Source organism: Camellia sinensis, chromosome 10, assembly GCF_055761805.1.
Source record: "Camellia sinensis isolate YWXY chromosome 10, ASM5576180v1, whole genome shotgun sequence".
NCBI classification, from domain to species: domain Eukaryota; kingdom Viridiplantae; phylum Streptophyta; class Magnoliopsida; order Ericales; family Theaceae; genus Camellia; species Camellia sinensis.
The window spans coordinates 3,991,287-4,062,839 of record NC_138970.1 but is presented as its reverse complement, the minus strand read 5'-3'; the positions used below and the strand labels follow the sequence as shown (position 1 = coordinate 4,062,839).

The 71,553-nt window shown below is 35.8% G+C and overlaps 7 protein-coding genes across 11 annotated transcripts; 3 read left to right on the top strand and 4 right to left on the bottom strand.

Annotated features, from left to right (window-relative positions):
- Positions 1-5,093: 5,093 nt before the first annotated feature.
- On the bottom strand, positions 5,094-7,451 carry LOC114260465 (Aha1 domain-containing protein). Its single transcript, XM_028200604.2, has 3 exons — positions 6,373-7,451; positions 5,521-5,600; positions 5,094-5,434 (listed from the first exon to the last, which is right to left on the bottom strand). The coding sequence occupies exons 1-3, from the start codon at positions 7,237-7,239 to the stop codon at positions 5,341-5,343; spliced, it is 1,041 nt and encodes a 346-aa protein (XP_028056405.1). The 5' UTR covers positions 7,240-7,451; the 3' UTR covers positions 5,094-5,340.
- Positions 7,452-18,009: 10,558 nt separating this feature from the next.
- Positions 18,010-20,739, bottom strand: LOC114260506 (protein FAR1-RELATED SEQUENCE 5-like). Its single transcript, XM_082893307.1, has 5 exons — positions 19,339-20,739; positions 18,882-19,266; positions 18,398-18,543; positions 18,261-18,311; positions 18,010-18,072 (listed from the first exon to the last, which is right to left on the bottom strand). Exons 1-5 carry the CDS (start codon positions 20,737-20,739, stop codon positions 18,010-18,012), a joined length of 2,046 nt encoding a protein of 681 aa, XP_082749433.1.
- A 3,250-nt stretch (positions 20,740-23,989) lies between these two features.
- On the bottom strand, positions 23,990-24,828 carry LOC145801536 (uncharacterized). The gene is made up of 2 exons (XM_082893306.1): positions 24,581-24,828; positions 23,990-24,467 (listed from the first exon to the last, which is right to left on the bottom strand). Exons 1-2 carry the CDS (start codon positions 24,826-24,828, stop codon positions 23,990-23,992), a joined length of 726 nt encoding a protein of 241 aa, XP_082749432.1.
- A 13,033-nt stretch (positions 24,829-37,861) lies between these two features.
- Positions 37,862-41,267, top strand: LOC114260467 (DNA-3-methyladenine glycosylase (MAG)). Its single transcript, XM_028200605.2, has 6 exons — positions 37,862-38,194; positions 38,319-38,390; positions 38,944-39,067; positions 39,562-39,632; positions 40,640-40,697; positions 40,781-41,267. Exons 1-6 carry the CDS (start codon positions 37,910-37,912, stop codon positions 41,032-41,034), a joined length of 864 nt encoding a protein of 287 aa, XP_028056406.1. The 5' UTR covers positions 37,862-37,909; the 3' UTR covers positions 41,035-41,267.
- A 712-nt stretch (positions 41,268-41,979) lies between these two features.
- Positions 41,980-45,547, bottom strand: SPC98 (spindle pole body component 98). The gene is made up of 3 exons (XM_082890749.1): positions 42,907-45,547; positions 42,363-42,813; positions 41,980-42,228 (listed from the first exon to the last, which is right to left on the bottom strand). Exons 1-2 carry the CDS (start codon positions 45,261-45,263, stop codon positions 42,528-42,530), a joined length of 2,643 nt encoding a protein of 880 aa, XP_082746875.1. The 5' UTR covers positions 45,264-45,547; the 3' UTR covers positions 41,980-42,228; positions 42,363-42,527.
- Positions 45,548-48,903: 3,356 nt separating this feature from the next.
- On the top strand, positions 48,904-55,535 carry LOC114260469 (putative E3 ubiquitin-protein ligase SINAT1). Of its 5 annotated transcripts, none has more exons than XM_028200607.2 (4): positions 48,904-49,135; positions 50,776-51,068; positions 53,983-54,369; positions 54,890-55,535. In XM_028200607.2, the coding sequence occupies exons 2-4, from the start codon at positions 50,853-50,855 to the stop codon at positions 55,208-55,210; spliced, it is 924 nt and encodes a 307-aa protein (XP_028056408.1). In that variant the 5' UTR covers positions 48,904-49,135; positions 50,776-50,852; the 3' UTR covers positions 55,211-55,535. The 5 variants fall into 5 exon arrangements, with proteins under 5 accessions (XP_028056408.1, XP_082746872.1, XP_082746871.1 ...); XM_082890746.1 differs by having other exon boundaries at positions 48,954-49,105; XM_082890745.1 differs by having other exon boundaries at positions 48,958-49,264.
- A 589-nt stretch (positions 55,536-56,124) lies between these two features.
- LOC114260493 (Protein kinase superfamily protein) lies at positions 56,125-60,376 on the top strand. The gene is made up of 8 exons (XM_028200636.2): positions 56,125-56,294; positions 56,742-56,929; positions 57,466-57,722; positions 57,814-57,940; positions 58,035-58,308; positions 59,367-59,499; positions 59,586-59,672; positions 60,055-60,376. The coding sequence occupies exons 2-8, from the start codon at positions 56,836-56,838 to the stop codon at positions 60,178-60,180; spliced, it is 1,098 nt and encodes a 365-aa protein (XP_028056437.1). The 5' UTR covers positions 56,125-56,294; positions 56,742-56,835; the 3' UTR covers positions 60,181-60,376.
- Positions 60,377-71,553: the final 11,177 nt, after the last annotated feature.

Genomic DNA, 71,553 nt, shown 5'->3' with positions numbered 1-71,553 from the left:
CAGAACAGTAGTAGAGATTGTATTCTTCTGTATTGTTACATCTATATCTGTTTTTAAAAACAAAAACCAATCAACATATATCATCTTTTTTATTTATTATTTTTAGAGTTAGATTTAAGGAGAATTGGCCTACAAATCCCATTTGGCTGTTTTATAATACTCTTAGAAGTCCCAATATGATGTGATTTACGTTTTTGCCCATAAGGTATAATTTTTTAAATTAACCTATGAGGATTACATATGTTGCAGACCTGTCATGTTTAGAAAATCGCACTATAATCCTTTATTGGTTGGTACATTAGTTTTGGCCTGCACACATCACCTTGCATCGTATGTTGGGCCAAAACATATCCAACTAGATCCACATCGATTTTGGGTGAAGCCCACATTGGTAATCAAACATAAAAACTATCAAACCACACTAGAACAGGTCATGAGCGACGATGAAAGGTCTTCCCGTCATCAGATGACCGGTGAACACATTCCACACCAAAGCCAAGCGACAGCCCCCCCCCACACCCCCATCGCGGGTCCGTTGTCAAACATTCAGTCTAGTTGTTGAAAACACAAAATTCAACAGTAAATTTCATTCCGAATCGCACTATGATAATTTTAGGGTTTTGCAGAAAATATGTCGTTGATTTGGTCTAAAATCCCACATGTGAGTATTGGTATGGCAACCACATAGTCGACCCACATTTGTAGATTTGTTCACAATTTGTTTCCGGATTTGCAGGGATTTAGTTGGCAATGAATGGTAATATGAGCGATTACGTAACCTACAGTAATTAGAAAGGAAACAGTTCTGCAAGTGTTGCTGTGTGAAGCTGTGAACACCCTTAATCCGATAACGATGTCAAGGAACGGTGGCTATATGTATCTACGTTTTTTTGTGTTTGGTGTCGTGTTTTTGAAATGTGGTTTGATAGGTTTGTTGTTACTGTATCCATGTTTTGCATTTAGGTGGGATGTGCATGATGTTAGTCAAGGGTGAGAGGGGTTTGGTGTAGTTAATGTTGTTGTTGGTAGGGGTATTGCTATGCGGTTGGGGGTGGTGTAGGATTGAATGTGGTGGAGCAGGGAGTGATGTTGAGTGTGGTATATAGAAGGGACGGTGCATGGTTGTATTGGTTGTAAGGGGTTAGGATAGTGGGTGAGTGATTTGTGGCATGTGTAGGGTGCTGTGATGGGGTAATAGGTGATAGTATGGGGTGTGGTGAATGAGGAGGGGGGATGTGTGATGTTGGGGATTGGGATGGGTTTGAAAGTGTTTTGTGATTGTGTTTGAACTTTTCTTTTTTGTATGGTGGGAACGGTGTAATGTGGTTGTGTTTGAACATTACAACACACACACATCCTTCAAATACACACAGAAATCTGTCCCCCACAAATCGTCTTTCCCAAAGTAGAACCGTAATCAATGGAATTGCCATACCAGACAAATAAATTACCACACAAAACCAAGGGCAAACCAGTCACAATCCACCCCAAATCAGCCAAATGGGATCGTCCAGGCAACATTACCAACAAAATGGAACTTCCGAGAGTATTAAAAATAAAGAAGGATCTCACGGTCTAAAACCCTCCCAAGTAAGATTTTCTAATAATTTTCCCTAGATTTAAAATATAAATAAATAATACATTTATTTTTTCAATTCAAAAAATATATTCAAATTAACAACTCTTTTTCAACCAAACATATTCACCAGAATATTTAAATTCTTTTTCAATTAAAAACACAAACAGAATATTGAAACAAATTTAAAAACACAAAATCTTATAAGGTACTAAGGCCAAGTTTGGGTACTTGTAAAAAAGTTAAAAAGCCAAAAAGTTACTCAAAAAGTTAAAAAGTTAATACTATTTACCAAAAGTCAACAATTACGGCTACACAACTCCCAATTCAAATTTTTCCCTACAAATCAATTTTTACAATTTTTTATTACACATTTTTTTTATAAAAAGTCAAAAAATTAACCCAAACATCCATATTTTCAACCTCAATTTTTTAGTCCAAAAAGGTAAAAAATGCACTTATTTAGGACATCCCAAACAACCCCTAAAGATGCTTGCAATTTGCCAGATCGATTGCAGTCAAAGAAACCTCAAATCCGCCATCCATCCAAAACTAGATGGATTGAAAAAAATCAATCTGTAACCGTCCGCTCATCATCACGCATCCATTCAACATGCGGCAGATCCCGGCAGATCGGTTTAGTTCTATCGGTTTGAGCGAATTAATATATCCGTTGCTCCCCCTACCTAAAAGTATACATAAAAGACCCTTACAATGCACGAAATAAGCTATTAATTACTCATTCACCAAACAAGCATATCTAATAATTACATTTATCCGTAAAAATATACATAAATGACCCTTACAATGCATGAAAGAAACTATGACCCTTACAATGCATGAAAGAAACTATGGCACCTTACGAACACCATTGTACACACGTGCATTCTTAGACAAAGATTTTAGATGAATTGGAAAATTGACAAGCAACATGCTGTCAACTAGTTCCAAGCTTTTATACAACAAAACAACCAAACAAAATATACGGGAAGCAGCCTTAAATTTCTATAGGTATCACATGCCCTAGTATGGACCACTAGTCCATTATCGATAGAGCCAGTAATAGTTTGGGAATTGTGAAAACAGCATCAAACTTACAGTGGACTGAGAACAGTAACTAAATTGGACCCCGAAAATTCTAGTCCACTGTTGTTCCTCAGTAATCAAATGCCGAAGACAATGAATTAGAATAAAATGAAAACTTGAGAAGACAGTCCTTAAACTTGTGCTCCCAAACATAAGCACAAATCATGATAGACAGAAACTTTTGGTCTTTCTTTCAGTCTGGGAAATATCCATATTTGACTAGAACCTTACATTTATAACTTGACAGCTGTTTGAATACCTGCAGATCAATTTAATTCAGAAAGACATACCCAGATAGTTCTTGCAGTCATCTTTTAAATTATCTAAAAGCCTTCTCACTATATCTACTCACCAAAAAAACAAACTATGCTCCCAAACCTGAGCACAAATAATTTTAGTTTTTAATTCGCCCTGAGAAATAATCACCTTCCTTGTCAGACTGGAAAATAAATTTCCCATTACTTTCCATTTACCCCAGTAGCTGTTTTGGCACCAAGATAGTTCTCTCTGTCATCTTTGAAATTATCCCAAAGTCATCACTATCTCTTCTCACCCAAAAAAAAAAAAAAAAAAAGAGAAACTATGTCCCCAAACCAAGGTTGTTAAAATCGGGATCCTACGTTGGATCGTTGGAGGTGTTGATAGGATCGGATCGTAGAATCGGATCGAGGATCGTAAGATCCTACCGAAAAGGACAAATTACATAATAATTTAATTTAAATAAATATTTCTTATAAAGTATACACGAAATGAGCCTATATTCTATTAAAAAAAAATGAAGATATTATGAAAAATATAATACTCTATGTAAAATGTACATGTAATATTATACAATAGAAGACTCGATGGCAAAAGTATTGTATTTCATCAAAAAAGAAGGTGAAGAAGAAGAAAAATTCTATAACAAAATACTTTACAATCTACAATAATGCATAAAAAGTGAAGAAAAAATATTTAACAAAGTTAGATATGAAAATATATTAAAAACTCAAAAGAATAACTTAACCAAATGATAAGGTTTGTCGTTAACATCCCTGGTGGAGCGGATTCAAGTCACAAAAATAATCTCTCCAAAAATTGGGATAAAATTGCAATCATCTTACCCTCCTTAGACTCTGCTAAAGCTATGTTTGTTTTTCCGACTATTTAATTTTTTTAAATTACCGCAATTTTTGAATGTTTGTTTCCTAGTTTGTTTTTCTTAGTCTATTTGATTCAATACTACTTAATTTTTATTATTTATTTTGACCACATAAATTGGTATTTAGACAACAAACATAAAATTTACAATAAAATATGTCATACAATACAAAATAAGGCTTGTAAATTGGATCGGATAGGATCGGATTCGGATCGGGATTCTACGATCTTATAAGATCCCACTACCAGGATCGAAAGATCCTACCTATAAGGAGTTTTTTACACGATCCGGATCGATTGTACTTAAATAGATCGTAAGATCGTAGGATCGTAAGATCCGGATCGAGATTCTGATAACTATGCCCCAAACATGATCACAAATCTGGGAAGACAACTTACGATCTCACTTACTCCTGCGAAATAATTGCCCTTCCTTTCAGACCGGGGAAAAACCATATTTGCCTAACTTTCCATTTACCTTGACAGCTTTTTCAATACTTGCATACCAATTTAATTCAGAAAGACACCAAGATAGTTCTCTCAATTATCTTAAAATTATGCCAGAGTCTTCTCACTATCTCTACTCACTGTTAACCTATGAAATTATCCCTCAATTCAAAAGAATTATGGATTGTTCTATACATACATCCACTTTAAAGGCAGTAAAATTCATATTTTCCACCAACAGCTGCTTTATTCCCTAATCAGTTGTACGTTATGGTGCAGCCACCTCTATCTATTTATGGACTAAATACAAAGCTAGTCATGACTCATAATAGAGGACCGTGGTTTTTCGGTCAGTATACACCTCTATTTCATTCACTATGTTTAAGATTCATTGTCATCACAACACCTTAGCAACATTTTCAAAAACAAATTATTGTGAAGGAATCGTGTATTCCATCAGAAATCCAAAAAAAGACATGAATTTGCGCTTCTTTCAAAACCATTCTGACCACAAATTAGCCAACAAATCAAACCAAACCAAACGAAACGAAACGAAGCCTTAAGTCCCATCAAATGGGGTCGGCTACAAATTAGCCAACAAATAAACCTAAAAAAATGACCGCAAGGAATTAAATGGTTACCTAACAACATAACATGTGATCATCTGTAAGACAACACCTACAAGTACAAAATAAAATAAAAACTATCGTGATATCATTCATGAAGGTGCATACAAAGATCTGAAGACGATAGTGGCAACTATGCACTTAACAAGCATTCATCATATCATGAAATTTAAGATAGCCAATTTAATGAAAATGAGTGCATGTCGTACACTGTCAAATCTCATCAAGACACATCATTTCAATATAAGTTTCCAAGTTTGAGAGTGAAATTGGTTACTCTGAAACACAAGAAAAATGAAAATCAGACTAACACTGGTTTTAGCCACATTGTCTGCTAGGGCAATGGCACTGACACATTTGATTCGACTAAATGAATCACCAACCACATTCAATCCATGACTTAAAGCTGGATCAAATTATAAAAATTCTACACTTTGACGAGATAAAATTTTCAACCAAAAAAAATCATAATCCAAAACCAAAAACTGCACGTATCTTGTGGAAAATAAGATCCCGCCAGCCCCTCTCAGTATTCTCCACCACAGTTGCGTTCCCATATCTGCATTGACAAATACTTGATTAATGGTATTAAAATTAAATAACAAAACACAAAACAATCTCACCAACTAAAGATCTGAAACAAACCTGTCCTCCTCTGGAACATCAGTGTGTGTCAGCTTAACTGTGGTAACCCCAGGTTCCGACTCATCAAATGCAAGCCGCACCTGCAATGATATCAAGCATTAAAAGTAAACCAACCAATCATCATTCCTCACCAAATCTCTTGTGTATCCAATAAGTTCATATGAATGCAATAAACCATCATCTAATCCTCATCAATCTGTTTTTCACCCAACCCATGTGTGCATCTACTCATACATGTTTATACATATCTATCTATCTGTCTTCTATATCTATCTATCTATACTATTATAAAGGGAAGGTATGAGTTGGTGTTGATGTCTCATTTTTTGGTTTTTCCAAAATGCCACTATAGTAGTTACAAGGGCCCTAAATTCAAGGGGTTTTTTCCCCCTTCAAATCTCTCAACTTCATATGTTTCTAAATTATTTCAATTTTCAAATTTTGAATTCAATCATACAATTTACAATCTTATTTATCTGAAACAAACTGATCACATGCTCACACATTGCATGTGCTGCCACTTCTAGTATATATACATAGTACATACATATATACACTATTATTTAAAGCCTAAACCTCCCTTGGTGTGAAGAGTCCCACTTTTTTTATTTTCCCATAATGCCCTTCATATTCAATAACTACCACATCCAATATCTGCTTTCATCAAACTGCCCAAAAGAGCTCAAAGAATTTCATCATTTATCAAATCACACCTCAATCATCAAATCATTCAAAAACTTAAATGTGAATGTGTTTGCACCAACCGCTAGTTCCATGCATGTGTTTGTATTCACATAATACATATATAATGCAAAATTGTATATGACTCAAACGAAAAAGCAAGTGACTTACCATAGATTGAATGCCATCAGGCCAGCTTCCAAACCTCCATTTCTGCGCAATCAGCTTCCCCTCTTGCAACTCCACATTAGTCCCAGTCACAGACCCATCAAAAATACTAAACTCCCCACCCACCTCCTTGCTAATCCTAGCATTACTATGAGTAAAACCCTTCCACCTATTCTCATCCATCATTATCTCATACAAATCCTTTGCCCTACAACTAAATTTCTCCGTCATACTTATCGTCTTAAACCCTTCCTTCTTCTTTTTCTTCCCCTCCTCCTTCACCACCGCCACCGGAGGTGGCGGTGCCAAAGCAGCCGCTTCCGCCGCCTTCTTGGCGGGTTTTTTCACATCCAATTCATCCTTGGCCGGGCCACCATTCGCCATAGCAGACACATAAACCCTAACTTGCTCCAAAACAAAGGGCTTTCCTTTGGCCATAAAAGCCTCCTTCAATCTCTTCCCAATTGGACCCTCGTCCTTCACCGAAACCCTAATTTCAGGATCTTCGTCGGCATTCTCATCGGAAATGTAGGGAATTTCAACGATTCCATCGGCGCAAAGAAGGGTCTGGCCATCGGAGTCCTTGGCTTGGCCTTCCCAGGAGAGAGAGAGGTTCAGCTCGTAGCCGGGGATGATCTTGCCCTTGCGAACGTTGACATAGGCCTCGCCGTCGAGCCTGTCGAGGTTCTTGGTCTTGATGAAGAGGTTAGATTCGCCGTCGAGGAGGGTTTGGTTGGTGAGGAGCTTGGTGAGGAGGGTTCGAGACCATTCGAGGCAATCGGTCTCGGCCCAGTGCCAGTTGTGAACGTTTGCTCCGTCGGGTCTGTCTTCCACGATCCACCTCTTGTCTCCTTCACCGTACTTCGCCATTAGAGAGAGAGAGAGAGAGAGATGATGATGATGATGATGGGTTTGCTTCTTCTGGAGAAATGTAGATCCAGAGAGAGAGAGAGAGGGTGTGTTGGGAGACGAAAGTAGGGTAAAAAAGCGAGGCCGGAGGCTCTGGAGGGTTCGGAGTTGGAAGGGTCTAGAATGTTGAAGCTCAAATTGATTGGGAAGTTATTTTTATTTTATTTTTTTGCAGCTTATATTGGGATTTTTTTTTTTAATATTTGTTCAGTGATTTTTTTTTTATGTTATGTTAAAAATTATTTTTTAAAAGTATGTCAAGCTTTATATCCTAAAAATTAACCAAAAAAATTGTAAAAAAAATCAATAAAGTTGAAAATAAATTATATTTTATTGAACAAGCTTATAAGGTTAGTTTACTAAAATAAAAATAGGTTCAAATATGTGGAAACAATTATAAAATAAATTAAAAAATAAAATTTGTAACTAATAGTACATAATTTTTGGAATCTTCTAGTCTAAAAATTGAATTAAAAATTTAACATAATTTTGCCTCCGTTTGGGAAGTGGGTTGGCTTTTTGGCTTTTTGGCTTTTTTGACTATTTTAGCCTGGGCTAAAAAGTTTGGTTTGGGAAGGACTTTTTGGCTTTTTGGCTTTTTTGATTTTTTTTGTGAGAGAAGAGTGTAATGATTATGGGTTGGATGTGATGTTTTGTTTGTTGTGGCTAAAATAGCCTGTTTTGTCTTTTGTGGCTATTTTAGCCCCAACCCAACTTGCCAAACACCACCTTTATTAATTGCAAAGAGGCGAGACGAGAATTGAAAAAAAGATAATCAAATGAATTAGCTATGACAAAAGAGAGGCGAATCATATCATGAGGGTAAGCTAGAGATTGAGGCCCCATTTGTTTTGGGTGAAAGAGAGGGTATTGGGATTGCTAATACCAAGGTATTAGTAATAGCCTTGTTTATTTTGGGAGAAAGCCTTGAGACTATTAGTCCCTTGGTATTACTAATACCCATGTTTGTTTGGACGGACTGGATTAGTATTCCCATGACTAATAGTCCTATGACTACCAATTCGTTGGATTATGTATCCTATCTTAACTAATAGTCAAGTTTAAAATAATTAGTCCGTACTTCAATTGTTTAACCAAACATCGGATTAATAATTTTATTGGACTATTAGTCCAATCCCAAGCTCATGTCCACCCAAACAAACATGGTACGGTATTAGAAAAATAGTGAGGGGACTAGAAATTTTTTATTTTTTTATTTTTTATAGATGGGAAATTTTTTTAAAATATAATTTTTAATTTTTTATATTTTTTATTTGTTTTATTATTTTATATAAAAATAATTTAACAATTCCTCACTACTAATCCCCTCACTATCAATCCCCTCACTACTAATCCCCTCACTATCAATCCCCTCACTACTAATCCCCTCACTATTAATCCCCTCACTATCAATCCCCTCCATTTTATCTCCCAAAACAAACGGGGTCTGAGACTTTAGAGTATCTCCAACAGCAGTAAGCATTTTGCCTCAGTTTGGATAGTGGGAAGGTTTTTTGACTTTTTGATTTTTTTGATTATTTTAACTTGGGTTAAAAAGTTTGGTTTGGGAAGAATTTTTTGACTTTTTTGTGAGAAAAGAGTGTAATGATTATGGATTGGATGTGATATTTTATTTTTTGTGGCTAAAATAGTCTATTTTGTATTTTGTGACTAAAATAACCAAAAAAATCCCAAATAGCTCTTCTCAAACGGAGCTTTTATCTATTTAAATATTATTATAAAATATATATTTTATTTTACTTATCAATTATTTCATATTTTTATTTTAATCATACTCTTTATTTTAATTATTCATTTAAATATTATTAATTTTATAGAATGTCACATCAACAACAAAGATAGAGGGAAATAATCATAATAATTAAATAACTTAACTTAAGTTAGTGAATGTGAGTTGAACTAAAATATTTAACCATTGAAAAAAATGAGTTATATTATACATTTTGAAAAGTTGACAAAAAGCTAATTTTTTTTTTACTTTTTTGTGACTTTTGGACTTTTTATGTTTTAAAAGTTGAATTTTTATTTTATTTTTTTGTGTAAAAAAAAGTTAAAAAACCAAAAAAACTGAAAGAAAATAAGATGCTCACATAGAAGAGCAGAAAGAAGAAAATAAAGATAATTTTGTACTTTACTTTCATACTCACCATTCTATAATTATTTTTATTATTTTATGTTAGAGTATAATTCTTTGCCCCAAATACCATATTTTCTAATTTTTCTAGTTAAAACATTACAGCATGTTCCATTTTTTTAAAATATTTTAAATTAATAATTTATTTGAAAAATAACTAATATTGTTAAAAAGTCCAACAGTAATTACAAATTATCATATGAGTTTTTAAATTCTTTTTAGGATAAATTACAAATACACCCCATAAAATTTACTTAAGGTACAAATTGTTCCTTATGGTTTGAAAAATTATAAATATTTTATTATTAGAATTTTTTATTTAACAAAATTAACTAAAAAGATGAAATTCATAATCGTTCTCCTATAAAATAATAAAATTACCTAAATTATTAATTAAAATATATTTATAATATCATTAAATATTGTTATTTGATTGATAATTTATTAATAAAAGAAGCAATTTGTTTTAATATTAGAAACTTCAGAGGTAAAATGTAATGTTTAAAATCATAGAGGACGCTTTGTATTTTAATTAAATCTTAAAAAATATGTTTATAATTTATCATTATTTTTAATATCTTTTCATAAAAAGTCTAAACAATAAGTAAATTTCCAAATGAAATTTAGTTAAATTTTTTGGAAGCTTTTTTAGTAAATCCACACTCTAAGAGTCTTATTCCATTAAACTCATAGTGTTTCTTACTATTCCATTAGGTCCTATTTCATAGTAGAAGACCAAAGCACCCTTACACAAACACTCTCGTCTTTTTGAATCAAATAATCGTTTGTTCTTTTCCCCTCTCATTCTATAGAAAATCACGCACAGTATCTCCACCCTTCCAAAAACCCAAAATCGTATTCTATATCGTCTCAACACCCACATGCCTCTCATTGTCCCATCGTCGCAACGTCTCATCGTCTTCTTTGTCATCCCTCCACTGTCCATTGTCGGAATTGTGGAAATCACCATTATTGAACATCCTAAAGTTCCATCTTTGTCAAAATCACCATCGACGACCATTTGTGACAACCCAACCGTCGATATGGGCAAAAAACGTAAGTAATCTCACCAATCTTGTATGTAAACCCTAAATCACTTCTTCAAAATACAACATCGTGAACTTTTACAAATGATGTTATTGTTCATACAATGTGTGAAACTTCATATTGTTATTGTTCATGCCCTAATCATGAATGTGAGTCTCTCAATCACAATCTCCAATTATATGGGTTTTTCACCCAGAAATATTGCACGCTGTGAACATTCATATGGAATTGAAAATGTTAGGTTAAGCAAATTGTTTCAGATGTTGTTGTTGTTGTTGTATGTTTCAATCATGGGAATTTCCTATTGAAATTGCACCAATATTAACTTCCATAATAGCGTCTGTTTCTATTCTTACAATGTGTGAACTTCATATTATTATTGTTCTTGCCCTTTATATTATTGATGTTAATAATAGTAGACATTCACATTGAAGTCAATATGTTGGGCCAAGCCAATTATTGCAGATGTTCTTGTTGTTGTATGTTTTAATCATGTGATGTTTCCACAGACGGCGCCAATTGTACGGGCACGAAATATTCTTCCCGTATAATCCTGTTGACCAAGTCTGCGCTTCTCCGTACGTCGTCGCTTTACTCCCTAAAAATACAAACGTGAGCTAGCCGGCGGATGTATGCCGGATACCTCTCCGATGCCTAAGTCAGCAAAATAGACAAATAGACAAAAAGCTCTGTATGTTCGGGAATCAAAGTTGGGTTGCCTCTCCATGGGTGATGTTGTGAGCTTTTATAGGTTCCGCGTGGCACAATCCTAGTAGGACTCTTACTCCTCCATGTAGAGTCCTCCTAGGAGTCATACTCCTGAAAGATAATGCTTATCCTTCTACACCCTCCTCACTGCTTAAACCAAGTGAGATGGTTTTACCATGGTCGGATTCTAATATGACCGAAGTAAGCACGGCTGTGCTGAGCCGCAGACTAGACCGAGAAAACTTTAGCTCGGCTCTTCCATTCACTGCTCTTACCCCGGTTTCTCCCAGTGCTAACCATGGTATGTCTCGACCGGGATAACCAATAACGTGGTCCCGACCGAGCTTACCGTAAGCTCTTTGGGACCGGAATAACTTCAGGCCTCTCTTGGACCAGAGTAACTTTTAAGCTTCCTTTGGACCAGAGTAACTTTACGGCCTTTTTACTCAGCCGTTCGTACTGTGGCTCATAACGGCCCATTACCCAGCTCGGCCCAATTTTCATATAAATTTCCCTCTTACTATTCATACAATCTGTGGAATTTCATATTGTTACTATTATTGCCCTTAATATTATTGTTGTTAACTGTAGTGAACATTCACATGAAAACAAAGAATCATGGTCCAACTTGCTTCTATCAGATGTTGTTCTCATATATAATTATGTTGTGAACATTCATAAAATATGTAAATTGATTAGACACTTTGTGAACATTCACCACTGTGTTTAGAGAAAACATATCACTTTTGTTATTTCATGTTTGAAACTGTATTTGATCTATTTGGGTTAACATTCGCATATTCTTGAATGTTGTTCATGGTTGTATCTACACACATTGATCTTTACACACACATTGTGCTTCATCTGCCATCATACCATCCTCTCACCATCACCAGCGATTGGAAGTTCACATCAATTCACCACTGCCATCGCAAAATCGACCCGCCTTTTGCATCTTTTCATTCTTCCACCGTTCTACCATCATCGAAGCGTTGTTGGCTACTAGAACCATACTCCAACGAAGAAGAAACAACGCTGTGAACATTCTCATATATTAGAGTGTATTAACTCGACATGGGGATCAAATGTAAGCACATTTTTTTTTCCTTTTTTTGTGTAATCAAATTACATTTTTTTTTTGTCCTGATGCAAACTTTCTCATATGTTGTCATTGTTATTTTGGTCCTTGTTATTCATGATTTTTTTGTTATTTTTCCTTTTTTTGTTGTTGGTGGTATTGTTGAAATGATGTAAACTCCCAAATTTGTTGATTTTCCTAAAAAATAGAAAGTTGTCGTTGTTTCAGATATTCTTGTTGTTGTTCGCATGACATCAACATTCACATGGGGACTATGTCTTGAATAAATTTGTTACATGATTGTGAACATTGTGTCAAGCAAATCTCCAAATAAAAACGTTTCTTCTACTTGTAGTTCAATTTTGATGTGAAACTTGACATTGTGAACATTAATATTGTTTATATTTGTCCACTTAATATTCACATCACAATTGTGTATACTCAAAATATGTGGTTTGTGATTAATGAATATGTGATGTTGCCATGTTGTTTGGTTGTTTATAGCCACTATGAATATTCACATTGGTGCTATTTGTTTATAAATGTGTACATATAATCATTGTCTTACTGTGAATTGTTGTAACCAAATGTTGAAATGAACTTTAGCATTTCCTTCTATACACATAGACATACCTAATATTATATGGATGTGTAAAAATTAACATTCAATTTGACCACTACTATTTGTACCCTAGCAGTAATGTGAACATTCACATCTGTTCACATTACTATGTTTGTCACCTAAATAGCACTTTTTTGCTTTTGATTATATGAATATCGTTGAATGTGAACATCCACACTGACGAATGATGTGTTGATGTCAATGTGCATGCCTACCCCACCAATTCTATTGAAATCAAATTTAAGGTTCATATAAACACTCATTAATTGTGCATGCCCATGTAAACAGATGTTGCATCTAAAATTTGCCCAAAGAGGAAGGAGTATCATGTCAAATAAGAGAGCATACCTCTAGGGAGCAACACCCACATCGACATGCGGCATGTCAATTATCGATCAAACATTATAGGCTTAGTAAAACTGATGAGAAGCGCTTCAGCTTGACTACTTGAGGCAAACTCTGTTGTTCGATGGTTGGGGTTGTCCACCATACACTAGCTATACCAAAATACAATACTAGTTTTTTTTTTTTTTTTTTAAACTTTGATAACTTATAGTTGAAAACACTTGACAACATATATATAAATCAATGATAAACTTCTCACACACCTATGTGTTTTGATGGTATATTTGGTATTGATATGTTGTGTGTGCTAAACAATATAAACTGTGAAAATTCACATCTGTTTTCTTTTGTTAAAGTTTGTGTGAATGTTCACATCTTAATTTATGTTCAATAAATGTGAATGCTCAAATTATGTCCTATGTTTACTGTGGTTGACTACAGATGTTAATATTCATATTATACATTAATCAGGTATATGATCCTATTAGAATTAACGTGAATCTTCATGTCTATTTATTGCATTGTGAATATTCACATCATACTGTGGTTGACTATAGATGTTAATATTCACATTATACTTTAATTAGGTGTACAACCCATGAACAAACATTTCAGAATTAATGTGAATCTTCACATTTATTTATTGCATTGTGAATATTCACATCATGTTTGTGTCTGTCACGATCCAACCCCAGGGGCTTAGGGTTGGAATCGCAACTTACTAATTTATTCCAATTGTGGCAAATTAAATGGCACAAGCGAAGGCAAATGGAAATAAAAATAATTAAACGAAAAATTTATTTCATTTTATTATTTTAATAAGAGAAAATACATCTATAGGGCTTTTATTATTTTATTATTCAGTGATCGGCCCTGAATAATAACAAAAGAAAACAAAAAATTAAAAAAAAAAAGAAAAAAAAAACAAAATAATTGTTCAACATCAAATTCTCGTGCGGGTTCCACTATGTGAGGTTATGGGTCTCCCTTACATCTCGTCACCTGAAAGGGTAACAGTTATAAGCACACAGCAGAGTGAAAAATATTATGCCAAGAGTATAGGGAACACAAAATAACCATGGATAGTTAGTTAAGCTAAAAAATTTGCATAACTTAATTTGAAATAACAATTTATTCAAAGTGGCAGAAACTGAAATACAAAAATCATGTTAATGAATAACCATAACCATGGTACAGAACAGAACAGAACATAACAGAAGTCACTGAAGTGACAATTAGAACAGAGGTCAATGGATCCATGATAAACAGAGGACCACAAAGTGGCCAAACAGAGGCCAATGGTTATTTAAATCCCCCAAGGCATAGAACTCATGTAGTGGTACTTACAAAACATAATTGTTTATAAGGTCATTGTCAAATACTTTCTAAAACTTAAACAAACATATCCATGGGTTTCATTTTAAACAAGTAGAGTTCAGAAAATAACCCACGTAATTGAAATATTAGTATAATTTATAAAACATAACTTGTATAAAATAAATTATGGTAAATCAAATCATACGTAAAATATATTATGGTTGCTCAAGGTATAATATAACTCACTTTAATATTGACTCTTAGCCTTTACTCTCCACTATTACAACCCTTCTTACTCTAAGTTTCCTACCTCCAGTATCTTGCATGCTTTTTTCTTTTTTCTTCCTCTTATGTTTCACACTTCTCTTGCACAACTCTTCCCTATTTATAGGGAGGCAAATGCGCCCTCAAGCTAACACGTGGCCACAGCTTAAATCCCCTAGATTTGATCATAAATCTCATAGATTGATGCTTATCTAATGAATATTTATGGTAATTATACTTTGGCCCAGTTCTTTAACATAATTATATAAACCAACTAATCTCTAATTAAATTACACTTTATCGCATACCAATAGAAAATTATTTATTTATTTTACTATCACACCCACTATTATTAGTAGTATTATTATTATCATAATTGGTTGTGGTATTAATTAAATATTTAGGGTGTTACATTTGCATAAGGATCCTCTAGAGTAAATCCCTGCAGTGATCTCCTAAAGTATTTAATCCAATGGCTGAAAATAAAACTCACCAAAACGACGTCGTTTTGGTGAGTAGTTTGACAAAAAAAAAATCAGTTAGTTCAAAACATCAAAGGTTCCTACAAATGCAAATATGAAGCATTAGAGAGAGAGAGAGAGAGAAGGGCTGAGAGTTTCCCACCCCCGATGCGCCACCGTCACCGTTGTCGCTGCCACACCGCTGGGTCACCATACTCCAACAGATTGAAGGAAAAAATCGCAGGTTCGTTCATCCTCCAAACTTCAAATATTAGGGCTTTGATTCCAAAAATTAGGGGAAAAATCAAAAAATATGTTTTAAGGGTTTTGATTTGGGACTTTTTACATGATTTGTTTCAAATCTATGCTTAGAGGAGCCGAACTGTAGATGATTGGAATCATCAAAGAAATTTATGAATTTTAAATGTGTTGTGTTCTACAATCATACAGGCATGATAGTGTGGTCTGCTGAATTGTAGATGCTTTGTGAAAATTAAATACTCTACATATGCAATGGGTTATGTTATGACCCTACTATAAAAGATGGAGGTGCAGAGCACACTGCCATTGGGTTTTAAAAGTGAAAGTCTCAATAGCAATTGAAACGTGAACAAGAAAAATGAAAACCAGAATTTAGTGATTTCACTCCAAGCTATCCTAGATATACTATGTATAAAATCTTTTTTTTTTCCCTTTTTACAGTAACAAATAATTAACAGAATAATGCCATATGTTTGTTGATGATTGAAATCAATTAGAGCAATAATTTTGTAACTTTGAACAGATCAAGAACTTTACAAAAATCAAAACATCTAAATTAATAGCATAATAGAAGAAATGAGATCCTATTGAAAAATGTAGATTGATTGGATTACCATTTAAATAAGAGATTTCACTAAAGCTAAAATAGAGAGATCAAATCTTCTTACGATCAGAAACCAAGTTATGCGAACAACCTCTACAACAAAACAGAAACAAATGGACTGAAATGAAAAAATAAGAGGGGAAAAATGAGAGAAAAAATAAAATGTATTGGAATTGTTACACCTTATTTCTAGGAAATATTGGGGTAATTTTCTCGTAAATTATGAGTTAGTTTTTTTAAAAAAGGAAGTATAAGATTTGGGATGAACTAAATGTAGATATTGGTGTTCCATTGTTGTTTTTTTGTTGTTCCATTGTTCTTGTCTAGATATTAACATGGGTGAAGAAGGCTAATTTGATCTCACCTTTATAATATGTTGTTATTTCAAGTTAAAAAATGTCAACATCCAATGCATCTATGAGTGATACTAGTGAAATTCAGTTTAGAAATCGAAAATGTCATTGCGGGGTAAGAGCAGCATTTAGGATTTCTGAGTCAAAGGAAAATCCAAGGATGATATACTTTGCTTGCCTTTTCAACAACACCAATGGATGCAGCTTCTTTGAGTGGTGGATGCCTTTACAAAAGCAACGTGAATAGTTGAAGATGATAAGGGAGGAAAGCGACAAAAATTGTAATATCAAGCCTTTGCTCAATGAACTAATTGTATCTAATGATGAGCTAAAAGAGATGGTTATAGAGTTTAGGAAGGAAAATAAACAAATGGTTGTAGAGATTAGACAACTTCGGGAAAAGTTGCACTACGCTATTGTAATAGTATTAATAGGATTTGGACTTTTTCTTTTCTTGTTTAAATATTAAGTGTGAATTAAGTTTAGATTTGGACTTCTTTTGTCAACTAAATATAAAGTGTAAAATTGTGGACTTGAAATGCACAATGTGGTAATGTTGATTATGTAATGTTGTTGTAATGTTAAGTGTAATGTTGATTGTTGTAATGTTGTTATAATGTTAAGTGTATTGTTGACTTGAAGTATAAGGTTATGTGACGTTGTTATAATGTTGATTGTGTAAATATTAAGTGTAATGTTGATTGTGGACTAAATATTAAGTATTAATGTTGATTGTTATAATGTTGGTTGAAATGCACAATGTTGATTGTGTAATGCACAATGTTGTAATGTTGATTGTTGTAATGCACAAGACTTGGATTTGGACTTCTTTTGTTTGGGTTACTCGATGCATTGCTTTGAAAGAATGGTTGCAATGTTTGTGAACAGGTCAAGCCTTACTTTGTATCAAGCCTTTGCTTTGTTTGTCAACAGGTCATGCCTTTGCTTTGTTTGTCAACAAAGAATGGTTGCTTTGTTGTCAATCAACACAATTTCCGCAGGTGTAGGTTAACCAAATTTCAACACACTATTTGAGCAACATGTCAACAAAATTCTAGCACCATTTGAGCAACATTTCAGAGCAACATGTCAACAAAATTTCCAACAACATTTGAACCCAAATTTCAACAACATTTCAAGCAAAGTTTCAACAAATTTTGAGCAACAGTTTCAGCAACATTTGAAAAAAAAAATTCATCAAATTTTCAGCAACATTTCATCAAATTTTCATCATTATTTCAGCAACATTTCAAGCAAAGTTTCAGCAAATTTTGAGCAACAGTTTCAGCAACATTTGAACAAAAATTCAGTAACATTTCATCAAATGTTTAGCAACATTTCAGCATTATTTTGGCAACATTTGAACCCAAATTTCAGCAACATTTCAAGCAAAGTTTCAGCAAATTTTGAGCAATAGTTTCAGCAACATCTGAACAAAAAATTCAAAAAAAAATCGATAACATTTCATGAAAGGTTTTCAATATTACGTATCCAACAAAAAAAAAAAAAATCAACGTTAAGATATTGACATGTGATCCACATGCCCATGCCCACGCCCACGCCCACGACCATGCAGTATCTAAAAAAAAAAGAAAATAATATTACATCAAAGGAACCATAAAAATAAAATGGAACTTTAAATGAATGAATGACAAAATAAAAGAAGAAAGGTGAAAAATCAATTATTTCACTACATGCGGGACTATTTGAGGCTTGCGAGCCATAACCGCTTGCATTGTTAAGCAATGCTTGATAGGTTCCATGGACAGAATACATCGATGACATTGAAAAAGGCATATTGTGAGGAAGAAAACTTGGCTGCAACAATAACAAACACATATCAATTTAAAATGATAATAGTCACCTACAAATAAATAATAAAACTTCTTATTAAACTAACTTACATTATAGGCGGGATACATAAATTGAGACGATGAAGCTCTAACTTGAGGAACACTCGGTGAGAATGGAGGAAGTTGAGGAACACTTGAAAATAAAGGAGCCGATTGAGGAATACTTGGCGAAAACAAGGGAGGTGGTTCAGGAGCACCTGCCGAAAATAAGGGAGGAGTTTGAGAGTAACAGACATGGAAGTTTGAGAAGTATTATGTGAACTTGTTTTATTTTTCTTTGCCAACGCAAGCTCCAAACCACATTTTGTCCGCCTTCGTCCCTTGCTAGTGCACTCTCTTCTCTTGAGTCCTTTTGCTTGAACTACTTTTTTATCCGCTACACCATCCACTTCAAAGCTTTCGGCGCATGTGTCGGGGGGGCTTTCTTGTTAAATAGTATCTGAAAAAGGCATATTGAATTTTGCGCTTAACATGCTTTCAATGTTTGTAGTTAATTCATCCGTTTTCTCTACCGTCAAATTATATGTTTCCTTACTTTCAGAAACTCTACACGCTACTGCTCTGAATATTGCCATCAATGATCTATAGCATGAAGTTTGATGCAATCTTACATCAACCTTAATATCATGCCCATACCTATCTTTCACATTTTCAGCTCTTGCTTTTTTAGTCCATCTCTTCAGAATATATTGTGAAGGAATCTCTTTGAATTTGAGGGTGTCTCTAAGGATCTTCAAACAATGACTACACAAAATGCCCTTCATTTCAAACTTCCTACAATTGCAAGTGGTTGAACCATCACACTCCATCCTCACCTTCCTCACCTTTATACCATCACTATCAAGAACCGTATAAACAGTACTCTCACTATCATTTTCAGTTTCTTCTATGTTTACTTCACGGGACTTGACGTACTCATCCTAAAATTCTTCATAAATTTTATTTGTGTAAACATCTGCAGCTTGCTCCATAATCTTCACTTTAATATTCACCCTTGGCAACTTTTGGCATAGAGCATATTCGGCTTGTAACTCTTTGTACCTCTTCTCACAAAGAACTCGATCAAAATGCATGAAAAATTGCATTAAGTTATGATCAGACTGAATGAAATCCTTCAAGAAAGCATTAAAGGATTCACTAAGTTGGGTGCTACTCATGCCCTCACCCCATACATTTCTAACATATGGCCAACCCCATTTTTCCTTGACCCCAAATGTTAACTTCAACCAATGATTATCTCTTACTTTATACTTGTCAAGCATTTCCTCCCATTTTAACGTAAACTCTTCCTCATCCTCAATGTTGTACATAAACGTGGATAAAACACTCTTCATCCCCTTATCCTTCACCGCCTTATCCTTGAAGATAGAATTTGCATGCCTTAATGCATTTTGCATCAAATTCCAAGTGCAAAGGCAGTGGTTTGTGTTAGGCATGACAATAGGTATGGCCTTAGCCATTGCAGCATCCTGATCCATAAAAATTATTTTTGGAGCCTTACTTGACATTGCCTCCAAGAATCTTCTAAAAAGCCATATAAAAGAATCGGCGGTCTCACCATATATCAAAGTTGCACCAAATATCACAGTTTCCCTATGATGGTTAAATCCAACAAAAGACGCAAATGGTTTAAGTGCACTATTTAACTTGTAAGTAGTGTCAAAAGTCACAACATCACCAAATTGCCCATAATCCATGATCATCTGAGCATCGGCCCAAAATATGTTTGTAAAGTGTTCCTCATTATCTAATTGGACCAAGTAAAAAAAAGATGGATTTTCCAATGATTTGTCACGAAAATATTGCAAAATGCTACTTGCCTCCCCATATACTAAACTGTTTTGCCTCTTCGTTCTCAAATAATTTTTTTGGTCCAGTTTTGTGAACCCAGGCAACTCCTTTCCACCAACTTCACTACCCATGAGCTCAAATGCAGCATTAAGATAGATTCCAGATTTTTCGGCTAAATCTATTTCGGTTTCCTGTGATGCAGATATCTTCCTTTGGGATGGTAACATATGCGCACATTCTGCTGGTACAAAGATAAGATTATGTTGTTCAACAAAATCACCAACAAAATTTTTTTCAATATTCCTATCCCACTTAATGACAAGTCGGGCTTGACAACCAGTCCTCACTTCCTGTCTAGGATTTTTTGTTAATGGATCTCGTTTGTCGACAACCCTAAATCCCTCCTTATTACAAACAAATTGCCTTGAAGTGATTTGCCCCTCTTTGCTCTTGTTTACATAACCCCTTCTAATACTAAAGCACAACCTTCCTCCATAAGCATTATAGAAATCATATGCTTCTTGTTCTGTATCAAATGTCATGCGAACTCTAGGCTTCCAATCACAATCACCCTCCTCATTCTCAACATTGTTAAGTTCCATATCAATGTGCCAAGTCACTTAAAAAATAAATAAGTACTTAATATTAGCATAAAATTGTATATTATATTTGCAAAATAATACAAACTGAATAAGATAATCAAGGAATAATAGAAATTAGATAATCAAGACAAACAAAAAAAATAGAAATTAACAAGAACCAAATGCCAAGTGCAATAATAAAAAAAACCTGTTCTAAACATATGTAATAATAATAAAAAATAAGATAATCAAGGCATGCCAAGTGCAATAATAAAAAAAAACCTGTTCTAAACATATGTAGACTGAAATTTTGAATTTAACAACTTAATAGACCCATACAAAAAAAAAAAAAAGATTATTTTTCATTTCATCTAGGAAACACCTAAACTATCTATAAATCTATATAATATATATATAATCACATTGAATACTTGTTCTAAACAAAAAAAACTGTTCAGAACTTGTGTAATAATCAAATTCTCCATGTACATACCACAGGTTGTTCTAAACTACTGTGTATATATATAATATATAATGTATATATATATTATCACAAGGATTGTTTTATAATCAAATTCTCTATGTAATAATCAAATTCTCACTGTATAATGTATATATATATATATATATAATCATAGGGATTGTTCTAACATGTTTTAAATACCTATATTTTTCTTCAATCGGCTGGAGTAGGGGATCGGCGGTGGCAAGATAGTGGCGATGACAGGACGGCGGCGACAGCGGGGCGACGGGATACAAGAAGTATCGGCCTCTCTATCTCTTCTTCGCTCTCTCGTTCTTTGTTTTCTTCTTCCCGTGTCTGGTATAGTTGAGCCATATAGAGGGAATTTTGAACTGATTAAAAATAAATAAATAAATAAATTCAAACTACTCACCAAAACGACGTCGTTTTGGTGAGTTTTATTTTCAACCGTTGGATTAAATACTTTAGGAGATCACTGTAGGGATTTACTCTAGAGGATCCTTACGCGTCACATTTCTACCCTCCTAAATAGAAGTTTGTCCCCAAACTTGACGTACCTTAATTTTCAAAAAGGTGTGGGTATTTGGCTCGCATTTGACTTTCTGTTTCCCGCGTAGCTTCTTCGATATGATGATTTCGCCATAAGACTTTTACCAATGGTATGGTTTTGTTTTGAAGAACTTGATCACAATGATCGAGAATCTGCACTAGTTGCTCTTCATAAGAGAGGTCCTCTTGGACTTCCAAGTTCTCATAGTCGACAACATGCTATGGATCTCAGAGGTATCATCGGAGCATCGAAACGTGAAACACATTGTGAACGTTGGACAGTTTAGGAGGTAGTACAAGGCGATATGCTACAGGACCAATCATTTCCAGTATCTCGAATAGCCTAATATAGCGTGGGTTTAATTTTCCTTGCTTTCCAAATCGGATAACTTGTTGGTGAGATCTTAAGAAATACATGATCTCCTATTTAAAATTTCAAATCCCGTCTTCGTGTATCTGCATAGCTTTTTTGGCGGCTCTGATCAGTGCGAATTCGTTGTTGGATGAGTTGAATTTTCTCACTTGTGACTTGCATGATCTCATATTGCATCATTCTTCGAAAATGACTGTGGTAGCCCGACTATGAAGTCCATAGTGATGTGTTCCCATTTCCATTTAGGAATAGGGAGTGGTTGCAATAGTCCTACAGGTCTCTGATGTTCTATTTTAACACGCTGACAATGTAGACATTTGGAGACATGGCTTGCTATATCTCTTTTCATTTTTGTCCTCCAGTAGTGTTCCTTCAGATCCTAGTACATCATTGTGTTGCCAGGGTGGACCGCAAATCTTAAGCTATGAGCTTCCACCGATATCTTCTTCTTGAGTTCTGGAATGTCGGGTATGCAAATTCGATTCCGAAATTTTAGTATCCCATTGCTTATAGTAAAATCAAGATCAGGCGTACTCCTTTGCTCCTCATACTTTTTCTTCAAAAGTTTATCTTCCCATTGGCACGCTTTAATTTCTTTAATCAATGTAAGTTCTATAGTTATGTTGGCGAACAGTCCATTGATCATGCGGTAAATGAGAGTGCATACCAACTTTTGGTCGTCTTTCAACTCAATGCGTTTGCCACCACATTAGCTTTGCCTAGATGGTGATGGATCTCTACATCGTAGTCTTTCATAAATTCTAGCCATCGTCGTTGTCTCATATTCAGTTCCTTCTATGTGAACAGATATTTAAGACTCTTGTAATTAGTGTAAATTTCACAGGTTGCACCGTAGAGATAATGATGCCAGATTTTGAGGGCAAAGATCACCGCAGCCAATTCCAGATCATATGTTAGGTAGTTCCTCTCATAAGTCTTTAGTTGGCGTAAGGCATAAGCAATGACTTTTCTATTTTGCATAAGAACACAACCCAAACCATTGTATGAGGCATCATTATAAATTACGAACCCATCTACTCCTGTAGGGAGTGCTAGTATAGGAGCTGACACAAGTCCGCTTTTTAATTCTTGAAAGCAACGCTCATGTTTGTCAGTCCATTCAAAGAGTGTGTTCTTCTAAGTTAGCTGTGTCAAGGGTGATGCTATCTTTGATAAATCTTGCACGAGGCGTCGATAATAACCAGCCAGACCCAAGAAACTTCGAATTTCTGACACATTAGTAGGTTGTGGCCAATCTACGATTGTTGCAACTTTTTTGGGGTCAACCGAGATGCCATCTTTGTTCATGGCGTAATCGAGAAAGTGTACACTAGTGATCCAGAATTCGCATTTCTTCAACTTGGCATAAAGTTTGTGATCACGTAGTGTTTGTAGAACCGTTTGCAAGCGTTGCTCATGGTCTTCTGGTGACTTGGAGTATATGAGGATGTCGTCAATAAAAACGACGATGAACTCATCAAGATAGGGTTTGAACACTTAGTTCATAAGGTCCATGAAGGCTGCTAGAGCATTTGTGATGCCAAAAGGCATGACAAGAAGCTCGTAGTGCCCGTAACGGGTTCTGAAGGCAGTCTTTTAGATGTTTTCCATTTTGACTTTTAGTTGGTGATAGCCCAATCGCAAGTCAATTTTTGAGAATATTTAGGCGCCTTGAAGTTAATCGGACAAGTCATCGATTCGTGGCAGAGGGTATCAATTCTTGATGGTGGCCTTGTTCAACTTCCGGTAATCGATGCATAACCTCATTGTGCCATCATTTTTCTTCACGAACAATACTAGAGCTCCCTAGGGTGAGGTACTAGGTCGAATGAAGCCTTTGTCCAGTAGTTCTTGGAGTTGAGTCTTCAGCTCTTCAATTCTGCCATTGACATACGGTAAGGGGCTTTTAATACTGGTTGGGTACCAAGTTGAGTTTCAATGGTGAATTCGATTTCCTGATCAACTAGGGTACCAGGTAGATCTTCAAGAAAAACATCTAGAAATTCTTGTACTACTGGAATTGCATCAATGGTGGGAGCCTCTTTTTGCTTATCAATCACATAACAAATATAACTGCAGTAACCCTTCCTTAGGAGTCGTTGGGCTGCCATGGAGAATATAATACAAGGAGGGTTGGAAACTCTAGTCCCATCAAAGATAAGCTTGAGTTGGTTTGGTAACCTAAGGGAGACTTTTTTAGCTTTATAATCAATGGAAGCGTGGTTGGCAGCCAGCCAATCCATACCTAAGATCACATTAAAGTTCCCAATGCGGAGAAGAATCAAGTCTACATATAAGGTTTTTCCTTTTAGGGATATAGTACATGATCTGTACGCATCAGCACTACAGACAGACTTACCAGAAGGAAAAGACACAGACAATATATATATCCTAATGGTTTGGGTGTTGATGCCAACTTAGTAGTAAAGTGTGGTGCAACAAAAGAATGAGTTAACCCAGAGTCAATGAGAACGTGAGCTAAATGACCATAGACAAAAAGTATACCTGACACAATGTTTTCGATAACTTCTAGTTTTCCATGTACCAAGGCGAAAGCCCTTCCTTGGCATTTTTGGTCATTCATCTCTTCTCCAAGTCCTGCGGGTTTTCTGACTGGGCCAGAGGAGCTGGCTGTGAGATTGGTTAGCTTCGGATAATCCCTCAACAAGTGGCCAACTTGACCGCATTTAAAGCATGCTCCCATGTCTCGATGGCAATGTCCCTAATGAGCCTTCCCACAAGTAGGACAAATTGGAATAGTGCCACCTCAGGGGTTGGCAGGACCTTGATTGCCTGAACTGGTTGTGCATGTATTCACCTTTTTAGGAGGCGCAACACTAGGTCTTCTGTTGTCTCTTTTCCAGAATCGCTTCTTTTGGTTTGGTTCCCCGAAATGTGAGGCTTTAATCCCCTTTTCTACAATGTACATACGGTCTACCACTTCCACATAGGTTGGCAGTTTCAAAATCTCGAGCCTATCTTTAATTTCAGCATCCAATCCTGTTTCAAATTTTCTTGCTTTTCGAGCTTTGCTAGGGATGACATATGTCGCAAACTGAGTGAGTTGTGTGAACTTTCTCTCGTATTCGGCCACTGTCATGGTTCCTTGCTTTAGATATATGAATTTCGATGCCTTCTGTTCCCGCAATGAATCTAGAAAGTATTTTTCATAAAATACTTTCAAGAATCTTGCCAAAGTTATGACGCCCCAAAAATCGGGAACATCAGAGAATATATTAACAATTAAATACAGGGTTTATCTAAGATTACAAGAGTAGGAAATGTCACTAATGAGTCCTTTGGATAATAACCAAGCAAGATCCTAGGAAGGTCGGAGGAGTCAATATAGCCTCCCTTCAAAGTCTAACCACCTTAGATATCAAAGCTACCCCTTTAACAGATCTTAACAAGATCTTAACACAAGGTCTACATAAGTCGAAGAGACAATTAGGAATAGGTAATATAAAAGATATGTATATATAATAATTACAAAATCAAGTCTTAAATACAACATGGGATCTCTCACTTACAATCTCAAAACATGTTTTACAAACTAGTTTCTAATCCTCCTAGGGTAGCCGTACGTCATCAAATGCTTCAGCTTTGCTATCAATCGATCTAATAGTCTTCAATACCTTGCATGAAACGCCATGAGTTTTGAATGCCCAGTAAACACACACACACACACTCCATCCATTTTTTCCAATCCAATACACCATCATATTTATAGTAAGCAAGTGGTGAAGCATAATATTCAAGTCAATAACAGTAATTCCAATAATAGAGGAAAGGAACACGTCATTCAAATAGATAACAAGGTTATAATGTTAGCGGTTAGTATTCTAGAAATCCCCCAAAGAGATTTCATCCTCCCAACCACAAGAATTGGACACCGGACTATTCGAAACTCCCCCTTTCACTGCTTTGTTGTAGAACTTACCTTGGATGCCTACCAACGGTTGTACACTTCATAGCGCCAACCACAGGGCCTCAAAAGGGATAGCGAAAAGAAAAATGTTTTATCACCCAAAATCTAACCTTATCCTTCCAAAAAAGTTTTATCCTCCTGAATGTCTCATCCGGACCCAACCTTATCTCACCAATCAAACCATTACAAAAAATTCAAATACGTCCGTTCCATTCTAGGGTTTACGCGACAACTACTTGCGCAAAACTTAACTTTCAATTAGGGAGCACATCCCATCAATCCATACATAACACATTATCATCTCTTCATTATTCAAGTGATCAAAAACCCAATACCATCTCAATTAAGTTTTCCATTTGGATTAATGTTTTAAGTCAAGTTAGAACAAACTCAACAAGATAGTAATATCCACATAAGCATGAACATCATTAAAATAAAGAAGATAAGGAACATGACAATAACACATGCAATATCATACCAAGACATGATCATCAATTAATCAACATATTCATGAACACAAGAGTATAAAATACCCATGCAAAACTAAATTTCCAGATTCAATACCATTTAAAAATTAAAATCAAAAGGGCTATTTCAGATTTTTTCCAAACTCGGCCTTCCTATGATTCGTAGAGAATTTAATATAGTTTTCAGAGCGTGTTTCAGAAATGTGATAGATTTTCTAGATCTTTAGTTATTTAAGAAATGCTCCAGCGCTGTCCAGATTGTCAACCGTTACGAAAATCGGAGTTTCTCACAAATCGCTCACTTGTTTTCAATGAAACCAATATTTATTGAAAGATAACTCCTTAAGGAAGATGTTGACATAAAATGGAGGTCTAGAAGATTTTTCTACATTTTTCTAAAATTTTCGAAAGTTGGATGTAAAACAGATTTTTCTGGCACAGTTCTTGAAAATAGAAATTGAGTGAGAAAAAAGGTCAACTAGGGGAAATTTTCCATTTCTCTTGTAATGAAAACTTGCTAAATAATATGTATTAAACTCAGAAATTTAAGGTAAAGGTGTGCCTTTGGAAATTTTGAGAGTTTGATATGGTAAAAGATAATCTTATATCGATTAAGAGAAATACAAGAAGGATAGAATCAAGGCTAACTTCTTTCATTTTTAACACGAGAATACCATCAAAACACATCTAAAAATACCATTTAAAACTTCTAATAACATGTATTTGAAAAAGGAAAATGAAAGAGAGAGTTGTGTTGTGGCTTACTTGATTGCCTAGTGAAGTGTTTGCACAATTTCTTCTCTTTTTCCTCTCTTCCACTACCAAAGTTCACTCTCTTCCTCTTCTTTCTTTCTCTCAACTAAGTGTGTAGGTGTGTGCGTGTATGAGATGTGTAACATGTGGAGGGTGGTGGTGTTTTTATAATAAAATTGGTGTAAAAAGTCCAAAATGCCCATTGGTTGGAATTGAATGGAATTGAGATGTATTTAGTTGGAATGTAATAGAATGAAGGAATATTAGGGAGCCTAATCATGTATTAAGGCATGATCTAGTTAGGGTTAGGCTTAAGTAGAACCAAGATAGTTACAAGTACAGGACAACATTCCTTGAATTATGGTACCAAGGTCAAATTTTCCTCCATGAATCATGCAATGTTGTTTCCAAAAGTACACTACAAGTGTATATGCTAGGGTGGCTGGCCATGTGATATAGATTTGAGGGTCTTTTCTCATTTATTTATATATATACATATTGTAGATATTTTTAAAAAGAATTATAATATCGGAGGTGTGCTTTATATGTATAAAGAATGATTTGGGCTCAAGATGTAATTGAAACAAAATGTGTGGGTTTGGAATTGATTAGAATATCTATTTCAAGTGTAATATTAATTAAAATAATGTTAGGAAAAATAATTTGGTTCGAATAATCTTACTTTGAATTAAAGGACACACAACTGAATGAAAATGATAAAAATCAAAAATTAAGATTTTAAGCTACTAATCTAAAATTTGAGAGTTAAATAATTAATACTAGAGTGTTGGAAATGATTTCTAAGTTAAGGAGATCAATAAGGGTTTGTACGGGTTCATCCGTGATACGTTTTCAGTTCTAGAATTAATTTTGCGAATAAATAAGAAACTAAGGACTTTATTATAATAACTCAAAAGTAAGGGTCTTACTATGATTTACAAAATTTAGGGGTCTCACAAAAGTCGCAATTTCTTTTTTCTCCAGAGTGAGAAGCCACCATTCCTCTGCATTATCTTTGAAAGTGAAAGTGACGCAAGTTACTTTCTGTCTTTCGGTGCAGGGTAGGGTGCAAAAAATATTTTCCATGTCTTTAACCCAAGCGTCCGCTACCGTTGGGCCAGGACTGCGAGTAAATGTGGTGGGTTTTAAATCCTGAAACTGTTTTATGGTAACCAGCTCCTCACGTCATTCCGGCATCCCATTGTTGATGTTAGTCTGCCAAGCTTGCAAAAAGTTAATAACCACTCTTTCCATCGATTCAGTGCCACTGACTGACAAGTCACTTCCATTACCATTATTGGCCATTCTACAAAGTAATAAACGAGGCATTACATTCATAATGCAGCATATATATAAGCATGTATAGTGCAATCTATACCTATATAAAATACCAACTTTATTATTTTTACAATTAATATTACATCTTTGATCAATAGTCAAAATATGTTAGTGTCTCATCCTTGTGGTACAAAAAAACAAAAAAAGACAACAAAAAGGGATTAGAACACATTATAGTTAGCGTACAAAAAGGTTTTCTTCTACCAAATCTAGAGTAGTGGGTCAAATGGGTCAAACAACCATGGAAAGTAGTGTTGCATAAAAAGCTCAAATTTCCATCCTAACTGGACCACACCAAAACACATCCATGTTGTCTAGACTGTGAAAATGGGAACAGACTGTATGTATCCAAAAAATGCTCGATCAACAATCCAGCCGGGTGTCTCGATATATGACAAGTTCTTACTAAAATCAACATTTTGAATATTAATAATTTCCAACGGGTTAGGGACAGTGGTAAAAATATAGTCCTCAGGGTATACATCTCCTCTTCTTGCCACAAAATCTGGAGGTAAAAGGCCTACGATGTAGTGCGGGCGGTCATATCCTAGGGCAACGCCGAGGACACGAGTGGGTCCGAGAAAGCGTCCGCGTGTATAGGCACGGCTCTGCCTCCATAGTAAATGTGGGACATCAGTAGGATCAGTCAGTATATAGATTGGCCGACCTATCAATTGGGCAAGGCTTGGATGCAGTCTTCTAATTACATCCTCTAAATCTCTCAATCCTTCAGGTAAGGTGGGGGCGGGGTGTTTTGCTAAAATCTCATCCAAATTAATGGCCCCGAGCTCCTCCCAAAATGCCTCGTCAAGGTTAATCTCGGACATTCCTACATCATCAGAAGAAACGTGAGATTTTACATAAAAGGACTAATGTCGCAAATAAATATTTATTTTTATTTTATTTTATTATATTTATTTAGCTATATATTTTAATTTATAGATTTATTTATAACTTTTCAAACTTTCTAATCAAATTAAAATAGCTCTTTTTTTTTTTTTTTGAATAATTACTTTGATGCCATCTTTGTCACGACCCAACCCCAGGGGTTAGGGCTAGCAAATTAAATGGCGCAGGCGGAGACAAATGGAAATAAAAATAATTAAACAGAAAATTTATTTCATTTTACTATTTTAATAAGAGAAAATACATCTATAGGGCTTTTATTATTTTATTATTCAGTGACCGACCCTGAGTAAAAATAAAAGGAAACAAAAAATAAAATAAATAAATAAAATAAAATAAAAACAAAATAATGATTCAATATCAAATTATCGTGCGGGTTCCACCATATGAGGTTATGAGTCTCCCTTACATCTCGTCACCTGAAAGGGTAGCAACTATAAATACATAGCAGAATGAGAAATATTATACCAAGAGTATAGGGAACATAAAACAACCATAGATAGTTAGTTAAGCTAAAAAATTTACATAACTTAATTTGAAATAACAATTTATTTAAAGTGACAGAAACTGAAATACAGAAATCATGTAAATAAATAACCATAACCACGTGTAGACGTCCCCGAACGCCCCGGGAGGGAATCCCCCCCCTCCCCGGTTCTGTTCGTTTTGGGTTCACTACATTTCAGGACTCTCAAATTGTCACGGTTCTTAATCTGGACCAAAGAGTCCAAATCCGGCAAATCGTTTTGAGAAACAGATTTTTGAAAAGAAGTGTCAAACATGGACTGCTTTGCCAGATACAGAGTTGCCACCTAAATATTTTTTATGAGGGAATTTAGGAAACCCTGACTCGGTGCCAAAGGTCACGTGTCCGTCATCACCAAAGTTGCCTCGGCTCGAGAGCTTGGGTACGATTGGGGAAGGTCAGCTATGAGCACCCCCTCTCGCCCGATCCGAAGATCGGCCTCTACTAACCGTGATATCCGTTTTTAAAAATGTTATGTGTTCTTATTCCGATTATTAGCCTAGATTTACTATATTATGCGCACAGCAAACAAGTATAGACCAAATCGCCTAATTTGGAACAAAACATTGCATATCCGTTTGTTTAGAAAATGCTTTGGAATTTGCTACTCACAAGTAGGCTAAAATACGGATTTTAATGAGTTATCCCAACTCAAAAAATCCAACCTTCACCCACAAGCATTCAAGCAGTTCATATCACATAAGCATCTAGCCTCATGGTAATCATACTATCATGTTAACGTTCGCACTCATGTGAGATGCTAAAGCATAAAGAGCTCACCTAGTACTCCGTGCCAAAACAAGAACATGTTAGCAATCATGCATGATCCAAGTCCATGTTTAAATGCCTAATGCAACGCATACAGAATGTCACTAGAGTAGGCTCGGCTAGTCTATAAATGACATGTGAAAATGCACAAGTAGCATGTATTCAAGTTAGATTTGAAATACTTTATGCAGTTAGTATGATGCGCCGAGCCTGGTGCATGCAAGACTAATGAATGATGCACGCATGCATAGCATAAGGTATGCTAAAGTAAACATGTCCTAATACTAACCATCAAAAGCAGGTAAGTAAAAGGGAGAAAGAAGTGGGGGTTGGAAGACATGCACACACGCACCCACACTTATTACAGATTTGCCCTCGCTCGGAGGGACCGAAAGAATAATACAAGTTAATTAACCTACAAGCTAATTAAATATTACAGACCAATTAATAATACAAGTTAATTAACCTACAAGCTAATTAAATATTACAGACCAATTAATTAATTAACAAATTAACTAATCTAATGAAAGCAGTAAACAGCCTCGGGAAGAGGGCCCGATGCAATGCGTGCTCGGCTCCGCTCGGAAAGTCACTGCCATGCACAAGTTGCCTCTGCTTTGGCTGTTCTGCTTCTCTGAAGACTGCACAAGTCCCAAGGTTGTTTCTCTGAGTGCTGTGGAGCACCACCGGCTGAAAGAATATACTACCGGCCATGGAGAATGGTCACCGGCTAAATATTGTGCTCTCAGCCAAACATTCTTTACCGGTCGGCAGTCAACACTACCGGCCGGCCAAATCCTCCTGCTGAAACCTGCAGTTGACAGCAGCAGAGGGCAAGTAGTGTATGGCATGGAATTTTCAAGCAAATGTGAGCATGGGCACACTCCCTATCATGCAAGGGACTCAAGGGAGCACGACCCTCGACCCTCGGGCCATCAACTATGCATTTTTTATGCATGATGGCCTAAGAGGCCAAGTTTGCAACTTGATGTAAATGCATGCAACCAAAAGAGATGAATGCCAACACCCTATCATTTTAAGGTCAAGGGGATTGACGACCGAGGGTTGAGACGTGTTACATCACTTGGAGTATGAAACTTCTCAATCCTCATACTTGGTTTGGCACCCCAAACCAAGCAAATGTAATGCATGGATGCAGTATACAATGCAAAGTGATGCAACTCATGCAAGGTAACATGAACATGCTAAGCTAATGCAACATGACACTATCTAATCCTGAATGCTAGACTAATGCAATATGGACATATCAAGCATACAACAAGACTATGTAATGCCATAAACTAAACAACATGCAAACATGCGAAAATGATACAATGTAAGTATGCAACCAATGCAATGCAACATGCAAGCATGCAAAATATGCAAAGATGGACTTATACTGAAGCGAGAGGACCTCATCCCACGCCAAAAACAGTGGCCTAAGAGGATGCACAAGAGCACAAATGATGCATGGAAGCATGCACACATCAAGGTCCATCACCTAAGCATAAAATGGGACAACTCTAAGCATACTTAAAGGCGATATATATGGGCATTAAACTAACATGCTAAGCTCTGAAAATGAATAGAGAATGATGCCAAATCAAACAAAACATGCAAGCAAGGCATGCAACAATGACCAACACTTGAAGCCAATAAAGGGGGTCAAGCCAAAGCTATGTCAACCAAACCTTAAAGGACCAAAATGACCTAAAACAGTCCCAAGGGACTCCAAAACAAGACTAAAGCATACATAGATCATGGTCAAAACACGCCAAGGAATGAGTTCAAAACAAGGGCATTCAAGGCCACAAAAGGGAGCATTCTACTACAACCACCCCAACCACTCATGGCATGCACTTTTCAATACAAATCAGAGTTTCAATATGTAAAATGAGCCCCCAAAACCCGCTGATATGGCAGCCCAAATGACTTAATCACAAGGCATGCATTATGATCTTTTCCAAGGCACAAAAGAACAACCTTTCAAGGCAAGAAAGTGATGATGAATGTGAGCATACAAGCATGGATTAGGGACTGAAATGGCATATGAAATGACTCCAAATCATTGAAACAACCCAACTAAAGCATGCTAGTGACTCACACACTCAAGGCTCACAAGCCAAAATACAAAGGGGCTATACCAAACATGGCAAATACGATCAAAACAACACCCAACAGACCTTAAGCATGGTAAGACATGGCTAAGAACTTCACAAAGTTAGGCCAAAACATAAGAGCATGATAGGCTAAATGCATGATGCACTTCTAGACAAAATGGGGGAATACAAAGCAAGTATATTATGCATGTAAGGGACCACAAATCTGACCAAAAACAGAGGTAAGATATGCCCAAATAACACCCAAAAACCTCTGAAATAGGGCCAAATACAACCAAGCATACATGCTACCCTTATGAGCCAAAACATGAACAAAATGAGAGACCAAGAGAGAGGAGTGTCCCTCCCCTATGCAAGACCTCAAACCCCCTTCTTCACCACTGAAAATCCACTGGATTTCAATGGTGAGAAGGCTAATACACCAAAGAAATCAAAACTTAATAAAGGAAGCTCAAAAAGGAGCCAAACAAGGCCTAAGAGGGGGAGGTCGACCCCCAATGCCAAAACAACCTTAATAAGATATCTTTAGTATGCAAATACAAGCCTTTTTTCAGTTATACACAAAGTCTAAAACAATGAGCAAGATAGGAAAAAGTCTAGTGCAAGATTGGAAAATCTAAAGTAAAAGAGTTACCCTTGAAGAACCCTTGATGAACAGCAAGTGCAGCCTCCTTCTTTTGATCAAAACCAGTCCAAAACCTCAAGAACAAACCCCCAAAGCCTCTCAAATTCGAAGTATGGTGTAGTAGTGTGTGTTTGTGTGCAAAACTAAGAACAAACACACACTTTAGGCCCTTAAACCACACAAAATGAAGAGAGAGAGGGAGATATAGAGAGAGAGGATGATATATATCAGATATATATGTGTATAGCTCTGGTTTTTTTGCTCAACCCTAACAAAGGAGGAGGAGAGGCTCTTATATAGACAAGGAAAAGCTTTGAAGCTTCTCAAAGAAGCTAAACAAAAAAGAGCCAAAGGGGGCAAGGCTTCCTGAGGAAGCTAGGATAGCTGGCAAGCTTCTTGAGGAAGCTTTGCCAAAGGGTCAAGCTTCCTCAAGAAGCTTTGACCAAAAGGGGGCAAAAAGGGCAAAACAGCCACATGTATGCCCCGGGGTAGATTTGGTGCATTCCAGCTGGCACAGCTAGCATGCACCATGCCTGAAGAAGGTAAAAAGGTGTTATCGGCCAGAAAAGGAGGTTACCGGCCAAACAGATGGCCGGCCGGCCATACTGAATGCCGACCGGCCAATGGTATAATTCACCAATGGCCGGTAGCCTCAAAACATAGCCGGTGGCCTCAAACCAAGGCTGGTGGGTGTCACGGGTAGCTAACAAGCTACTTTCTACCCTCAGAAGCAAAAACACAAGTGTTTGGTACAAAACCAAACACAGAACAGTCGAGTTGAGAGATCCTGAGGCAAGGCGCGTAGCCGAGACCTCCGGGAACTCAAAACGAAACACAAACATAAGTAATCACCGAATGTTCGAGCGGTGACGTCCAAGTCTTGAGGACAGTCAAAAATGGGGTGTCTACACCACGGTACAGAACATAACAGAACAGAGGTCAATGGATCCATGACAAACAAAGGACCACAAAGTGGCCAAACATAGGCCAATGGTTATTTAAGTCCCCCAAGACGTGGGACTCCCGTGGTGGTATTTACAAAATATAATTGTTTATAAAGTCATTGTCAAATACTTTTTAAAACTTAAACAAATATATCCATGAGTTTCATTTTAAACAAGTAGAGTTCAGAAAATAACCCACGTAATTGAAATATTAATATAATTTATAAAACATAACTTGTATAAAATAAATTATGGTAAATCAAAACATACGTAAAATATATTATGATGACTCAAGGTATAATATAACTCACCTTAATATTGACCCTTAGCCTTTACTTTCCACTATCACAACCCTTCTTACTATAAGTTTCCTACCTCTAGTATCTTGCGTGCTTTTTTTTTTTTCTTCCTCTTATGTTTCGCACTTCTCTTGCACAACTCCTCCCTATTTATAGGGAGGCAAATGCGCCCTCAGGCCAACACATGGCCATAGCTTAAATCCCCATAGATTTGATCATAAATCTCATAGATTGATGCTTATCTAATAAATATTTGTGGTAATTATACTTTGGCCCAGTTCTTTAACATAATTATATAAACCAACTAATCCCTAATTAAATTACACTTTATCGCATACCAACAGAAAATTATTTATTTATTTCACTATCACACCCACTATTATTATTAGTATTATTAGTATTATTATTATTATCATGATTAGTTGTGGTATTAATTAAATATTTAGGGTGTCTAAAAAAACAAAATGATCCTTGAATATTCACATCATCAATATTGCATAATAGTAATGAACACAATAAAAACATATATACCATTCAATATTATATGAAATTGCAAATATTAACATTAATTGACAATACATATTTTCTAGGACAAAAACCGAGAAATCCAAAAACAAAAGACCCATAAAATCTCAAACTCTCTAAAAATTAAAAAAAGACCATCACCCATATTCTCATCTTCATCATTATCACTATCCATGCAATTCCAACATTACACCAATCCAACAACAACCTCTGCATGTTGAACCCCTATTGATTTGGCAAGTAAGAACATACTTTGAAGCTCATCATCATTGTTCAAATTACACCTATTAATCCCAGGTAGCCGATAGAACAATGAAACACAATCAGATAACTCGCTTCATTTTTCACATACACGCTCCACGAAACGTGAATAAGATAACGCTCGCACCACATTTATTACAGTAGTACTACACCCATATAAGCACACCAACAACATGAATGGATCCATCTGCTGCAAAAATACAAAAATAAGAAACTGAATAACCATATTATAGCCAATGATATATGAACATTTACATTGTTCACATAATATGAATTATCTAACCAAATAGAGATGAAACAAAACAAGAAAGTGAATATTCACATCATTTTTGTATCCAAATAAACATTGTGGCTTGTGATTATATGATTGAATACAACGGTCTGATGTGAACTTTAACATTTTGCATAGTGGAATGAACACAGTGAAAATATATACACTATTCAATATTATATGGATGCATGAATATTCACACTGATTAATAAAACAAATGACAAATTTCCATTACAGATAACGTGCATATTAACACTGATTAATGATGTGCTGAGGTTAACAAAAAATCAAAAACAATTGTAGCAATAGAACTATAAATTTAACAAATCTCAATCTCTCTAAAAATAAAAAAACCATCACTTACATCCTCATCTCCCCACACACAGTGACCTAGAGCTACTAGACTGACCAACTTCACTTTTGAATTCAATAACAACCTCTACATGTTGAACCCCCATTGATTTGGCAAGCAAGAAAAAACTTTGAAGTTCATCACCATTATCCAATTACACCTATTAATCTTAGGTAGCTGATAGAACAATGAAACACAATCAATAAATAACTCGCTCCATTTTTCACACACACACACTCCACCAAACGTTAATAAGATAGCTTTCGCACCACGTTTATTATAGTAATACTACACCCATATGAGCACACTAACAACATAAAGGTATCTATCTACTGTAAAAATACAAAAATAAGGAAGTGAGCAACCACATTATATCCAATGATATGTAAATATTTACATTGTTCACATCATCTGAATTATTTAACCAAATAAAGATGACACACCAAATACAACAAAAATAGTATGAAAACAATCACAAAACAAGAAGAAAAAATAAACCAATCAACAAAAACAACCTTTCACCAATGATCCACCACAATTAATTTGTTCAAACAACTGTATATGCATCTCTGTCAAATATCCGAAACTCAAATAACAAAAATATATATGCATTACTAGCAAAAAATCAAAATCTCATTCATCAAACATACACTTGCATTACCCATGTATCCAAGAATATACGCATGAATAAAAAACGAAGCATGCAATCATTTACATAAATGAACATGCATTTATAAACAAAATGATATTAACATTGAAAAAAAAAATCTGTAATCGTTCTCTACCTCCGATCAACGATTGATCTATAACGATTACGTAACAAACCAAAGCACACACAAACACTAAACTACGAAAACGAACACACCTATAGACAAAAACCTGTCATCTTCGTCTTCTCTTTCACGGCACAGAAACCCGTTGTCGTCTTTTCTCCACTACACTGAAAACCTACCACAATGAAACCCTACCATAAACGATCGACATTAATTAACTGAATCAGAATCATCAACGTGAATAATGCTGACAAACAAAACAAAAACATGTATTTCCTTTTTTATGTGTATTATATATCAACATAATATATAAGAGTATAATAGTCTCAAAAAAAATATAAAATTAAGAAAGAAGGACTTCATAAAATAAAAATACAAACATATAGGACTAATTAAGTTATAAATTTCCTTTCTGAACTTATTGAGTTAGAACATCCCTAAATGAGATTTATCAATAAAAATCTCAATTTGTTTTTGGCATTGCAATGCTATATGTACTGTCTATAAACAAGGAACACGCGCCAAGACGGCCCAACCAAGTCAAACATCAGCATTTATGTATGTATGTGGGGTTGAGCTTCTCTCCAGATTGAAGAGTATTGTTGGGTCTTTGGAGGCTCATTATGAGTTTTGTTTTGATAATTTGAATCGTTTTATGTGTAGAACTCATCGAGTACTATGTCTGTAAAAAATCACTTTGATCGAATATCGATATCTGCGTGATCAAATCAGTTTTGTATAAAAATAAACAGTTAACAGAAAACTAATTTAATTACATAGCTATCGATATCTAATTAACTTAAAATATAATACTCGTTGAGTTTTACACTTTAAAAAGTTCGAATTATCAAAATGAGACCATAATAAATCCCCGAGTCATGTATATATATATGTTTTAGATCACAACCTTCTCCTTTTTTCTTTGTTTGATGTCAATGAGTGAAATGAAGAGAACTCAACGGTTCAAACGAGTCCTCAAACCCAACAAGACGATCGAAAGTTTTGCGTTCAATGACGATCACGAAAAATCAAAGCTCAAACCCAAAGTCAAAGCTCAATCCCAGTTCGATTCAATCTCAATAACCCATCATCTATCTTTCGAGAAATCAACAATCTTGGCTCCCGATTTCTGTCAAATCGACGCGCTCGATCTCGCGCCACTTCTTCTAGGCAAGTACCTTAGGAGAGATGATGTTGTTCTTCAGATTACTGAGGTAACTAAAGAGGTGTTCGACGAAATTCCCCAATGAGAAGATTCTTATTGTAATCAAGCTCCATTTGTATTAGTTGTTCTGAAGAATATGCTTAATGTCAAGTGGGTTTTGGAATTCTTGACAGGTCGAAGCTTATAGACCAAATGATTCAGCTTGTCACGGTCGATTTGGTGTCACGGCAAGAACTGCCCCTGTTGTAAGATACTAAAATATGCCATGTTTGTGCAACAATCTCAGTAATTCTATTATATGAATAAAAAGTGGCTCTTTTGCCATAATAATTAGCTTGAAAATTGTTTGTGATATTGGTATATCTAATGGGTCCCTAATTGCTTGAATCCTAGAGTTATGGTTCTCAATATGAGTGTCATAATATACTCTGGGCTCTAGTATGATGTACTTAGATTAAATTCTTCTCTATCATACTCTTTTTTCTTTTCTTTTTTTTTTTTTTTTTTTGGGTGAATAAGACATAAAATAAAACAGAAAAATTACAAATTTACAAGGGGATGCCCCAAGCCCTACCACAACTATACAAACCACCAACACAAACAAAACAAATGGAAAACATAACTGACACAATGTTTTTGGAAATACAAAAGTTTTGGAAACAACAATGCTGAGCTTATCTTTAGACTTTATGTTATTCGTTACATTCTTAGATTGTTGTGAAGTTGAACTCTAAACACATTTTTTGAGGCATGTAACAATTGTTTTCTTATGTTTGTAATTGGTTGTTCTGGAAATAGTTTGGACCTGGTGGCCACGCATATGTTTACCTTTGCTATGGTCTTCATAACATGCTCAATGTTGTGGCAGACAAAGAAGGAGTTGGTGCGGCTGTCTTGATTCGTTCCTGTGCTCCTGTCAGTGGTAATTTTCCATGGCTACTCGTGCAAAATCATGTAATTTTTGTTTTCTTTATTGCTGGTAGTTTCAACTGCTGCCCTCACTTGGCTTGCCATATATTGCTTTTGATCTTTGTTCTTAATTTACTATTTCTTTTGATAAGTGAAAAGACTTGGCAGAAAATAAAAAGGATTATAATCTCAAAGAGCAGACTACACCCATATTGACCACCATTAGACTAGTACTAAGTATTACTTGACATAGAAAGTTGCTCAAGCTTTTGGCCTAACACCCATGTTAACCACAATTTGGCATGATCTGGAACATAAGAACTTCCCACTTGAAGGGAGGAAAGGAAAATTAAAGAAAAGAGGAAAGAGAATGAAAGAAAAAGAGATGGATTTCGTTAGCTCACTATCCCAGAAAACTTATACAAGGGCCCACATTGTGTACATTTTCACTGGGAGGAGCTTGCTCCATTTAAATGCATGATCTGAATTACTATGAACAAATGACAGGGTTGGAGACTATTCAGCAGCGTCGTGGTGTGAAAACTGAGAAGCCTGTTCTTCTCTCTGGGCCTGGAAAGGTTAGTTTTAGTTCTTTTCCCTCTTTCTTATTAATGCTGTTATGTTTGTAAAATATGTCAAACATGCTGTTTGAGTCATCAGTGCACAATTGTTAATTTTTCAGTACATGTTACATTCTGGAAAGGAAATTATTTGATCTTTTTCCTCCATATTTGTAAATGGAATTCACAAACTTGTGTCTGGTCAAGTAAGATGGGTTAACGCAAAATTTGCTAAATTGGCATTGTAAGATGGGATTGAGCATGAGGGACTTATTGGAAAATCCATCACATTTTGTCCATAGCTTTCATGACATACTTTACCAACTGGTTTAAAAAAAAACTGATAAGAAGATCTTCCAAACTTGGTTAAGTACATTTTCTAATGTTGGCAACTCCAACACAGTGAATCATCTTTCCTAGTAGAAGTACACAAAAAAGTACATTCTTTATTTTACCTAATCATTTTAGTCGGTGTGTACTTTAAAAAAACTATTTATAGTTGATGCTATATGAAGAAAAGGAACTCCAACCAATTTTTAAAAGAAAAATGCTATACACAATAAAAAGTGCAACTTTTTTTTCATGGCATGCTTAGTGTGCACCTAGTGTTAATATGGTTGCTGATGTAGCATTTGTGCAAATGGTAAATGGAGGAATTTACCTTGCTAGAGGACAGAGAATGTGTTTGCTTAATCTCCTGGAGCTGTCCAATCGTTGCTAGCCCTTTGCAGACAGGCATAATGCCTAGTGTGTTACGTAGCCTGTTGGAGAATTGAATTTGTAGTTTGACTGGCTAAAATGCCTAATAAGTACAATATAAAAGAGCCTGTTAGAGTTGCTGTTAACCGTAAGTCTCTGCTAACTAAACTGAAAAAAGGTAAAGGAAGATCAATTAACCTATTCTAGAAAACCGTCCACAAAATAATGATTATATCCCAAGGAGAAACAAAAGAAACTATATTTTTATTTTTATTTTTATGCACAGTTAGGTTCCTTTAAATTGCTTAAGATTTCTACTTTTCTAGGTTGGTCAAGCACTCGGGCTTTCAACGGAATGGTCTAACCATCCTCTTTTCACTCCTGGTAAGCTTTCTTTCATGCTGTTCTTCCTCAATTTACACAAACTTTATTTAATACTGACACAACTCAATGGGTATATGCCCCAGGTGGTTTAGAACTCTTAGATGGGCCGAAGCCAGAAAAGATGCTAATTGGTCCTCGTGTAGGCATTGAGTATGCTTCGCCTGAACATGTCAGTGCTTTATGGAGATTTGCCATTGCAGATACCCCTTGGATAAGTGCTCCCAAAAACACCCTCAGGCCACCCGAATCTTCAATTGTAGGTAGTGAGGAACCTTACTTGGGGGATCAGGGCGAGGAAGGAAAAGGGAGGAGAATAAAAAAAGAGAGGGTAAAATAGCAAAGGAATTTATAATTTGTGAAATTTGTACTAGTAATTTAGAGAAAGAATCCAAAAATGGGGAAACAAAATTTATGGACTCCCATTTTTGTCTCATATTGCCGCATTGCTCGAGTTTTGGATTGTACATGATGACTATTACTCTCATGGGTGCTTTGTATTTTTATGACACGTTTAAAAATCCCTTCAACAAAATTCTAGATAATCAATGTGAAGCTTGAGAAGTTTCTTCATTCCTGCCTATCCTATGTTTGTCGTACTTCAGGAGTGCTCCAGGGTTAAATCTAGAGAAAGTAGACATTCTTTCTTTCAGGGTTGTTCATTAGAGCTATTTAGCCTTGCATTGAAGCTAAAGACTAATTGCCAATAGTTAATTGTTTAGGGGATCCTTTAATTTGCTGAATCTAATAATTTATTCATTTTAAACGGTTGTGCTGTCTGTTTGCTGATGTGCTGTGTGTTTGGCTCTTCTGAATTGCTAAAAAAGAAAAGAAAAGAAAAGAAATGGGGTGGTTGTTGAGGCTTGTCTAGCATATCATCTTTGATTGAATTAAAACATGAATTGAGATGAACTCATTTACGAGTAAGCATGAGCTTTGTTGTACATATTGTGTTGTACCTGGGTTGAAATAATTATTTTGATTTGGGTATGATTGTATGATATGGGAAGTGATGATGGTATATTAACAGAATTTGTTCAAAAAATCCATACAGAATAACATAGCAGATTTGTGTCCATTCATTTCAAATCAAAAAGCTCATAACTGATTTAAAATTCCCAAAACTCCACAACCACCTAACAAAAATTCTACTTCAACAAAGGCATAGCCTTAAACACATAACCTATACATCATTTTGAAAACAATTTCTATAATCCAATACAACAAAATTTAAAGGCACAGAAATGTGGAGTGTAGATGCAAAAAAAAAAAAAAAAAAAGAAAAAAAAAAAAACAATCAGCACACATAGCTTACCATTAAACCAATACAGAACTATGGTACAGAAATACACAAACTCAACATGAACAGCTTGCAAAAGCCGGAAGAACACATCATATGTCATTGGACCATCAAAAACAATACAATGCACGTGCACAGCTTATTGACACACTGATCTAGACACACTGATCTAGTCACAGCAGTATAACTCCAACTCCTTGAAATCTTCCACACACCATCCAGAACAAACACCATCTGAAGAGTAAGAAAGACAATAGCGTCAAACTAAGGGCAAAAAGAGAGAAAAAAACAAGAACAAGATATTGAATAATTATTGAAACAAATACATGTAAGAATGATAAAAGATTACGGAAGAAAAACCACAATACCTAAAAACAGCATACTAACTGCAAGTGCTAGGTCCTGAAGTCAGCTGGCCACTGCATGATTTTGGCCATCTACCCATTAGCAATTGGTGAAACAAATGACAATCTGTAACAGTTTGGACTGTTAAAACATTTCCCTGAACTAAAACACTGTACTGACAGCTTTCTTTACGTGTTAGGGTGCATCCGGCTATAAAATTCAGTGAAGTCAAGCCGGAAAAGCAGAAACTTCAAATCAATATGTTGCTGCATAGGCAACTGAGAAATGAACCCCTCGAGCAATGATGAATACTCCTTGCTAATTGCATCTAGGTCTTGTTCCATATTTTGAAGAAATTCAATAGCACGATGCATTAGGGCCTTACGGCCTTCACTAATCCATGAGCCAGGCTTCGATGTTTTGTCATTTGAATGCAACCGTGTTCTGCTCTTGTCTCGAGAGGGTTCCACAGTTCTGCATATAAATGACATTCAGGTAAGCCAATCAAACAAATACTTTACCAATAAATCTAAAGGCTAAACAATGGTGACAAAGAAAGATCCATACTTTGCTTGCAACTCATGAATTCCTTCATATAACCGATCTGCATGGCTTCGAAATCGCAAGATAAGGTCAAACAAAAGAAAGAGGGACTTATAAAGGGTTTGAGATCGCTCTCCAAGAAGAGACTTCTCAACAATTGAGTGTAGATACTTCTCATGGGCCGCAAGTAGATCATCAAGATCTTTAGCAACTTCCATTTCATTCGAAAAATTAGACCATGACACCTCCAAGACTTCAAACATGATGTAATACTGCAAATTTGTAACAAAATGGTTCATGTCATCCCAAAGAACTTGGCATCGCCTTGATGTCAAAAGTAACTGCATCTTAACTGCATGTTGCAGCTTACTGAAAAAATGTGAAGTAATTGAATTTGGTTTCATTGTCTTCCAAGCCCCAATAAGTGCATGTTCCACCCGCCTAAGTTTCCACAAAAAATTGAATATTCTTAAATATCTTGACATAACAGACTCTGTAAACACGGTATTTAGTGGAACTCTTGCATCATATTCCAAAGAGAAAACATCCCAACCCCTATCTCCAGTATTATGTGGCATCATCTTGACCCTTAACCTATCCAATATGTCAGGATCATCATATTGTGCATTAGATGACCGAATTGCACTTTCCAACAACCCAGCAAGCTGGAATGAGCTGATAGTATTAGCAGGCTCTGATAATTCTGGCCCAACATTATCCATTAAATACTGAACAAAATCACCTTGCCCAAGTAGTAAATATCGCTTAATTGCAAGACAATGTTCTTTGAATTTATATCTCTTGTACATAACATCCATCAAATGCTTGTCTATTCTCTTTGCTGCTTCAGTGACCAGAGATTCGAGTGCATCAGTTTCACCATATCCAAGACCCCCTCTTGTAGTTGTGGTACCAGCGGCTGCAGCAGCTTCTGTTGCAGCATCAGCCCAACCACGATCCTCACAGCAAACTCTAAGGAAATTTATGGACTTCCCAGTCCTCAAAATGCGCTGAGCAAGAGACTGTGATATGAAAGAAGGAAGCATTCCAGCATGAAGACTGTAACCTTCCCTCCAAAGAGACTCGGCTTTCACTGGTTGACCCAACACAAAAAATTCAGCAAAAACATCTTCAAGCTCCCCTTCTAGAACCCAACTTCTCACCATCTCAAAAAGAGGAGAACAAACCCGACGAAGCAATCGCCTCATGAAGTCATGCACAAGTGGATCACCGTGTTGGGCATGCATATGAATTACCCCAGCCATTGCCCCACCCCTTAACACCTTACAACTATCAACAAGAAGAGCCATGAGCCTCATTTTCACCATTGGTTCAGCAAACCAAACCGACAGTCTCCTCAGAGAAAGATAGTTCCCTGAGCTAGCAGTTTCTGAAACCAAAGGGATGGGATTCATTGACTGTGATTCAAGCACAGCTAACAACTTATAGTACTCAGAAAGCTCGTCTTGAAGTGCAGCACAAAAGGCTTGCCCTACAGTCCCAACATCTTCAGCTCCAAAGCGATCCATACTATCTGAAATATACCCTTTAACCTTCCTAAACAACCACCCAAGCTCACAAAGCTTCCGAACCATAATCCTAGTAGCTCTTGGTACTTGAACAGTTTCCGGTAACACATACCCATCAAAAATTTTATCAAATTTCACAAATTTACCATCAATACCTTGACAAGCATATAACACATCCCTAACCAAAACCTCTTCAGACACCTCATTCTCTTCCCTCAACAAATTGGCAAACTCCCTATATGCCATATCACGAATATTTTCCGGGTCTTTAGAAACCATCAAGACCCCACCATTCCAACCCTTTTCTACCTTTCCCTGGTTATGCAAAACCCTAGAATTATCATTAACAACCCTAGAATAATCATTAGTTTCAGCATCAAACAATGCCGGAAGTCCACCGGACACTGTGGAAGCAAAAAATCCAGTAGAAACCCTAGAATCAGATCGAACCATTTGGCTCTTCCGATCCTCGGAGATGACTTTGAGCAAATAAAGCACAGCCCACTTGCTTTTAATGCATCCTGGGCCGGTTTTGGAAGCGAATTTGGAATGAAGATCGGCGAAAGTTAGGGCATCGGAGGGTTTACCTTGAGTGGCGAGGTGGCGCTTGATGGACTCGGCCATGGAGGACTCGTCGGCCGTGATCGAGGGCGTCATTCGGCTGGAGAGAATGCGAATAGCGTACTTGAGAGCTTGTTGTTGTTGGATCGAATTCGTAGTGTTAATGGTACTACTAGGGTTTGAGATTGAGGTTGGGGTTGGGGTTGAGGAGGATTGGGAATCTGGGTGAGTGGAGAGTAATCGGTGGACTAGTTCTTTGACTAGATCTAAGACTCCATGGTCGTCTTCCATGGCGAAGAAGACGGCTAGAGAGAGAGAGAGAGAGAGAGAGAGATGGTGATGATGATGATGAGAGAGAAAATGGGAGAAGGGAAAGTGGGGACTGTTGAGGGTTTTGTTTTGTTTTTGATTTTTTTATTTTACATGGGCGCGTAACTGAAAGTTGCTTTTTCAAATTGTTTTTTATTTTTTGCAATTTTTGGGTAGGAAGAAAAATACCCACAAAATTATATTACAAATCCCAAATATATTTTTTAATACATTTATCAATGTTAATGCACTCTCATTAGCATTTTTTTCTTTAATAATTTGCTTGATAATTTAATTTAATGCTTCAAATTAAATTTAGTTGGATAATCATAATTTGTGTTACTAAAATTTAAAATATTTTATTAAAAATTGACTGGTACTAGTTTGTTTGAGTTAAACTATGACCTATTTTGAAAATTTGATTAAAAGTCAATTTTCATCTTTTAACTCACTTTTTTCTCTCACAAAAAAAGTCAAAAAGTTAAAAAAAATTCAAAAAGTTAACTTTTAACCATCTTTTTAAAACACCCCTATATGAATTATCTCTCTACTTTTCTGTACATTTTTTCATAAAAAGTTGAAAAGTACACTTATTAAGATCATCCCAAACAACTTAATCATTTCATTTTTTCTTTTATAAAAATAAAAAAAAATAAAAAAATGAACTTTTTAACCGAAGCCAAGGCCTATATTTATGAAGTAGTTAAAAGTCAACTTTTTAAATTTTCTTGAAAAAACGTATAAAAAAATAAAGAGATAATGTGACCTAAAAAAATCAAAAAACTAAAAAATTAGCTTTTAATTGAATTGTCAAAATAAATTAAAATAACTAAAAAATCAAAAAATCAACTAAAAAAATGCATGGCAAACGGCCGCTAAAGTTGTAATAACTCACAAATTTCTTACTTATTGTTAAATATTTAATGTTGGATTTCAAAGAAAAATTGTGTTTTAATGAAAACTATTCAAAATAATTGTAATTTTCATTTTTTTAAAAAAAATGAAGTTGTTTACTATGCAAAAGCTTTCATTTGTTTCTATATTGATAATAGACTATTGGAGTCGTAACTTGACTGATCTTATCCGTAAGTCTCAGTCGTGATTTGAAATGTCTGAAATAAGTGTATTTTTTTAATTTTTATAAAAAGATGTGTAGAAAATAGAGAAAAAATGTTGATTGATGTGACAAAAAAAGATAAAAAGATGAACTAAAATAGGTTATGTCAAACAAGATTTTAATTGCTCAATCAAATTCTTTACAATTTTCACTTGCATCCACTTAGAACTCTAGCAAAATACTTTTTTTCTTTCTCTTCTTTTTTTTTTTTTTACTATTACTACGATTGTTAGATTGATATTGGCCCCGTTTGGTAGAGCTGTGGGAAAGTGATTATAACTTATAGCCTAACAGCTTTATAGCTGTGAATATAAGCTGATTTTTGACTTATAAATTAAGTTTCTTCTTTCCCACTCAAAGAATAAGTTGATTTTTGACTTACAAAAAACTATAAGCTGTATTGTTAAACTAAACCAAACATATCAAAATAGTTTAAATTAAACTAAAAATAAACCCTACCAAATAGGCATTACTAGACTGTAAAAACTGACCATTAAAAAAAATAACTGTAAAAACTGATGGAATAACAAATTCAATCCAATTGCAGAGCTCACAAAAAAAATTAAGGGGCAAAGGCAGGCCCTACTAATGGGTTGGGTTGGGTCAATGGGCCAAGGCCTCAAGACCAAGTTCAGTCATAGTCCGCCCCATCGCTTTGGTTAGTCCATCCGGGCTGCCATCAGGGCTCGGACCAAGTCGCCAAACATTTGGATCAATTGATGGCTATTCTCCATATTCAACGTCATACTAATTTTTTATAATCCCTGTTTGTCTGTTTCAAACTTTCCTTTCGATCTCAAAAACTAATAATAATAATTAAGACACTAACTCTGACTATATATATATATATATATATCTTACGTTTCATTTTTACAGCACTATTAAAATAAATATTCTACGTAAATAACATTTTTCATTCAAAGTGACATCAGTGTGATGAAAAAGTATTCTTTTTGTGAAAAAAAAAAAGAATTTATTTGGTATAATTTATTCTAAATTAAACTTAATAATTAGAAAATGAAACTAAAATGTCTTTCCCACTTCCTCAATAATTATTGTATTTTTAATTTATTAAAATCATTTTTGTCTTGTAATTTCTAGGCATTATTATTATTATTTGGGCAAATTACATATACACCCCTCGAGGTTTGGCCAAATTACAGATGCCCCTGAGGTTTGAGAAATTACGAATTCCCCCCTGAATACTATATTTGCATAAGAAATTAGGGGGTTATTTGTTATGAAATATAAACCTCAGGGGGCAAATTGTTATGAAAATACAAACCTCAGGGGGCGGGATGTAATTTCCGAAACCTCAGGGGTATCTGTAATTTAGCCAAACCTCGAGGGGTGTATATGTAATTTGCCCTTATTATTTTGTTTGAGTAAGCAATGTAATTGACATAAATTTTCAAAATTAGTTATGAACGATGATGATTTTTAAATAACATCATACCCATTTGTTTCATATTTTTATAAATCTCACCGGTATTAATATCAAAATATTTATAATTTTTATATACATATATTTTTTAATGATCGAATATCTAGGCAAGCTCACACACACCTCTCTAATCTCAGAAGACTAATTTCACTCTCTATTTGAACTAATTAAAAAACTTGTTACATTAATGAGTGTTGAACCTGAGATCTAAAAAAAAAATATTCTTCTTAGACTTCCAAATGTGCCTATTAAAGTAACCCTTTGAAATTATTTTTTAAATATATTTTATATATAATTTTTTTAAATATTAACTATAATGTTATAATTATTTTTAACAATTCTCTTACAAAAATAAATGTGTATACTTGGATGTCTTTCAAAATAAAAGTTGTAAAAATTGAAATTTCAAACGTTGCGTGCGGGGAAAATTCACAATCCCCCATGACCACGTCGAAGTCAAACTGAACTATTAAAAAACTCTCCATTTCAAAGGCGACAAACACAACTCTAGATTTTTATTTTTTATTTATATTTTATATGTCTCAATTGTTTTGAAAAAAGCAAAAAAACAAAAAACTAAAGTTCTGTTTGTTTGTGCTTTGAAAATAATTTTCAACACTTGAGTTTGAGCATGATGTTTCCAAAACTCTGCCGGAAGCTTTGTCTATATGTCAAAGCATTCTGTTCGTTGCAGAGGGGGCGTTTGAGGGAACGGGACGTCCGGCTGGTCGTCCGGCCGGTTGACCGGCCGGCTGTCCGAAACAGTGAATTTTTTTTTTTTTTTTTGCAATTGATTTATATAATCGGGAAAAATATTTTCTGAAAATTTTTCAATTTTTTATATGCTTTAAAATAATTTTGAATTGTATGTTTAGTTATGAGTTGTAAATTTTTGTATCACATATCAAATATCACATCAACAATTTCTCACTCAAATCAAACCTCTTTTCCAAAACTATTTTCAAAACTCTTTACCAAACAAATTTTCTATAGTCAAATCATAATTCTACAACACACAAACTCAAAATATAACTCATACTCTCAAATTACATTTACAAAATACAACCAAACGCAGGCTAAAAAATTCGATGCATATTATATGCTATTTTTTTGGTGTATCAGAGAGGGAAAAAAAATTGTATAGGAAACTAATTGCAGATTTGGCAGAAACCATATAGAGACACAGACAAAAGTCTCGCGCATGGTCATCATCACTGAAAGAGACAAACATGGCTCTTCTTCTTCGTCAATTTCTATATCCGGGTAATTCGCGTCAAGTTCCAGAGCTCGTGGGTACAGCCTTGTTTTTTTCCCTTTTACTTCTCAAATCCATATGTTTTTTTTCTTGATTTGAGCAATACCCAGAATCTATTGTTCAAATTGATCGTCGATGAAGACAATGTGCTCGAAATTCTCAACTGGGTATCTCTGTTTTTGGCTTGCCTTTTGTTCTATGTTCTGGGTTTTTCTTTTTTGCTTTTTGATTGGTAGGGTATAAATTTGCTGGATATATATATATATATATATGAAATGGGTTTGTTTTATTTCACTGTGTTTGTCTTGGATTTTGATATAAATGGGAAAGGTAGCTCTTGGAAGAACCCAGTTCTGAACTTGGTTGAAAATTTGAAACTGTTTCGGATTTTTTATATAAATTTGAAAGGGGATTTTGCGGGCAAAATCTAATTTGGGATTTGATTGAAATGGAAAACTAGTTGAATAAAGTAACTGCTGTTCTTGCCTTTGATTCTCATTCCTTTCTTTGGCAGTGACTTTTAAGTGGGAAAGGTAATTTTTTGCTAAAGTTGTTTAATTTTTATCGCAAGTATAGGCATGACTGGAATATTTAACTGGATTTGCTTTAATTCACTATCTTTGCCACCGGGTTTGTTATGAATTTATTCATTTATTTTGCTAGAATTTGATTGCTAATGGTGTTTGTGTTGCATGGTTTAGATGGGGTTTGTTTGTTTTTCTGTTCTCATCTTAGATTTTGAGTTATGTGATGGTTGATTAAGATGTCAATGTTTATGGCAAAACTCATTACAATTTTAATCTGGGATGTCCCTATTTTTGTTAAATATGCATCAAAATGAAGAATATTTGGTTGAGGTATGAGTTGTATGACAGAGATATTAGACCTGAAAACAATGGTTGATCCACTATTATTTTGTTGGTAGTGTTGTTTTCGTAATATTGTTCTTTGAGTAAATCATTCTTTGTTTAGTAATAGCATTTTCTTTGTGTAGTCCTTCACTAATGTCAATAATTGGGATGGTACATGATTTATGCCCACTTTATGTCTTGTCCCTTTTCTTCTTCTTCTTATGGTTTCCAGTTTGCTTGAAAGCAACTGTTTTTGTTTTTAGTTTGGAATTTTGATTCCTATATATATTGTGAGTGTGTGGGGCTCAGGATTGGGTGGGGGGGCTCTCCAAGTCTAGTGTTGATTCATTAGGAAATTTTCTGGATATGATTTTTTCCCCTGGAATCTTATTTAATGGTATGATGAGTTTCTGGACTCAATCATTTACTTAGAAATGTTTCTCAAAATCATATTTCCTTTATTTTGATGAGTTAAAAAAAGGATATTTTTCTCTTTTTTTTGGTTCTTCTCAAGATATCGAATTTTTTTTTTTGAACCACATGCAAATTAAAGGCTGGTAACCACGGACAAAGGCAAATTATATAAGGATAACATGACCTTATTATGCAAGAGGAAATGTTTGTTATTTACTTTTGATGTTTCATAAATAGTTGGTGAGAGAATCTACTTTAGTCTTGTTAATTTAGAGGTCCAACAAACACCCTCACCTACTGGCCTCAGGTTGATGGTGTTTTTGTCTTCTTTTCACTGGACCTTTGGTCAGAATTGTACTTTTCTGAATTATAAATGATATCCTTTCACCTATAATTTGTATTTTGTTTTTCAGTGAAAACAAATGAAGCTTGGATTATGGAGTTGAAATTTAATTATTGAGCTCCATCTTATTAATATTGTTGGATTGCCATGGCTCCTGGAGGCAGTGCCTGCAGAGAGGTGTTTGAATCTCATACAAAGTTTGCATGCTATGACATAGCAATGCCAAAAGCGGAGAAAAATAGTACTCCAGTAAAAACTATCATCGGGTCTGGTGATAAGCATGGAATGTCTTCATCTAATGGTGTGCATGAGTTACTCGAGTGCCCTATCTGCACGAGTTTAATGTATCCTCCTATTCACCAGGTTTGTTTACGTTTTGAGTTCTTTCCGTCGTCTTGTATTCTAATTGAACTGAATTTCAGTTTTGCATTGGATATGAAACTACTTCATTATTTTTTCTTGTTTTCTAGCATCAAAGCGATTTTTCCATGAATAATAGTGAATGAGATTTTATAAATGGGGTGAAGAAAGATGGCAACCATGGCTTCATTAAAATATCTGTCATAAAAAAATCAAAATATTTGTCATCATTATTGGTATTGACTATCTATAATTGTCATTATTGTGTATACATATTTTGATCAGTCATTGTTGTAACTTACCAGCAGCAAAGTATTTCCATTCAGCTACTCCATCTTAAAATTTAATGTATCCTTTATAGTGGAAAATGGCCCCTAAATAGACTGCGCGATTATTTTCAGTTTTCCAACTGAGCATAGCTATTCTTTATCTTTTGTGTCAAAGTATTACAAATTAAAGTCAATCACGTTGAAATGAGATGCAGAAATGACTGAAGCTAATTGTAATCTAGGTTGAAAAAGGTTTGGATCTTATTTCTATTCATCTTGAGATTAACGGTCAAATTATTATGGTAATCGTAATTTGTGATCCATGGATCACACCATTTGCTGATATCAATATCATTTCTATTTTTTTCCACGTAGTTTCTTTTTTTCATCAAATCTCTGATACGTCATTGGAGACCCATGTATCATTTCATATTTTGGCAACTCCATGCCCTAGTGGCTTGAGAGCTAGCTTACACACCCACAAGCTCAAATCTGCTGCAATTTTTAAAGTTTGAAAAATGGAAACCAACAATCCTTAACAAATTCTCCAAGTTAATTAATACTAATACTAACCATCACCCGTCCCCTCCCTCCCCTCGCTTGTAACATTTGTTTGCATACGTAAATGTTTCTAGGTATGGGTCCTTTGTTAAAATGTGCTCCCATTGATCCGAGACATTTTTTTAGTGAATTAAACTTTATGAGGAGTTCAAGCCATTTGTTTACATGTTGACGGAGTGAAACACCATTATTTAAAGGGTTTTGTTAAGCAAGTAAAAGAAGATTATACATTTTATACACACACTTTTATGTGGAAGTACACTCCTTTTAAGCATCTTTAACATGTGCCCTAAGGGCAATCGTTAACAAATCCTTATTGAAATACTTCTCAAGATTGAGATAGGGTTCGCTTTTTAGCCATACAGGCTACTGCCCTTTTCAAATTTCTCATGAATAAATCCATTTGTAGTCTTTTTGACCTTTTCCTTGTGGATATCCATCAGAAGTCAAAAGTAGCTCCTTGGGTAAATTTATGTCTAAAGGAGGTGCACCAAGGACTGAACTGAAGAAATCATATCATCTATAGTCTGTCTTTTTGACATTAGCTGTAATTTATTCTTTTGGAGTTTGATGTGCTCTTGCAAAAGTTAGAACTGGTTAGTGGTGGCTCAAGGGGTAGGCAACTTAAGTGCATGCCTAGAGCTCTAAGTAGAGAAGGGAACCACTTGTTATATCCTCTCTATATAATGTATATCCATATTCTTTTTGATAAATAAGTAAAAATTATTAGAAAGTATCAAGATGATGCAAAGAATACAAAATGACAACCCCAAATAGGGGAGAACAAAACAGACATTAGCCAATCTATCACATCATCTAGAAAATCTAAAAAAACAAATATGTCTAGATCAACCTTCCTCTTCAACCAACTATACATAACTACAAGAAGACGATTCTCTAACCAAGACACACCATGATGAACCTCCAAATAGGTCCTTCTATTCCGCTCCAACCAAATAAGCCACATCAAACAAGCTGGCGCCAACAGCCACGCTCGCTGCCGCCAACACTTCAGCCGAACATCACTCAAAACAATTCACGAAAATGGTAGTAAAAATTCTCACTGTAAATAGAAGTAGTCAAAACTTAGATTATCAAAATAGAAGAAGTCAATTGTCATATTCTCTTGGTCAAATATAAAAGAGCAAAACAATCTTTCTCAACTCCCATTGGATACTAAAAGGGTCTCAAGATTTAAAAAAATAAAAAAATCTCTTTTTACCTTTATCATTACTCTCTCTCTCTCTCTCTCTCTCTCTCTCTCTCTCTCTCTCTCTCTCTCTCTCTCTCTCTCTCTCTCATATCAAAGGACAAATATGTTATAACTCTATTTCTCTATCTATGTCATGCTCTAAAAAAATGGGCTTCTCTCATTAAGTAAAAATTTATCATAGTCTGTCTGTCATATCAAAAGAAAATCCCTATTACATTACTCCCTATCTTACTCTCTCTCATCAAATAGAGAAAAAGTAACATGTACTTTTCTCTTTCATCATACACATCGAAATTTTAATAAAAATTATAGCTTCAAAAAAATAAAAATAAAAACACAATGTAAAAGATTATGAAGGACCCAATTAGATTTTTCTCCTTGGGCCTCGAATAGGCTTGAGCATCCGTTGATTGGAAAATTGCCTTGGATGTTTCCTAATGTGTAGAATAGCATATTGAGGAGAATTTTTTGATTTTGTTAAAGAATTAAGTTTTGTTATGGGTAATATTATTACTTGTTAGAATACCGTTGTGGCTTGAATTTATTTATTTTTAACATGGCGATGACCAAAGAATGTGCCTTTGTTCTTAAATAGAACAACCACAGTTAAGGAAACTTGCTTTTGCATTATATCAGCTTCTCTTGTTTATTTGATCCTTGATCGTAAATGACTCCTTTGTAAAAGAGGTTTGTGTGCGTCAACAATTTAACGCCTGAATAGAAGTTCTTGTTTCTCTGTCCTTTTTTCCCCTTTCATTATTGGTTGGCCACCTTTAAATGTTCTGAAGAGCAATTTTTGTTTTCTTCTGTCTATTTATTTATCAGTCCTATAAGTTTTAAACTTGGTATTGTTCTTCATTGTTCTGTTTTGAAGTGTCCAAATGGCCACACTCTATGCACAAACTGCAAAATGAGAGTGCGTAACTGTTGCCCAACTTGCCGCCTTGAGCTTGGAAATATAAGGTGTTTGGCTTTGGAGAAAGTAGCAGAATCATTGGAACTCCCCTGCAGATACCAGCGTCTTGGCTGTCATGACATTTTTCCATACTACAGCAAGCTCAAGCATGAGCAAAACTGCCGATTCCGGCCTTACACTTGTCCTTATGCTGGATCTGAGTGCTCCATCACTGGCAACATCTTGACCCTTGTCGCGCATCTCAAGGACGATCATAAGGTTGACATGCACGATGGGTGCACCTTCAATCATCGATATGTTAAATCAAATCCACATGAAGTGGAAAATGCGACATGGATGCTAACTGTAAGTGATCAATGCTATGATTCTTTAAAGCTGTTATTTATGTTATTTTCTTACAAATTTAAATGAACATTTTTTATTTGTTGTATGTTTTAATTGTGATAAAAGCATATTATTTTGTAAATCCCCAAAATGATTTACATATATCCTATTGCTTTTGGTTATTTTATTGGAGTAGCGGAAGCCAATAAAATCACTTACCAAAAGTGGAAGGTTCAGTTCCTTGAGTCGTTTTAAGCATCATTTATGAGATGTTAATTCTTTTGGCTGCAGTTTATAAGTTGTGTTAATTTTAGACTTATTTTTGTCTTTAGTGAACTTTTTTCAACTTTTGAGTCAGAATATGTTACTTTTTAGGTCCGTCTAAACTAGACAATTTTAAAATAAATTTTTAAAAAAAATGAAAAAGTTTTATTTAAGTCACAATTTTTATAGGTTTTTTCAAAAAAAAAAAAATTAAATATAAAAGATACTCTTGGAGAGGAATTCACTAGTTATATACGTTTGTCTTTTTACCGTGCAGGTGTTCAATTGTTTTGGAAGACAGTTTTGCCTGCACTTTGAGGCATTCCGGCTTGGTATGTCGCCAGTCTACATGGCTTTCCTACGATTCATGGGTGAGGATTGCGAGGCCAAGAAATTTAGCTACACTTTGGAAGTTGGGGCATATGATCGGAAGCTAATCTGGCAAGGAGTTCCAAGAAGCATCCGTGACAGTCACAAGACAGTTCGTGACAGTCAGGATGGACTCATCATTCCGAGGAACCTTGCTCTTTTCTTCTCTGGTGGGGATCATCAGGAGCTGAAGTTGAGGATCACCGGCCGGATATGGAAAGACGAGTGAGAAACTGGAAGATTGGTGTATGCAAAATTATGTGACCCTTTTAGGGTTCTGCATTTTGACAAATGGAGAATGAAAAATTACGTAGAAAAGTGTTCAAAATTTGAATTTAGTGCTATACTCTCATAATGAATTTGATTTACATATTTCAAATTGTGAACACTTTTCTAGTACATAGTATTTAGCATTTTCATTGATTGGGCTTGTGGTTCTGCAGTCAGATCCCAATTGAAAGCTTAATGCAGGGAACTGAAAATTGTTAGTGAATTGGGTTGGTGTGAAAATGTCTATATCATGAAATGCAAGTGGTCTATGTTTTGATTATTAATTACTGGTTTAATCACTATGATTATTTTGCCTCTCTGGATTTTTCTTCTTGTAAAATATACTCTCAATTACCAAATTATACCATTTATTTTATTTTGATCCTCAATATAATTTTAATTGAGTCAATTTGATCCCAATTCATCCAATTTGTGTTTAAATAGTTCCGATATTATTTCTATTCAAATTTGAACAAAAATACCTCTACTACCATAAAGAAAAACGGTTTTAGAATCATTTGAACACAGTTTGAATAAATTGAAAACTTAATTAACATAATTAAAATATCAAAGATCAAAAGGAAATCAAACATTATATTGTTCATTAAACATCAACAAATTGTACAGATCAAATTGGGTGTATGCAAATCAAGTTCCAATGATGGATTTTTGTAATAATTGTGAGATGAAATATGAGCCGTCCGATCATCAAAATAAAAATGAACAATGCAGGACGTGCAACATGAAGGCGCGCACGTAGGCTTTAGTTGGTTAGCGGTTAAAACACTACCAAGCGACTTTCCCGCGAAATTAAAAGAATCGTTTGCGTTTTGCCTCAAAACTGAGATATAGACATAGATAGAGAGAGAGAGAGGGAGAGAGAGAGATAAAGAAACAACAGAACAAAAAAAAAAAACCCATATATGTAATTCTCTCTCATACCTAAGCTGGTTTCTCTCTTATCTCTCTCTATCTCTCTCTCACAGATTCAGCCTCTGATTTCTTTTGTTGGGTCAATTTGGATTTGCAGATTTTTGTTATATGTAAGTTCTTCAATCCTTTCTTGTTTTGTTATCTAGATGATTGATGGGTTGGTTTTTTGTTATTGATTTGATGCTAATATATATGAGATTTCATCAAAAAAAAATTCAGCAAATTTGTCGATATAGGGGGATCAAATTAACATGTTGAATTTCATATAAACAAATTTGATGATCAAATTTCTTTCCTCTTTATGAATCTGTAATAGGTATGAATGTTTGATCACAACATTGTCCATGCAAAGAGAAATTATAAGCAAATGTGTTAATTTGTGATTCAATTTAATGGTTGAGGATCTCTCTCTATATATAAACAATCATTCCAAACCCAAATCTTTTGAGGGTTTCAATTTTTTTCCCTATTTGCTCTCTATTCATCTATTCAGTTTGCTTTTTCACCCCAAATTTTCTGACTCATAATATGGTATTGTACATTGTTGGAATTGTCAGGGATTTGCTTGGATAAATTCATTCAAGAGCATTTTGTTGCGTATATGGCTTATTAAATCTAGTGCTTGAGACTACTGTGCCTGATAATTGAACTATGTTGTGCTGCGGCGGAGGGGAAGAGGAAAATGACGGACCGCCCGTGAATCAATACACGGCCCCACCTAGAGGGGGGAATCCTTATGGTGGTGGTAAAAACCTCTGTTCCTTTTCTATAGTCAAATGCACTAATATTTTCATGTTCTTAATAGCATCTTTCTATACATTTCTCCGTTTTCATGATGTTCTAATTGTAAACTGTGGGATAAGTAAGAAATTATAGTTGATTATCCCCTTTTGAGTTTCTCTTGAAATCACAGATTTATTCATCACCATGTTAGGCCAAAGCATTAATCTTAATCTTTCTTCATTCCTTGACTTAATGATAATTTTTTTCCTTTTGCGTTTATTTTGATCTTTTATCTTCAATTTGATTTATTTTTATCCCCCATGCTTCTGTTGATTGCATCAAACATGCTCAAACTATTTCGGGAGGCTCTTATTATATAGCTGGTTGCCACTATTCTCAGCCTTCCTAAGGTTTTATGTTCAATGATATAATAAATGAACATATATTTTACAAGCTGTTTCTTATATTCATATTCATTCGTAGACCTTACTCTTAAAATTGGGTATAAGTTACTTCCAAGTTTGTTCATGATGCAATTCTATGATCTTTGTATCTTAGGTAGCGGAAGAGGAGAGCCAAAGAGTTCTGCTGCTGTAAGAAGTGGAGCTCCTCAGAAAGTTTTACCCATTGAGATACCAGCTTTTCCATTGGATGAGTTAAACAAGTTGACTGGCAACTTTGGACAAAAAGCTTTGATTGGGGAAGGTTCATATGGCCGGGTCTTTTTTGCAACATTAAGCACTGGCCAGCAGGCAGCAATAAAAAAGCTGGATACCAGTTCTTCACCCGACCCAGATGATGATTTTGCTGCTCAGGTTAATTTTCCGAGCATTATCATCAAGAAAGGCAATGTTGTCCCACTAGTCTTTTTATTTAATTTGTATCATTACATTGTGGATTGTTCAGTTATCGATAGTGTCAAGACTTCAGCATGAGCATTTTGTGGAGTTGATGGGGTATTGTTTGGAGGCAAATAATCGGATCTTGGTGTATCAATTTGCAACAAAGGGTTCTTTACATGATGTATTACATGGTATGTATACCTAGTTATCATGGGGTATGACTTCCTTTTCTTTCTTTTTGTTTTTTCTTTTGACCAATTCATCGTTAGCTATTTGCTGGTGTAGGAAGGAAAGGTGTACAAGGGGCTGAACCAGGTCCGGTTCTTAGTTGGAGCCAGAGAGTTAAAATTGCTTATGGTGCAGCAAAAGGCCTCGAGTATCTACACGAAAAGGTCCAGCCTCCTATTGTTCATCGTGACATCAGATCAAGCAATGTCCTACTGTTCGATGATTTTTTGTCCAAAATAGCTGATTTCAACTTGACAAATCAGTCTTCTGACACTGCTGCTCGACTGCATTCCACAAGAGTTTTGGGGACATTTGGCTATCATGCTCCAGAGTAAGCCTTTCTCAACCGCCATTGAATCATCCAAACATGCATGTTCAGTTCTGTAACTCATCAATGATTAAGATTGTTGAAAGACGCTAATTCTTATACTTCTCATGTTTTCTGGTATTGTGACGTTATCTAAATTATCTGAAGTTATGTAAATTATCCAATTCCAGCCTGACTTGTGAAAGAATTTATCACAATCATACTGTTTTCACTGAAATTAGTCTCTGGGACTTGTTACAATGTGAGATTGGCTTCAGATATCAGCAACTATAGGTTTGCATCTGCATATCTTCACCATGGATGCAAATAGTGAATGCTTTCCATTGAGTTTTGCAGATGAGTGTTTTAAAGCCTCTTTGTAATTGCATTGAGTCCACTGGAATTCATATAAGATATCACTCAGCCCATTGGTGTCTTTGTGACACTATAACGAGCCTAATGTTGCTGTTATTTCTCCTCCCAAGACAATATATATAACTCATGTGTCCAAATGCTAGATAGAAACAGAACAAAATGACTTAATTTTATGGGGACGGGTAGACCTCCCAGAAGAAAATATTCGCCAAAACAATGAAAAGCAAGTCAAATTATTAATGTTCCCTAAATTTTCAACCCTTAGGCTGTGTTTCGATCCAATATTCATTGAGGAAAAAGGAAAGGGAAAGGGAAAGGGAAATAGAATTACTTATACATATTCATTTTTTAATGGTAATAATTTGTTTTTTTGTTCGTTTTGGGGACATATATCTTCATTTTCTTCTCATTTTCCTAACACAACCAAAAAATAGAAAGACAAAAAAATAGCTTCTACTTCATTTTCTTTTCTTATCTTTTCCCTTCCTTTTTCTTCTCTCTTCACAATTCCATTTTGACGTATATATCTTTCTTCTCATTTTCTGTTTACATTCATTTCCCATTTGCATTATTCTTCTCTCTATTTATGTCTATTTAGCTTAAGCTTTTGAGACAATTGGTGACTTAACGGCTTCTGTCAGTTGTCTAGGAGTTTCTGAATGGAATTGCATATGTAGCTGCACTAACAGATCGTGCTTTTGCTTCAGGTATGCCATGACAGGGCAGATAACTCAGAAAAGTGATGTTTACAGTTTCGGAGTTGTTCTTCTAGAGCTTTTAACAGGGAGGAAGCCAGTAGACCATACAATGCCCAAAGGACAGCAAAGTCTTGTCACTTGGGTGTGTGTTGTTTTGCTGCTATGTTGTTTCAGTTTCATTTGCCACTGCTGTTTTACATCTCTAATTCAAATTCCTATATTCCACAGGCAACTCCAAGACTGAGTGAGGATAAAGTGAAGCAATGTGTTGATCCCAAGCTAAACAATGATTACCCACCGAAAGCAATTGCTAAGGTTTTCTTAATCATCTTTACTTTTAGCATCACTTTCCCTTAACATGATTGTTTATTTTTGGAATTTACGTTGTGTATGAAAGCAATTTTAAAGAAATAGGATAGAAAGAAATTTTAAAATGTAGAGTCCGCAATTTTAACGGCAATGATTGAAAATTACTTCTTCATTTCTGAAAATCTCAAATTGCGGCTTTTGTTTGTTTATTGTTCATTGTAGTACTTTCTTTTACACATGATCCACTCGCTCTCAAACTAGTCGTAAACTGCTATCATCCCATCTCCCTCAACCCGTCTACAAAACAAATAAATAACAAGTAAAACATAGATTGAAATTCTACTAACTCGGCATTTTGCATTTGTGGGCTTCATGCCATTGTATTCAGATGGCAGCAGTTGCAGCACTTTGTGTTCAATATGAAGCAGACTTCCGGCCAAATATGACAATTGTCGTCAAGGCTCTCCAGCCGCTTCTCAACTCGAAACCAGCAGGCCCAGACTCTCAAGCATAGTAGATGTATGATCTCAAAAAGTAGTCGAAGCACAGTACTTTTGTATCTTTAAATTTGCTCTCCACTGTTTGAAATTCTTGTTTGAATTGTTCTACTTCAGTTAAGACACAGTTTCAACCATTATTAACTGTTTCCAGGAATAGTTTTTATTTATTTGTGCCAAGTCTTAATAAAACTTAATTGGTGTTTATTATCATTGTTATTATTTATTTTATTTTTTTATTGGCAAAGGTCAATTATTAGTTGTTAGATTAACACATATGGGAGTTAGCCTTCTCATCCTTCGCAAAACATCAAGTGCTTATCTTCTAAAAAGAGTTGAACTCATGACTTTCGTTCAGTACTATGCCATTAGGAGGGTTATGATGGCTTTGATGGCTATTGGTGTTTTTCACTTGATGATGATGATGATAGGGTACACAAAATTGAAAGATGACAATAATACGTAAAAGAAGAAAGATAAGAGGGTAATAAAGTGTAGTAAGGACATTTATAAAAACAAAAACCTAGGAGTGGACCATAATTAGGAGAAACAAAGATTCCAGTGCCATTGTGTTGTCGACGGCACTGTGGAATAATTTTTATTTTTATTTTTATATGAATAGAGTAACGCTACACCAACAGAAAAATATATTCTAGAAAAAATGTTAAAAATGATGTGAACATATTATTAACAAATCACTTCAAAACAAATAACTCATCAAGATGGTTGTTAATTGTAAAATTATTACTACTACATTATTCTGAGGATTGAGGAAGTTTCTCAATTTTTTATCTTTTGATTTGTGTTGAAGTTAATGCTATGATTTGTGTTGAAGTTAATGCTATGATGTAGTTGGCTTTTAGCCATTTTCCTTCTTCTTCTTCTTTTTTTTAATTTTTATTTATTTAACCTTCATAGAAGATTTTGCATTCAAATTCTGTAACAACAACATTATATTAAAAATTATAAAAAGAATATTAATGGCAACTCTTTAAGCTGTCAATGATCTTGAGATCTTTAAAAATTGTATTGAAATTTTAATTTTCTTTAAATCATAAGGCTATCATTAACATGATTCTAAAAATAATTATTAAACACAAATGTGTAACGGCTTTTATGTGAGACATTTTTCCCCCCCTTTTATAAGTGATCTGACTCAATTAAAATCATATATTATCACACTAATGAGAGAGTTTTTTTGTAACGTCCCGAAATAATTCGACATAAACTACCCACAAGTAATCAACATTTACTTGATAATAACAACAACCTGTCCATCTTTACATAATTAATAATGAGTCTTTACAAAGGTTTTACATGCGGGTATACATTCATCGATACAAAACATTATGAATCTATAGCATGTAAAGCATCTATTCTCAAAACAATACAATGCCCTTAAGGGCTTACATCTTCCAAGTCATAAGCCTGGTTACACAAAAGTGGTCTTTCAGACCCAAACCAAAATAGTTCTCGGCTTTACAATTAATCACAACAAAATAAGAGTATGCTACTCTTCTCAGAATACTTCCACGCCCTCAATTCGACGGGATCACCACATCTTTACCTGCACCAAAACCCATAGGGATGAGCACATAGCCCAATAGAGAATCCTTAACAAAGTATGCACATTCAAGATTCACAATATTTTATGTAAATGCATATGTTATGCCATGCCATTTGAAGGAAAACTCATATTATGCTTTTCTTGAAAATCACCATGCTTTTAGTTAACATTTATGCAACCTCATTTATTCCCACACTTCCAATTTTAAATCATAAGGGGACAGTAAATACATCACTGGTAATCCCTAAGCTGGTGTCTGCAAGTAAGCTCAACAAGCACTACCAAACTGTCATTTTTACCGGTGCTAACCGGAAAGCTCGACACCTATCCGCGTGGTTTTCTAGTCTTTCACCAAGGACACACAGGCCAACTTATCAAATACAACTACACCCCCTATCCGGACTTATCACGTATTTACCCCTTTAACATTCTCATAATTCTCATTACAATATAACCTTTCCCAATGTAAATGTTTTCCAAAACCCATGCCATGATGTATAGTAATGATAAAATTTACATGAAGATATGATACAACAATAACATTTCATAGCATTTCTTCATTTACCTTTCTCCAATACCATCACACAATTAATCACATGCTCTACCAGTGCTAATTAACACATAGCACGAGCTCATCATTATACATATTTCACAACATTCTAGTCATTCTAAGATTAGGTGAGACTTTCAATATCAACTTCCAAATTTCCAATTCTCAAGGTCAATGGTGTTTAACAACTATCATCTTACAAGAACACATTTTGTTGTTCATGCTACTAGCAACAACTTAAAAGTAAATCCCTCATTTTCATATATATCAAGAAAATTATCATTTTTCTTACCAAAATGTAAACTCTACACTTACACACCCATATATACACAAGAAAAAATGTTTACTCCATGGATTTCCATGTTTTCACAAAAGCCCCAATTGCTAGGTCTTCACACAAAATCTAAACATTTTTCATCTTCTTTATGAACTCTCTCCATACATATCAATCTCAATCTACAAGGTTCCACACTCCTCAAAAATTCTTTAAAAGAAAATGAGATGAGTTTTTTTTTTACTTTAAGCAAAATCAACAATTTCTTGAGCCCTAGACTCCATTTTCAAAATACATAGAGGGGTTCTCAAAAATCAACAAAAACTTGCATAAACACACATATAATTCAAAGGAGACCCTACCTCAAACGTTGATGATGAAATAGAGATGAAACCCTAGCTTCAAGAGGGAGGATTCCTTCACTTTCTCCTACACCAAAGAAGCCCTAGCTTTGATCTTCAAGATTAGAGGACAGGGATGGTGATCTAAACCTAAGGGATTACAAGAATCAAGGAGTTTCTAATGTTTTGGAGATGATTTCTAGAGAGAAGAATGAGAGAAATTAGGTTTTTGAGTGAGAAAAATAAGCCCCAAACGAGATACACTTCGCCCAAAATGGGTATTTAAAAACAGAGGTTTGGACTGCCCGACTGCCGCTCGTGCAGCCTTCCCCACCGCTCGAGCGGCCCACCTTGATGGCTCATGCAGCCCAATTTCTCTGCTCGTCCGCTCTAGACAGTAGCCAAAATTCTAGGTACCAAGCCTTTCCGCTTGAGCGACCCCACCCACCGCTCGAGCGGCCCACTTCCACACGTGCGGCCTAAGGCCCCGCACGTGCGGCCCTGGCCTAGCAGCTCACAACTCCTACATCACTGCCGACACCCTAGTTTCATCCACACACCTTCCGGAACGACCGAAATTCAACACCAAGAAAAGTGGATGAGAAACAATGTCACGACCCAAACCCGCCCCTATGGGTTTAACACCGTAACCGGCCAGTAATCCGAGATTACCGAAGGCCTACGTAATAGTAATACAGTAATACAGAGTACAGGGGCTGGCGGAAGCCAATACAGTAAATAAACAATGTCCAATGAGCTGTGACAGTCTGTATGCCAAAAAGACTTTTTATTCAAATATATACAGTCAGACAAAACAGTATGTACATATATACAATCATTCAGTTCAGGGACCAAATCCCTATCAAACAGTACAGTAACAGTCTATACAGTCGAACAGGACAGATACAGAGACAGACGGGGAATTTAAAAACACCCGTAAACCGTAGCTTGACAGGCTCGGAACCTCGCAGTGAGGCACAACGGTTGGCTTGACAAAACTGGAGTTTACCCCGACGCTTCTAGCTGCGGTCTGGTGCCTGCACACCTACATATATATATGAGCAGTGAGCTAAAGCCTAATGAATAACACAATGCGTAAAGGGGTTAAGAATGAATGTCCTTACAGTAATGAAAACAGTTCATTAAATCAGTATTTCAGTCGTTCAGTCGATACAGTCATATGTGGTACATCTATTAGCATAACAGTACAGTAAACAGTAGGTCTTAAAAAGACCGAGCAGTAAATGATGGCCATCAGTCAGTAACAGTAGTGGTTCCAACGAGGGAACCGATAGAGATCTCTGTAACAGTATCAGTAAACAGTACGTGCTAAGGATGCCACAATATAGTTCAGAATATAGGACATACATTCATTCAGTTAACAGTAATCAGTTCAGAAAGAAGTACAGTTCAGTTGTTCAGAAGATAATCATTTTAAACATATCTTTACACAGTTGTTACTCACAGAGTTCTGGGCTACAGTAAGCTAGAGCGCGTCCCCAGTCGCCAACCTTACACAGTTACAGATTGAACACACACTAAGCTACACAGTTGAGAAGGATAATAACTTAATCCCTAATTGCCTCGGTGTGTTCTACATCTATATCCTCATTAGGATGCCTTAAACTAGGCCTAATAATGCCTAGGATGAGATGAGGATGCAAAGATGCACTTTAAAAGTATTTTCGGAAGTTTCAGAAAACAGGGGTCATGCTCGAGCGTATGTTAATCCGCTCGAGTGGACATGCAGACAAAGGTTTCCGCTCGAGCGTTCTGCAAAACAGTCAAAAGTGCTGGATAGGCGAAAATCACGCTCGATTGGGCACTCAACACCCGCTCGAGCATGAGACACAATGTCCCGCTCGAGTGTCAATTATTCCGCTCGAGCGGACTTCAAAACAGAACAAAATACTGGGAGCACGATTTCCACGCTCGAGCGCCAGTCACCCTGCTCGAGCTCGAGCTTGGGCCAATTTTCCAGAAAACACATCAAAACTCATACTTTAACATGATTCTAAAGCTCAATTGTAAAATCAAAGCCCAAGGGTGTTTCAACTAAATCCAATTCAAACCAATTTCATGAATATGGAGAACATGCAAACATGCATGGATTAAAACCACTTCAAAGCTTCAATTTCATGCTCTAATGAGCCAATTCTTTCAAAGACAAGGTGAAAACATGGTCTTAACATAGCCATGAGCATGCATGAGACAATTCTCCATGGAATCAACTCAAATTCAACAATTCAAACATGCATGGATGGAATGAGTTCCAATTCAACATTAATGAACCAATTCATGCCTTAAATCACTAAAGACTCAAGAATTATGCAAGAATAAGTCCAAATACACAATAAAAAAGGTCAATGATCTACCTTAGGTCTTGGATTATGGGTCAATGTTGCTATCAACCTTCAATTCTACCAAGATTCAAGCCAATTCACAATGAAACAAGTTGAAATCAACTCTTCTAGCTTCTCTCTCTCTCTAAAGTCGGTTGTGTGCAAGAAATGGAAGAAAAAATTTTTGTTTGAGTGTATGAGAAGATCAAAAAGGTTCAAGTAGTGGGCCACTTAAGCGGCAAAATGGTAAATAAGGCCAACTATGCAATTTAACTCATTTTAATCTAATTTAATCATACCTAACCAGTTTTCAAATAATTATACCATAAAATCACATAAATTACGATGATCATAAAACACTAATCGGTTTCCGGTTCGGCCGCCGATAAGGCCTTCAATTTGCAATTTAAACATAAACATAAAAGCACGAACAGATAATCAAATAATCAAACAGATAGAAGTACAATTAAACAGGTATACTCAGTCAATTCAGTTTCAATTTCAATCGGTCAATTCAGTAGTTTATTCAGTTCACTTATCAGTCATAATCAGTTCAGTTTAACGGTAATCAGTGGTTAATCAGTAAACAGTGACGAGGGTTGCTACAGTCTCCCCTCCTTAAAAGAGTTTAGTCCTCTAAACTCGAGTTACCTTCATTCTGGAAGAAAACAGGGTTCAGTGGGAACAGTTCAGGATATCTTTTAGCCATGTCATCTTCCCTTTCCCAAGTGGCATACACGCCACCATGGTTTTGCCAGTCGACTTTCACTAGCGGGATCTCTTTATTTCTCAACTTCTTGATCCGTCTGTTTACAATCTGTTTGGGTTGTTCCTCGTAAGTGTAGTCATCACTCAGCACTACACGAGTAGGCTCTATCACATGAAAGAGATCCCAGAGGTAGTCCCTCAACATAGATACGTGGAAGACGTTGTGCATATGCTCTATTTCAGGAGGAAGCGCAACTTGATACGCCACCGGGTTGATTTTCTCCATAATCTCGTACGGTCCGACATATCTCGGCACTAACTTGCCTTTGACTCCAAAACGAGTCTGGCCTTTCATCGGTGTCACTTTCACAAAAACGTGATCACCCACTTCATACTCTCTGTCTCGTCTTCTAACATCAGCATAACTCTTCTGTCTGCTCTGCACAGTTTTCAATCTCTGTTATATTAGTTTCACTTTCTCAGTTGTTTCATAAACAATCTCGGGCCCAAGCAAAGGCCCATCTCCAACTTCTGCCCAGCAAATTGGAGATCTACATTTTCTACCATACAATGCCTCGAAATGCGCCATACCAACACTTGAATGGTAGCTGTTGTTGTAGGTAAATTCAGCCAATGACAAATGGCTTTCCCAGTTTCCCTGAAAATCAAGGACACACATTCTCAGTAAATCCTCCAGAGTCTGGATGGTTCTTTCTGACTGGCCATCGGTCTGAAGATGATAAGCACTACTCAGTCTCAATTCAGTACCCAATCCAGTCTGTAAGCTTTGCCAAAATCTCGACGTAAACTTCGAATCCCTATCAGAAACAATGGACATAGGCACTCCATATAGTCTAACAATTTCATCAATATAAAGAATAGCCAATTTGTCCACACTATAAATTGTCTTAACAGGTAAGAAGTGAGTAGATTTAGTCAGTCTATCAATAATAACCCAAATTGAGTCCATACCTTTACTAGAGCAAGGCAATCCCACAATGAAATCTATGGTGATATGCTCCCATTTCCACTCCGGTATCGGTAAGGGCTGCAATAAGCCTGTGGGTCATTGATGTTCGGCTTTGACTTGTTGGCAATGAAGACATTTCGATACAAAGTCATCAATTTCTTTCTTCATTCCTGGCCACCAGAAATTTAGTTTCAGGTCTTGGTACATTTTCGTATTCCCTAGATGGATAGAAAATTTTGAATTGTGACCCTCTTGCAGAACTCTTTTTTTCAATTCAGAATCATTTGGTACACACAGTCTTTCTTGAAATTTCAATACATTACTTTCAAATTTGAAACCCGGTCTTGGTTTGGATTTCCTTTCTTCGATGATCTTCTTCAAGAAGTCATCCAATTGCTGTTTCTTTTTAATCTTTTCAATCAATGCTGGTTGAGCAGAAATAGCAGCTAAGGTTCCACCTTGTTCTCGTAAAACGATTTCAATTTCAGATTTTTCAAGGTCATAAAGCAATTCTTTCTGCCCGGTAAGCAAACAGGCTAAATTTCCAGTCGATTTCCGACTCAGTGCATCGGCAACGGTGTTGGCTTTCCCTGGATGGTACAAAATCTGTAGGTCATAGTCTTTAATCAGTTCTAGCCATCTCCGCTGTCTCATGTTCAGTTCTTTCTGTGTGAAGAAATATTTCAGGCTTTTATGGTCGGTATATACTTCACATGTCGCCCCATAAAGGTAGTGATGCCAAATTTTTAGTACAAATACTATTGCAGCAAGTTCCAGATCATGGGTCGGGTAGTTCTTTTCATGCGGTCTCAGTTGTCGGGAAGCATAGGCAATAACTCTCCCATTCTGCATTAAAACACATCCCAAACCCTTATGAGAAGCATCACTAAATATGGTAAAACCATCCGTACCTGAAGGTAGGGTAAGAATCGGTGCAGTCACAAGTCGAGTTTTCAACTCTTGGAAAGCAAATTCCCTTTGGTCAGTCCAGTCAAACGATATCCCCTTCTGAGTTAACTGAGTTAATGGTAAGGCAATTTTGAAGAAGTCTTTGACGAATCTTCTGTAATACCCGGCTAGTCCCAAAAAGCTTCGAACTTCTGTCACATTTGTTGGTCTAGGCCAGTTCACTACAGCTTCAATTTTCTGTGGATCAATAGAAATTTCATCTTTGCTAATAACTTGCCCCAAAAACATAACATCATTAAGCTAGAATTTGCATTTAGACAGTTTAGCATAAAGTTTCTGTTCTCTTAGGGTCTGTAGGGCAAGTCTCAGATGATGTTCATGTTCTTCTATACTTTTGGAGTAAATCAGTATGTCATCAATGAATATAACAATAAAGTCATCAAGGTACGGTTTAAAGATTCTGTTCATGAGGTCCATGAATGCAGCAGGTGCATTGGTAACTCCAAAAGGCATAACTAAAAATTCATAATGTCCATATCTCGTTCGAAAAGCAATTTTGTCAATGTCCTCTGGTTTAACTTTCAACTGATGGTATCCTGATCTGAGGTCGATCTTAGAGAACACTTGAGCACGCTGTAACTGATCAAATAAGTCATCAATGTGCGGTAATGGGTATTTATTTTTCACAGTTACCTTGTTCAGTTCACGGTAGTCAATACACAGTCTCAGTGAGCCGTCTTTCTTTTTCACAAATAAAACAGGAGCGCCCCAGGGTGAAGTACTAGGCCTGATGAACTTTTTGTCTAACAGTTCTTGCAATTGCACTTTCAGTTCTTTCAGTTCAGTTGGAGCCATTCGGTAAGGAGTTTTAGATACTGGCTACGTTCCCGGAATCACATCAACGGTAAATTCAATCTCTCTGTCAGTCAAATCCCCTGGCAGATTATCTGGGAAAACATCTAGGAATTCTCTGACTATAGGAATACTGTTCACGTTAGCATTATCATCAGTAGATGCAGTCAATACAGAACACAGATATCCCTTACACCCCTTTCTAATCAATTTAACAGCTTTCATAGATGAAATCAAATACGGAGGAGGTACTACTCCGACCCCATTAAACACAAATTCAGGCAGACCAGGTGGACGGAAAACTACTTGTTTCGTTACACAGTCTATGGTGGCATGATATTTTGTTAACCAGTCTATTCCTAATATTATATCAAAATGATCAATGTTCAGAGGCAGTAAGTCAATAAACAAATGTGCATCACCAACAATAATTTCACAAGCAGGGTACGTATATGCACAGGTCATAGATTCCCCAATGGGTGATGATACAGCTAACAGATAATTCATGGGTTCTAATGGTCTATTCAGTTTTCGCGAAAAAGCATGCGACACATATGAATGCATAGACCCCGAATCAATCAGTACATAAGCATTTTGGGTGCAAATAGAGAGAATACCTGACACAATGGTCTCAGTATTCTGCACGTCTCCCGGTACTAGGGCGAACACTCGGCCCTGCCTCATAGGCTCTTTCCCGGTAGCTTTGGGGTTCGGTTTTGGTGCAACAGTTGAGGCTGCCATGCTTGGTGTAGCTTTACTACTAGCCTGTGGAGCAGAGGGGCAGTCTTTAACCATGTGGCCCACCTTGCCACACCTGTAACAAGCTCCAGATATTTTGTAACAGACCCCTTTGTGCTTCTTACCACACTTAGAACAAGGTGGTATGAAACCACTTCCCTGGCTGGGGCTAGTTGTTGACCCCGTATTCTGTTTCTTGTTCACTGGGTTATGTTTGCCTTTCTTGAATTTGAAACCCTACCTTTTCCCACGTCATTCAGACGCTGGTATTTCAGTTTTCAGTGCCTCGATGTTCGATTCAGCCATCAAGGCTCGGTCAAAAACATTTACATAGTTTAGTAGCTTCAGAACATTAATTCTGTCGAGAATTGCAACATTAATGCCGCCTTCAAACTTCCTGGCCTTCTTGTACTCGGTGTCCACCATGTGTGGTGCATATCTAGCAAGTTCGGTGAATTTTGTTTCATATTTGGCAACAGACATTGTGCCCTGTCTCAGCTGTTCAAACTCAGTTACTTTTCTATCCCTGACACACTGAGGGAAATACTTTTCGAAGAAGGCTCCTTTGAATTGAACCCATGTCATAACTGTATTTTCATTACGGATAAGCATCCACCACCTTCTAGCTTCTTCTTGCAGAGTAAAGGTGGCCAATAGCACTTTATGTGCTTCAGAGCACGGAAAAACCTCAAATAATTTTTCAGTCTCAAGAACCCATGCTTCAGCCTTTAACGGTTCAAGGCCTCCCTGAAATGATGGCGGTTTCATTTTGCTGAACTTGTGGGTGAGAGCAATTATGTCCCCATCATTAACGTTAGTATTCTATTCCGGTACAACCGGAGGAGGAGGTGAGGGCTGTTGATTCTGTTGCTAGTCTAATCTTTCAGTTATCAGTTCCATCATCCGTTCCAGTCTGGCCATTCTGGCCTCAGAGGATGGGGATTCAGTTGCAGTGTTTGCATTATCCATTTCACTATAAGCAGTTGTAACAATTATCAATATAAGCAGTTATTGTTTACACAGGTTCATAATTTAGCATATATTCAGTCAGTCATATCACACACTTATCATGCTCATGTAATGCCCTAATCACTTTTCTAGGACATCCTATAGCTCGTTTGGACACGTGTGTGCGGTATAACTTGTGGTAAGTATCGCTCTGATACCACTCTGTCACGACCCAAACCCGCCCTTATGGGTTTAGCACCATAATCGGCCAGTAATCCGAGATTACCGAAGGCCTACTTAATATTAATACAGTAATACAGAGTACAGGGGCTGGCGAAAGCCAATACAGTAAATAAACAATGTTCAATGAGCTGTGATAGTCTGTATGCCAAAAATACTTTTCATTCAAATATATACAGTCAGACAAAACAGTATGTACATATATACAATCATTCAGTTCAGGGACCAAATCCCTATCAAACAGTACAGTAACAGTCTATACAGTCGAACAGGACAGATACAGAGACAGACGGGGAATTTAAAAACACCCCTAAGCCGTAGCTTGACAGGCTCGGAACCTCGCAGTGAGGCACAACGGTTGACTTGACAAAACTGGAGTTTACCCTGACGCTTCTAGCTGCGGTCTGGTGCCTGCAGACCTACATATATATATGAGCAGTAAGCTAAAGCCCAGTGAATAACACAATGCGTAAAGGGGTTAAGAATGAATGTCCTTACAGTAATGAAAACAGTTCATTAAATCAGTATTTCAGTCGTTCAGTCGATACAGTCATATGTGGTACATCCATTAGCATAACAGTACAGTAAACAGTAGGTCTTAAAAAAAACTGAGCAGTAAATGATGGCCATCAGTCAGTAACAGTAGTGGTTCCAACGAGGGAACCGACAGAGATCTCTGTAACAGTATCAGTAAACAGTACGTGCTAAGGATGCCACAATACAGTTCAGAATATAGGACATACATTCATTCAGTTAACAGTAATCAGTTCAGAAAGCAGTACAGTTCAGTTGTTAAGAAGATAATCATTTTAAACATATCTTTACACAGTTGTTACTCACAGAGTTCTGGGCTACAGTAAGCTAGAGCGCGTCCCCAGTCGCCAACCCTATACAGTTACAGATTGAACACACACTAAGCTACACAGTTGGGAAGGATAATAACTTAATCCC

Coding starts and splice junctions, on each gene's coding strand:
- LOC114260465 (XM_028200604.2), bottom strand. CDS start 7,239: ATGGCGAAGTACGGTGAAGGAGACAAGAGGTGGATCGTGGAAGACAGA. Junction 5,601..6,372: donor CTGATGGCATTCAATCTATG/GTAAGTCACTTG, acceptor ATATCATTGCAG/GTGCGGCTTGCATTTGATGA. Junction 5,435..5,520: donor GATGTTCCAGAGGAGGACAG/GTTTGTTTCAGA, acceptor TTGTCAATGCAG/ATATGGGAACGCAACTGTGG.
- LOC114260506 (XM_082893307.1), bottom strand. CDS start 20,739: ATGGAACTTAACAATGTTGAGAATGAGGAGGGTGATTGTGATTGGAAG. Junction 19,267..19,338: donor TATGCCAAAAGTTGCCAAGG/GTGAATATTAAA, acceptor GAAGAATTTTAG/GATGAGTACGTCAAGTCCCG. Junction 18,544..18,881: donor AGCGTGTAGAGTTTCTGAAA/GTAAGGAAACAT, acceptor TATTTTCGGCAG/GTGCTCCTGAACCACCTCCC.
- LOC145801536 (XM_082893306.1), bottom strand. CDS start 24,828: ATGGGAGCATGCTTTAAATGCGGTCAAGTTGGCCACTTGTTGAGGGAT. Junction 24,468..24,580: donor CACGTTCTCATTGACTCTGG/GTTAACTCATTC, acceptor GTCTGTCTGTAG/TGCTGATGCGTACAGATCAT.
- LOC114260467 (XM_028200605.2), top strand. CDS start 37,910: ATGTCAATGAGTGAAATGAAGAGAACTCAACGGTTCAAACGAGTCCTC. Junction 38,195..38,318: donor TTGTTCTTCAGATTACTGAG/GTAACTAAAGAG, acceptor AATTCTTGACAG/GTCGAAGCTTATAGACCAAA. Junction 39,633..40,639: donor TTCTCTCTGGGCCTGGAAAG/GTTAGTTTTAGT, acceptor CTACTTTTCTAG/GTTGGTCAAGCACTCGGGCT.
- SPC98 (XM_082890749.1), bottom strand. CDS start 45,263: ATGGAAGACGACCATGGAGTCTTAGATCTAGTCAAAGAACTAGTCCAC. Junction 42,814..42,906: donor ATTCATGAGTTGCAAGCAAA/GTATGGATCTTT, acceptor ATTTATATGCAG/AACTGTGGAACCCTCTCGAG.
- LOC114260469 (XM_028200607.2), top strand. CDS start 50,853: ATGGCTCCTGGAGGCAGTGCCTGCAGAGAGGTGTTTGAATCTCATACA. Junction 51,069..53,982: donor TGTATCCTCCTATTCACCAG/GTTTGTTTACGT, acceptor TCTGTTTTGAAG/TGTCCAAATGGCCACACTCT. Junction 54,370..54,889: donor ATGCGACATGGATGCTAACT/GTAAGTGATCAA, acceptor TTTACCGTGCAG/GTGTTCAATTGTTTTGGAAG.
- LOC114260493 (XM_028200636.2), top strand. CDS start 56,836: ATGTTGTGCTGCGGCGGAGGGGAAGAGGAAAATGACGGACCGCCCGTG. Junction 56,930..57,465: donor GGGGAATCCTTATGGTGGTG/GTAAAAACCTCT, acceptor TTTGTATCTTAG/GTAGCGGAAGAGGAGAGCCA. Junction 57,723..57,813: donor ATGATGATTTTGCTGCTCAG/GTTAATTTTCCG, acceptor TGGATTGTTCAG/TTATCGATAGTGTCAAGACT.